At 34.6% G+C, this 72,089-nt stretch overlaps 6 protein-coding genes across 9 annotated transcripts in view; 3 read left to right on the top strand and 3 right to left on the bottom strand.

Moving 5' to 3' along the window:
• LOC125810132 (transmembrane emp24 domain-containing protein p24beta2-like) overlaps nucleotides 1–1,379 on the top strand; it is a 2,834-nt gene extending 1,455 nt beyond the window's left edge. Inside the window, exon 4 of the mRNA XM_049489658.1 lies at nucleotides 914–1,379. Coding sequence (XP_049345615.1) covers nucleotides 914–1,047 — 134 coding nt within the window. The 3' untranslated portion in view covers nucleotides 1,048–1,379. The remainder of the gene's footprint in view (nucleotides 1–913) is intronic.
• Nucleotides 1,380–4,733: 3,354 nt separating this feature from the next.
• LOC125809831 (pentatricopeptide repeat-containing protein At5g55840) lies at nucleotides 4,734–9,225 on the bottom strand. The gene is made up of 3 exons (XM_049489411.1): nucleotides 9,135–9,225; nucleotides 5,431–9,004; nucleotides 4,734–5,345 (listed from the first exon to the last, which is right to left on the bottom strand). Exons 1-2 carry the CDS (start codon nucleotides 9,223–9,225, stop codon nucleotides 5,757–5,759), a joined length of 3,339 nt encoding a protein of 1,112 aa, XP_049345368.1. The 3' UTR covers nucleotides 4,734–5,345; nucleotides 5,431–5,756.
• Nucleotides 9,226–33,517: 24,292 nt separating this feature from the next.
• On the top strand, nucleotides 33,518–42,694 carry LOC125810029 (uncharacterized). Of its 4 annotated transcripts, none has more exons than XR_007441843.1 (17): nucleotides 33,518–33,728; nucleotides 33,876–33,938; nucleotides 34,084–34,238; nucleotides 34,352–34,465; nucleotides 36,769–36,834; nucleotides 37,554–37,637; nucleotides 37,720–37,806; nucleotides 38,282–38,373; nucleotides 38,463–38,523; nucleotides 38,858–38,917; nucleotides 39,541–39,601; nucleotides 40,244–40,351; nucleotides 40,976–41,094; nucleotides 41,173–41,244; nucleotides 41,456–41,534; nucleotides 41,963–42,059; nucleotides 42,539–42,694. XR_007441843.1 is itself a non-coding variant. In XM_049489547.1 (17 exons), the coding sequence occupies exons 1-17, from the start codon at nucleotides 33,530–33,532 to the stop codon at nucleotides 42,668–42,670; spliced, it is 1,656 nt and encodes a 551-aa protein (XP_049345504.1). In that variant the 5' UTR covers nucleotides 33,518–33,529; the 3' UTR covers nucleotides 42,671–42,694. The 4 variants fall into 4 exon arrangements, 2 of the variants coding, with proteins under 2 accessions (XP_049345504.1, XP_049345511.1); XR_007441844.1 differs by having other exon boundaries at nucleotides 41,445–41,534; XM_049489547.1 differs by having other exon boundaries at nucleotides 41,449–41,534.
• A 5,897-nt stretch (nucleotides 42,695–48,591) lies between these two features.
• Nucleotides 48,592–52,825, top strand: LOC125810102 (nudix hydrolase 2-like). The gene is made up of 8 exons (XM_049489628.1): nucleotides 48,592–48,756; nucleotides 48,852–48,917; nucleotides 49,550–49,687; nucleotides 50,266–50,343; nucleotides 51,086–51,136; nucleotides 51,264–51,298; nucleotides 52,173–52,281; nucleotides 52,631–52,825. The coding sequence occupies exons 1-8, from the start codon at nucleotides 48,592–48,594 to the stop codon at nucleotides 52,823–52,825; spliced, it is 837 nt and encodes a 278-aa protein (XP_049345585.1).
• A 7,824-nt stretch (nucleotides 52,826–60,649) lies between these two features.
• LOC125809821 (fasciclin-like arabinogalactan protein 1) lies at nucleotides 60,650–61,453 on the bottom strand. Its single transcript, XM_049489406.1, has one exon. The coding sequence runs from the start codon at nucleotides 61,451–61,453 to the stop codon at nucleotides 60,650–60,652; it is 804 nt and encodes a 267-aa protein (XP_049345363.1).
• A 5,388-nt stretch (nucleotides 61,454–66,841) lies between these two features.
• LOC125810139 (protein TIC 20-v, chloroplastic) lies at nucleotides 66,842–67,611 on the bottom strand. Its single transcript, XM_049489662.1, has one exon. It carries the CDS (start codon nucleotides 67,545–67,547, stop codon nucleotides 66,954–66,956), a length of 594 nt encoding a protein of 197 aa, XP_049345619.1. The 5' UTR covers nucleotides 67,548–67,611; the 3' UTR covers nucleotides 66,842–66,953.
• Between the last annotated feature and the right edge of the window lie 4,478 nt (nucleotides 67,612–72,089).

Here is a 72,089-nt window from a genome sequence, read left to right as displayed (position 1 = left end):
CTCGTGATACAAAATCAAAATTCGTTTCCCTTTAGGTTGCATGTCGTATAGGATAATTTTCCTTTTCTAGTTTCTTCTTTTTGGATGTCTATCTCTTCAGTGTTTAGTAGATCAAATTTAAATGCTTGATGGGAAAATCCATGAGTCATGCCTGTGACCCACTTAAAGTTAATTTGCGGCAAATGTTAATCAGCTGAGCCACACTGTTCACTTCTTCTCATCAACATGGGCATCCACAAACAGTATGAACTTCAAGTTGATGTAAATTGAACCGTGTTGTAAGTTAAGTCTATTGATGCAGTACACTTTTGCAGTTGTTTTCTTGGGATTTACATTATATATCCCGGTTTCAGTTGTTTGAATACTTCCCTTTACAGTGACACGGTAACAATTAGGTTTCCGTTGGGTTGTGTCAATGAGGCACAGCAAGAGAATATCATTCCTTCCCGTGTATAGATTTGCATCGGGTTGACTCAATGAGACACAATAAGAGAAGATGATTTCATAGTGTATATTACTCCCTCTGTTTCAACTTGTTTGTTTGGTTTTGACTTTGCCACGGAGTTTAAGAAAGTAAAGAAGACTTTTTGAATCTTGTTATCTTAAAATTAAAGATATGTAGAATGTTCCAAAATGTCCTTTAATCTTGTAGTCTTAAACATGTCACGTGGGAAGTTTGAATTTAAAAGTTGCCAAAAAGGGAAAGATGTAATCTTTTTGAAACGGACTAGAAAGGAAAGTAAGACAAACAAATTGACGTGGAGGGAGTATGTGGTTTGACACTTTCTGCAACTCAAATTTGAACTTCATTATGTGAAAGTAGTCTCCCTAATTTTTTCTAGAATCATGAAATTGTGCATAATCCAATGCTTATTATATTTTTAATATGCTGATGTAATTCCTACTAATGCAGTGAATGAAGGAATGAGCAAGAGAGCAATGTACAAAGCTCTTTTTGAGTCTTCAGCTCTTATTTGTGTTAGTTTTCTACAAGTATTCCTCCTCAAGCATTTGTTTGAACGAAAGCTGGGGCAGTCCAGAGTTTAGTTTTCGGCACAGGGAGGATAACATTCTTCTGCCCAAACCCTGTAAACTCAGATGTATTCACTTTTTGTGCCTTTTATCTGAAGGCAGAATATTGCTACAGAAACTAGAATGACCGATGTCCTTTTTGGAGATTAAGTTATTTCGATACATTCTTTCAGGAATTAGTGAGATTTTCCTAATCTATGTTTTAAGATTATCTGCTTGGCATGCAAGTTCTTTCAATGTCCGTGGCACAGTCCATTGTTGAATTTTGATACCTCAAGTTGTGTAATCATATTTATTTGATACTGACAATTTCTCATTGTAACCTTCATTTTTGGCTGTTTTTGGTATGTCTTGACTCTTGTTTTTCAGATTGTTTCAAAGTGTCTTGGGGAACTGATTAGCAGTAGTTCTGTTTCTTTTATTATATAGCTGATGCTCGGGACAAGTTTGCACGTACTTCTACTAATTCCACATGATACATGTTACCTCTCCCACTAACACAGGTTCTGATAACTCTATCTACTGGTGCTTAGACGATTTGTCTATTTTTATTTTATTTTTGTAAAATATAAACTTATGACTCTGTTTCAAATTTTTAAAAATTGAAATTGCATACTTGTAAATGATATTCTACCTTTTTGGTGAATTTGGAATTCCAAATTAAACTTTGAAACTGAAGTTGAGAATTTGTTCAAATGTCATAAACAAGCACATACTCAAATTAAAACTTTAAATTTGAAGTCCAAATTACATGGCCAAACGGCCCCTTAGGGTCTGAATATATGTAAATAATTAAGATCTATGATACAATTTATCATTAAGCTGCCTACTCAAATTTTTTTATAAAAATGATAATCCATCAAGACTTCCACTTTCACTTCAACTACCACACAATCGCAATCACCCCAGTAGTAAGTTGTCACCGTCATTAGTCACCGTCATTAGTCACCATTTGCAATCAACACTACCAACCACCGTTACAATCATCAATCACCATCGACAATTACCACCATCAGCCATGACTATACATCACCAATTATCATTATCATTCACCATCACTATCAATTATTACTATCGTTTACCAGCAACTAATACGATCAATAGCCATTTTTAATCAATATTGTCATCTACCATCATCACTAGCAATAAATATGTATTCAGTTAGTAGTTACATCTTTTGTCTGCCATGTGAACACGAAGGAGATCTTCTGCTACAGAAAGAAACGGAGCTAATGAAATGAGCACTGCATATTCCATCTCTCTGCCAGACTCCTCTGGTTGCTTCAAATACTGGCTGCAGGTAGATGACCTACAGCATCATCTGGCTGGCTGCCTTCATTATTAGGTCCACATATGTTAAAGATGTTGTGGTGCAGCGTATATTAGGGAGATGCCTTATTGTGAGTCCGTGGATATGATGAGGTCTCAGAAAACTGTTGGAGAAGTCGTCAATCAGCTCCAGTGGAGTACAAGCTGGAGTTGCTGAACGTAAATGATCACTGTTAGGATCAGCACTTCTAGCATATAATACTCCGAGACTTCGATCAGTCCAAGGTAAAAGCAGAGTGACAACCCTTGAAAACAGTGGAAATTCACATTCTTAAAATGTTGTTTGGATACCAAGAAAAGACCAACTTAAAAGAGGAAATATGTTACAAACTGGTTTCAAAATATCTGAAGAATGCAGTCTTTTAAGGAAATTTGAGTCCATAGATGGTTTCCTGATGAGAAAGAAGTGACAAGAAAAAGCTTGTCACAAGTAGATATATCAGGTCAATAAACTGTCCAATACCTGATCACCGACACCTAGCAGCAAGGCACTTGATTTCTGAAAACTATTTCTGACTTCCGTTTCCAACAAATAACCAAGAAGGGTAAAAGATACAATTGAATAGGACTATGATCAACAATTGAAACAATTCCTTATCTCTTCTTCAGAAAGTTAGGTGGAGGCAGGATTTGTTCGTATTTTGCCAGAGATTAGTAACTGCATAAACCAAATCATAACAAGAATATTAAGCATACTCCTAGACTCAAAGATGGACAACATTTGTAGCTAAGCTATTGCATCTCGCTGTCATATGGATCATGCTAGTTCTGAACACTGCAAAAGGAACTAAGAAGCTAAAGCATCTGGTAGGTTTCTTCTAGTCAGTAATGCTGAAGTGACTAAGAGAGTTCAAGGGGCACACTTTTGCCTATTTTTCACAGTTCGCCTCCTGACAACTTTATTAGCAGGAATAATGCACATATTGCTTAGGGAAATTAAGCTTACATAGTTTGGACCCTTTCTTTCAGAGACATCTTCCAGTAAACAACTAAACATCAATGGGAACAAAATTTGAGTTAACTGAACTATCGAGATGGCTTACTTTATCCTTCCTACTAATGCTTTTCATCCCAAAAATATTCTGCAGAATTTAATAATAAAAACTATCAATCTCCTACATACAAAGACTACGTATATATCTCCAAGGGTGATGTTAAGAGTAAAGGTTCTCAGAGCTTGTTGATAGCAATTCTCTTATTGATCTTCCATTCCTAGATTTACATGGTCCAATGCAGAGAACTCAAGATTGAGATTAAGGTTAGACAGATTCCTTGTATCAACTGCTTGGGAGGAGTTGAACTTAGAAATGATCCAAATTTTCCAGCCACAACTTGCCTCAGATAACCTGCCAAGCGTGAGCATGATCATGCTAGATTGTAGCAGGTGAATAAGAATGCCAACCAATTAAGGTTTTGAAATCATGTGGCTGAGGGTTGGCGGATTTCAGAGAGAAGGTGACATGATGGTGGAAAAGCTAATAAGTGCAGGGCAGACAGTTATTCCAAATGGCAAAAAAGTTGCAGTTTCTGAGGGAACATCAAAAGATGGAGCATGGAAATCTTATGAAGGTCGAGACGAAAAAAGAGGTACTTAATACATGAATTGGAGGAGCCAGAGCTATGTTGCTCAACTGCTTGAGAGGAATTGAGCCTGGAAATGATCCAAATCCTCCAACTCAGACTTGCCTCAGATCACCTGCCAAGCGTGAGCATGATCATGCTGGATTGTAGCAGGTGAAGAAGAATGCCAACCCATTAAAGTTTTGAAAACATGTGGCTGAGGGCCGGCAGATTTCAGAGAGAAGGTGACACGGTGGTGGGGAAGCTACCAAATGCAGGGCAGACAGTTATTCGAAATGGCAAAAAAGTTGAAGTTTTTGAGGGAACATCAAAAGATGGAAGCATGGAAGCCTTATGAAGGTCGAGACAAAAAAGGGGTACTTAATCCATGAATTGAAAGAGCCAGAGCTATGTTGCTCAGATCCTTCAAAATCCTTGTCGATCCGACACAATTTGGGTGTGGATGTGGGATCCGAACCAGATTTGGTCAAACCTAACTTGGGTGCTTTAACTATACCTTTGCCTAAGAAGTATAGGTTGATAATTGATTGAGTATTTAGTTTGATTTTGGGTTTATGTCATATATATATTCACATAAAGCACTAGATTACTTTGCTACTATACGAGAGAAATATTTGAATAAAATATTAAGAGCTTACAAAGAATTTAATTATACTAGCTTTAATTTAATAACTTCATTTAATTGTCAAGCATACACTTATATATGTTAGAATGCACATTTATTAGTTATGGCCCAACGCCCGTACCCATACTCCTATCCATAACACAAGATGTTACGTAGATTACTCATATTAAGTGAATTAAAAACATGGCAAGAAACATCCATAACGTATCCAGGATGGAAGGCAAGATAAAAGGCATATTTGCAAAAATCTATCCACCATGGGGATCAATAAAAAACATAGATCATTAGGATATTGTCTTTTCCATAGTCTCATGTTGAAAAAATGCAGAAATACAAGTATAAAGGTACCCATGCAGGTACTACAACCGCTAGCAGAAGCAATCATATGTAAATCCACTTCACCTGAGAGTTTGTAAGAATGCAAGCTACGGTGGGAAGTTGTTTCTGCCCTAACCACTAACTTTCACTCACTATTAACTCATTCTTAACATTCACTATCCACATAATTCATCCTTGTATGTTGAGGTTAAAGTTTTATCTCACTTGGCCAAGCTAGAGGATTTTTTCAACATACTGCTTCTCTTCATTTTTTTTTATATAAGGTAAATACAAACATCCTGCTCTTAACCATAGCATACTTACTGAAATTGAGGAAAAAAGACATGCAAGGGATATACACACTTACACATTGAAGAAACAAGCTTCAGTGTGATTTGCGACACTTCAATCTAGTGGTCTTGATAGATAACGAAATGCACTTCAATGTAGAGCACATAAGCTGCAGAAGTAAAGAGTCCAAACATAAAGGTCCAGCAATATCAACCAGAAACAAACTAATTGACCAGACTGAAGATGAAGCTTACTAGATAGACCTGGTGCATCAAACAGAATAAACAAACCAAGAAATGTCATATACCTATTCAGACAGATCAGTGTCAGATACACAGTTGACCACTTTGTGAGCTGCAATATCCTCATATCCACCTTGTAGGACAGATATCTTAAAAGGACACCGAACATAGAAATACACTTCAAATGGTAGAAGTGTCCAAAGTTCCAGTTGCAGATGTCTCAGATAGACCTGATCTAAACCATTGAAGCCCAGTTTAAGCCATGAGACCCCTATGAAGAGATCATTTCCAGCAAGCTAGATAAATGTTCCCAGTGTTATCTTTCTATATCAATATACCTATCTTCTTTTCTTTTTCTTCTTTCTTAAAGCATTTAGCTTTTCCTTCACGATTGTCAATCTTTCACATAATGTTTGGTTATTTGAATATTCACCTACCAGTCCTCTCTCTTGCAGATCATTTAAAAGATTTTCACCCTTTGCAAGATCATTCCCAGAACAAAATGCATTGAGAAGAACCGTGAAGGTTGTAATATTGGGACACATACCCCTCTCTTTCAGCTCCTCATAGAGATCATATGCATCATCAATATAACCACCGGCACAAAGGCCTGTTATGAGGACATTGTAAGCAATAACATCTGGCTTTGCACCATGAAGCTCCATTGTAGTTTTCAATTTTAAGGCCTCGCAAAACTTAGAACTTTTGCAAAGTCCATGCATCACAGTTGTAAATGTGGCAACAGTCGGAAGTAGATGCACCCGTAGCATACATTCAAGTACCAGCATTGCTTCCTCCATCTTCCCACGAAGCACAAGCCCTCTTATAATTGCACCCTCAGCTATAGTACGAGAACTAACACCTAATAATTCCATTTCATCTTTTAGTTTGAATGCTCCCTTAACATCTCCAACCTTACACATACTAGTGATTAAATTGCAGTATTGTCTGTCAACTGGAACAAAACCCTCTTCGATCATTTTATGCAAGAGACGATGTGAATTTTGGAAGTCCAATGTTCTTTTCAGTCCCTTAAATATTGAATTGTAAGTGTCTCCATCAGGAGAAACACCTGTGGCAGTCATTAAAGAAAGAAGATCAAGGGCCTTCTTCATCTCACCCCTTTCACAATATTTACTGATGATCATGTTGAATGTGAATTTATCTGCCACTATTCCCCCCAACATCATTTTTATCATAAATTTAACCCCAATATCCAGCAGACTCGACTCACAGAATCCAAGAGTCACATAATGGCATGTTAATTTATCTGGAGTGAAACCTTTTTCTCTAAGAGACTGATATAACTTAGAGCACTCAGATATGTTCTTCTGTCTCGAATAGCCTCGTAATAGAATATTATATGTAGCCAAGGAAGGCATTTCACTTCTCTCTCTCATTGTATAAAAGAAACTACTCACCTTATCAATCTGTCCATGTTTTGAGTAACCATCCATCACCACATTCAGTGCCACGGTATCTGGGGCAAGACCTTTCCATGTCATCTCATCAATGAAGAAACTGGCAACCTTAGGCAAGCCACTCTTGAAAAGCCCATCAATAATACATGTATACATGACCCGGTTTGAAGAGGGGTCTCCTCTACTCAATGCTCTTTCCAACATAAGAATTGCAGGGACCAACTTATCCTTCCGACACAAGCCAGCTAGGAGACTGGTGTAGGTATGACTATCAGGGAGCACATTAATCTGAACCATCTCATTGATAAGGATTAATGCCATGTGGAAGTGGCCTAACTTACAGATCTCAGCCAGCAATGAGTTGTAGACAACAACATCTGTCGCACAGTAAATTCCACGGAGCCTATCAAATAATCCAAGCGCCTCTGTAAGGTTCCCTCCTCTGCATATTCCTTTTAGTAAGCTTGCATAGGTGTAAAAGCTAGGCTGTCTACCCAAGTTAATCATTTCGTCAAACCAGGATAATGCTTTTAACCCTTCACCTACATTCCCATAGCAATCAATAACAGAAGTAAAAGCAGCAGAATTGGGAACAAGACCAATCGTACACATGTGACGCATGAAATCCTCTGCCTCTCTTACTCTTCCACCTGTACAAAGAGAAGATATCAGTGAGTTGCATATGAAAGTGTCAGGAGTATGGCCTGTTTTGTGCATCATTGCATAGATTCTCATTGCTTTTAGGACATCTTGTTGCTTGCAAAAGTTGTAGATCAAAGTAGAGTATACTACATCATTTGGGAAAACTCCAAACTTGTACATCCTACATAATATTTCCATTGCTGTATTTAGCATTCCAGCTTTACAAAATCCATTTAGAAGTACCGAGTATGCAACAACATCAAGACATATACCACTCTCAAACATATCCTCAAGTAACGGTACAACTTCTCCTAGCGACCCCGTTTTGCATATCCCTTCTAATAACATTGTATATGCATGCTGATTGAGAGATAATCCGTTCAGCTTCATCTTCTTGAGGATATCTCTTGCAGAATCCAACATGCCATGCTTGCAAAAACCATTCAAGAGAGCCCCATAACTAACTTCATCGGGCCGTAGACCTCTTGTTTCCATTTCAGTCAGTATTTCTTGAGCCTCTTTAAGATTGCCTGCTCGACATTGCCCATCAATCAAAGCATTGAAAGTGATGCAATTTGGTGAAAGATTGAGCTTCAACATCTCATGAAAAATCTTCATTGCAGCGTCAATCTTCCCCTCTTTCACAAACCCGTTAATAAGAGTATTATAAGTAATATGATTTGGAACAATCAATCTCTTCCTCATCTTCCTCAATACTAAATAGCCCTTAGCACTCCTATTCTTCTTGCATAAGTCATCTATAAACATATTGTAAGTACAAACATCAGCTTCAAGACCCTTGGAATTCATGCAATCAATCAGTTCTAAAGCTGCTTTATACCTTCCCTTCTTGCAATACCAATTAAGCAAAGTATTATAAGTAACCACATCAGGGTTATAACCACTCTCTACCATCTTTGCAAGCAAACAATTTGCTCTCTCAACCTTCCCTTTGGCACAAAGAACTTGTAAAAGTATATTAAACGTACCAACATTGGGACAAATACGTTTAGCAAGCATTTCTTTGAAAAACGACCATACGGACTCAGCACTTTCCTGCTTCCCCATTGCTGCTAGAACCATATTACAAGTGTAAACCGACGGTTTAAATGCTTGAGAACTCATCAAATTAAATACCTGAAGAGCATCTTTAAGTTCACCTTTTCTCACATAAACCCTAATTAAGATATCAAAAACAGAAGGGTTTGAGCTGCAAAGGCGATACGTATCCATTAGAGCACCAAAAACAGAACTTGACCCAACACCCATTTCAGATAAATGCCCCAAAATTGACTTAACGTAGTCATGCATTCTAGCTCTAACGAGTATGTGAGTCGTGATACCATACATATGAATAATATGAGTGAACTCCAAACCAGGTTGCTTAATAAACCAATTCAAGAATTTTAAAGCCATTTTCCCATGAACTGGCCTTAGTGAAGCCATTTTATACCCCATATGATTGAGTGAACCCCAACGGTCCAGGGTAAGAAGAGAGTAAATGCTCTTCTCCACTTCTTCACCTGTTCACATATATTAAAAAAAAAAAAAAAAACCTTCAAAAACACATAGATGAAACTGGATGATTTCTTGTTATTTGCCTAAACCTTGATAAAGGAAAGTAAGAGAGAAAGAGAGAGGGAGGAAGAGTACTTGCTAGGTTGGTGCTCACAGGATAATAATTTCGGGGGCGCTTGGTGAACCCCATTTGAGAGAAAGTTCCGGCTCTGAACTGTGGATGCATAGCAGCGATGGTTAATTCTGTTTTTTTTTTGTGTGTGTGTGTTTGGTTACATTCTGTTTTGTGTCGTGAAGGAATTTTACTGACTTGGTCATTGAAGAAGGGTAGAGAAATGACAGGGATAGAGATTTTTGGGAACTAGGTGTTACGGGTCGGTTTGGATCGATTATTGATCAAAATTAAAATTAATATCAAATCGATTTAATCGATTTTAAAATTATCACAATCAAATCAAACCAAATGTAATATATATTAATCGGTTCGGTTGTTATTGATTTCGATTTGGTTCGATTATTAACCATAGACAAAAATTAAAAAAATGATTCATTCAAAACGTGAAAAAAGTGACAACAATCCATTCTAAACGAAACATAGTAGAATGACTGACATTACATAACTTTCGATCATTGAATTTACTATGAATAAAGGTTGAAAATTCATTATTTTTGTCTAGAATGAAGAGACTAGTGACATTTCCAATCCACAAAGAATTGTCATAGATACTCGTATAAATAAATTTTAATGAAAACATATATAAGATCTTTAAAATTGTTTATAAAAATAGTATATTATGTATGTATAATAATAAAATATATGTATATAATTTGCCAGTTCTCTTTGGTTTTTTTCTAACAAAATCATAACCAACCCAAATACTATCGATTTTTAAAAATCTAAAACCAAACCAAACCAAATACAAATAAAATCAGTTAATTTAATTGATTTGGTTCGATTTTTTTATTTAGATCATTTTTTATTCAAACTGTGAACACCCCGTGTAACACCTCAAATTTGGAAAAGAAGGACAAATGCATTTTTAGACTGGTGTCTGTGTCTACGAGTACCATCTACGGACTGTAGAAGCTTCAACGGGCCGTAGATGGCAACCGCAAGAATTGGGGAAAATAAAATTTTAAATCAAACCCCCAATATCATTTTTACGGTTCACCAGGACGGTCTGTCAACCTATGTATGAGTCGTAGACAGGTCTCGTAGGTGATTCCCAGACTTGGTGAAAATTTTAAGGGTTAAAGTTGGGTTTCTAGGTATGTACGATCTGTAAGAAGACCTACGAGCCGTATATAGGGTTCCGTCAAAAGTGGTCTATATAAAAGGTTTTTGAAACTTTCTACGGTTGACCAGTACAGTCCGTAGGTCGAGTACGACAGTTATTTTAAAAGGGTTTTTGGGTCTTTTCCTAATTATTTTAACTCAATATAATGTCGTTTTACCTTCTAACCTAAGCTGTATATAAAGGTTTTAAACCCCCAAATAGCCCATTCTAAATCATTCTTCAAAATTCTCAAATTCTCTCCAAGTTCTTCCCCCAAATTTCTCTCTCTAAAGCTAAGAAATAAGAATCTAGAGTTTCAAGATCAAGTCTCCAATTCACCATTTTTCTTGGGATTAAAGAAGCAAGGTATGTTAGTGTAACATCCCGAAAATTTCTAAATTAAGGCTCGAGTCATTCTTTACGGTGAATAAGATTAGTACTGAGTGATTTTAAATTTTCTTAGTTGTTAAGGTCGCTAAAATTCTCTAGCATAAAGTTGAGTTGGAAACTTTCGTTCCAATTGAGTTTCTCTATGACGTTATTCTTGGGTCAACTTCAAACGACTATAATTTTTAGCACAGAATGAGTTAGGTGGCCCATGAGGTATCAAATCGAAGGTCTTCGAGTTGTCTTTCCAACGCCACCGAGTTTGCTAAATTCTAAGTTCAGATGAAGGAGTTATGTCCATTTAAGTGCAGCCTCTCTAATTTAGGCAATGTTCATCTGTTTTAAGGAGGGATATTTTGGTCTTTTCCTTACCCCACTATCCTAACACATTCTAACCACCCTAAGGGGTCTAATCAGGCTAAGTAAATTCTAAACATTCCAAAAGAGTTTAAAAGATTAGGGAAAAGTTGAAGAGGAGAAAGAGAAGAAAGTTTCAAGCGTTCATCGAGTTTTGAGGATTTTCACCAAGAACTTAGTTTCATCCGAGGTATGTAAGCTTTCATAGTTTTGGGTTTGTTCGCCCTCACGCCAATCATGTAAACTTTTACCATGGATTCATTCTTGAAGTCGAATTATTGAATTCTTGAGAAGTTCTTGAGGTTTTTGCTTCATTCTTTAACAATGGAATCTTGTTGAGTTCTTGAGGTGAGGGTTTTGTGAATGAGTGTTGTTCTTGATGGATTTTGTGTGGATTTTCATTGGAATGGTATTTGGTTTATGAATCTAGGAGAATTTGGAGGAAATCATTCTATTGTAGAGGAGATAGGGCTGGAAATTGAGATAAAAAGTTCGTCGGGTTTCTAGGCTCGGGCTGGGGCAACGCGCCCATAGCGCTAGAGGGGCTGGGGCAGCGCATCTGCAGTGCGCCACAAAACAGTTTCGGTAATAAGAGGCCTAGCGCCCTGCGCCAGCAATGCGCCAGGGTCGTCAAGCTCATTTCTCCTATGTTCTTCGTCCCGTGTGTGTTCTTTCCAATCATTTCTTTGCTCTCTTCTTGATATTAACTATTTAAGTCTTCATTAATCATCGAGAGATCCTACATATCCGAATCATATCTCTTAAATTACACTTCAAATTAAAGAGAGATTAAGAGGAAAGTTCTAGAGGGTCCTTTGAGTCAAATTGAGGTTTCTTTTGAAATTGATTATAGTTTCGAACCAAAGTCTTAAGAAGAGTTGTATTCATGAGTTCTATATGGTTATTGAGGTCTTCGAGTTGAGTCTCTCATGTCCATAAATCCGCATGAACCCTACGAATTGAGCTATAAGTCTTGAGAGTCTTTGAAAGCCAATCATTGTGTTTCAAACTGAGTTTTGAGAAAAAGTTTAAAGGTTCTATTTCATAAAGACTTAAGAGTTTCTAATGTTATGTTATTCCTATATATATATATGTACGTATGTTGATTATTGGACTTGAAAGATAAGTTCATAAGTGTATGTTTTTGGGAAGTTAAACACGTCTCATGTTTTGAAAAGTATTTCAAGTAAGAAGTCTATCTTTTTTTATAATGGGTGAATTGATCACAAAGTTATATTAATTATTTTGGGAGTAGTATCGAGCACCAAGTTGGGTTAGAGTCTTTTATGATTCGGAAGTCCCACAAAACTACATAGCCAACGTAGGTGTAGCGACCCTAAAAATAGATAGGTGAAACTAGAGCCTAACGTATGAATTTTTAAAGTTTAAGCATAAATTGGAAGTAGTCACTTTTGGAAAAAAGGTTCAAAATCTGGAAATTCGGCCAAGTGTGGAAATCAGTGAGTTTTTGGCCAACTTTGAGCAGTCATAACTCCTAGCTCAGGATGATCCAGGAGTAGTTCCAGTTATGTTTGGAAAGCCCTTGGAACGATCTTTCCAACGCCACCGAGTTTGCTCGATTCCGAGTTCGTATGAGCGAGTTATGCCCTTTGAAAGTTGGGCAGTTGGCAAGGAGTCCGTCCGGAAATTTAAGGGGCATTTTCGTAAATATTAATTTTAGTTAAATTAAAAAGTGGGTATATTTTATATTATTTCTAATTTCTATATATGGTATTAAAACTTTTAAAAAGGTGTTGTTTTAATTCATTCTTCAAAAAAAAAAAGGAAGGGTTCTCTTAAGAACACCATTGAAGGCCAAGGTCAAGTTGGAGCTAGGGTTTCGAATTGAAGGTTTCTTGCATCAAATTTTCGTGGGTTTTCTCAATACTAAGGTATGGTGGCTCTTTATCTAAAGCTAGTTTTCGCTTTAGAACCAATTTCAAAGGGTTTTCAAATTCTCAAAAGTTATGAAAAACTTCTATTTCTTACTCTACTCAAGGGTTCTTGCATTAAATGGTTTTAAATGATGGATTGTAATATTGTTGATATTAAATTGATGTTTTCAAGTGAAAAATCTCATGAACCCTTGATTTCACAAATTTCTATATTTGACTTACGAAATGGGTTTGTTGATAATGATTGGGTATTGATGAATTTATGCTTAGAATAGATTGTATTGTTGATGTTTATGATTTTCTATATCTATTGATTAATGTTGAGGATGGTAAGTTGGCTTAATCTCATATTATTGATATAATTGTTCTTGCTTGGTTTGATCCACTTATGGTGGAGGTGTTTAATTATGGATCGTATTATGAATATGGCCTTGAAGGCATTATCTATTGAATTAAAGTGTTATCAAGTTATGAAGTGTTATAGTACTATGTGAAGGTAAATATGTGAAGGTATTCTTATGGTTATAAGGTGATTTTGTAGAAAGTGTTATTGTATTGTTACATTATTATATATGAATGAGGCTATATGTAAAGTCCTATATGAAGCTATATGTAAAGTTTTATGTGAAGCTTTATGTGTGAAGGTATGATGTGAATGAGTTTATGTGATCTTGTGATGATCCTATGTAAAGTGAATAGCATTGTGATTTAAAGTATGATTTTTCTCATGATGTATATATATGAAATGATGTTGGATTATGAAGTATCCTTGAATGAAAATGTTGTGACTTGGTTGGTAGGCTAAAGTGTCCCTCCTTGTTACTTAAAGTCTTGAATGCATGAATGTGTGAAGTGGGCTAGAACTAAGAAATGGTGCCCTTTTCTATAAATGCTAAAAGAGGAATTCTAGGCCAAGACTTGAATCGGCAAAACTAAGAAATGGTGCCCTTTCATAAGTCTAGCTTTCCTAAGTAAATGTATAACCTTGAAGGATGGGCCTTAGGGCGAAGTTCCCTTCTTGAGTGAGATGATAGACTTAGAGATGGATGGAGCCGGAACGGCATGAAAATCCTTATCTAAGAAAGTCAAATGAGCTATCCTTATGAACCTTGATTGGCCATAACTAAGAAATGGGGCCTTTCTTGGGAAGAGGTACTATGAGTTGGTTGAACTAGAAAAGGAACCCTCTCTAGTACATATGTGAATGAAAATACTCTATGGGAAACAAGGCTAGCACCGAGTGGATGTGGTTAGGATGGTGGCCCTACTTGAGTATGAGACTAGGGCACAATGAACATCCTTGGACATCCCCTAAACCATGTGCCTACATGGGTTGCTTACTAGTTCTACCTTTGGCAAGTAGAACACCTTCCACGGAGTAGGGTAGACTCCGGATTCCATGCCTAGCTAGTATGGTCTATGTCGGTTATGCCTATTCCCATCATGTGGGATGCGCACTCTAGTTATTGGATAGGTTCTACAACGTGTAGGTAGTAGTATGGGATGCTATCTACACATGGCACGAGTAGGCTTTGAAGATACTAAAGTGAGTTCCCTAAGTCTAACGACTATTATGTGAAAGTCCCCTTATGTGCTTGAATGTCTCCAAAAATGGTTTCTTAAAGAATGTTGGTCTATTGATGTTATGTTGTAAAGGAAATGTCCTTATCTAAGGTAATCTTGAGGAACACTTAAGTGTGCTTGAAGAGGTTGTATGGGCGGTCACTTCTTGTCTTACTCAAGTGTGTCTTAAGGTTATATTAGGTAGAGGTCCTATGGTAATGAAATGACATGTGTTCCTTTAAAGTTAAGCATGAGTTGTATATGAATATATGTTGGGTATGTATACGGTTGGCTATGGTTTTATATGTGAACATTGATTTAGTATGTTATATTGTAATGGTACATTCCTTATCTATGGTAACCCTTAGGAACACTTAGGTGTATATAAAGAGATTGTATGGGCGGTCACTTTATGTTTCACATAAGTGTGGCTTTGGGTAACTTGAGATAGAGGTCATGAAATGATGAAAAGGCTTACTTGTCAATTATATTCATGTATTGTACATTGGTACTAGTTGAGTGTGTCTATTATGTGGGTATTGTCTTATATGTGGATGATGATTTGAAATGTGTCTCTTATAATTGTGATATGAAGGTTTTATCAAAAATGGCATGAAAGCACATATTTCAAATAAATGTCCTTTTTAGCATGTTTTTGCATGGTCATCATACTTAGTACTTAATTGTGCTAATTCCATATTTTCTCTATTTTCTACAAGTGTAGGTTCCGGCAAGTGAGCGGGTTTTGTAGTAAACTTGGGATTTGAAGTTCTTCCTAGATTTTGTGGTATGTCCTCATATGTCGAGGGCAAGACTTTTATATTCTAGTTTTATGATAAGATTCTTGTAATAGACTTAATAGACTTCTTTTGATTGTAAAGGGCCGTGTCCCTAGTATGTTTTCACGTTTATGTCTAAGATGGCTAAGAGACTTAGTATTCCGCTTGTGTACTTTTGAATGATGTTTTTAAAAGTGACCTTTGAGTCTTATGGGATTTTATTTAAAGAGTTTTTAATTCCGCACTATTTTTCATATCTAATGTGATGAATGCTAAGGGCTTGTATGAGACCTCCGAGAGGTCGAATACGCATGTTACGACTTGGGGGTGCTCTCGGGTCGTGACAAACTTGGTATCAGAGCATAAGGTTTTGGGAAATGGTTCTTAGGTTCAAAGTCTCAAAAGCCACGTCTAGTAGAGTCTTGTTCATCGGTGTGAGTCGCGACACATCTATGAGCGAGAGGCTACAGGATGGTAGAAGTTTCACTTCTTTCATTATTCTTTTAGTCGTGCCATGGAGTTTCTCTCTATAATGTCTTCCCTTGTTCCGTAGGTGATGGTCATTTGAGTGTAACCTTTGAGGAAGTTTAATGTTGCAAGGATTGAGGGAGAGAGAATGTTGGTTGTGATGCCAACTATGACTTGGTGACTTAGTAGGTGTGAGGTGAAAGATTGTGGTGATGACTTTAGTATGAATGGTATTCCTTTGGTTGTGCGTGTTGTTGGTAGTATCCGGCTTAGTCATGAGGAAGTTTTGTGATGTGTTGAAGGAATTTGTGAAATGTGTGGTGATTTAGAAATGCTAGGTGTAATGAGTATAAAAGCCTAGTGTTGTTTTGATCCGACCTTAGGATGGAGGGAGGTGAATTTGAAGGAACTAGTAAGAGTTTCTCCTAAGTGGGGGATATGTGTGGTTCGATGATAAGGTCTTTAAGTGTGGTTGATGTCTATGAGTTAGGCTTGAAGGATGTTTTCATTACAAGAGGTTTAGTGAATTAAAGAGTTGGGCAAGAATAGTTTTGGTAAGATTGATGGTATTTTCATTGAGATTTTTATGAGATGTTACGGTTGACCTTAGTTGGGTTTACCCTTAAGTGGGGGATGGTATGTTGAGTAGTGAAGTTGTTGGGAAGTGTTGATATCCTTACCTACTTCTTTGTGTGCTTACTCAAGCCTAAAACAAAGAGTTCCTAGAAGCTTGGATTATGTTTTGGTGTCTTATGTGAAAAGAGTTTTCCATGGTTTCCTTATGTCATGCATGTTTTAAATGAATTCTTGTTAAATGAGAAAATGAGTTTTCATAAATTTATGTTCCTCATGTTGATGTGCATCTATAATGATTTGCCTAAATGTCACATGAGTTGACTTGCTTATCATGCCTTATGTGTTATTGAGAAGTTGCATATTGAGCCTTTATGAGAGAGTTGCTTAAATGTGCCTTATGGTAAATGTTGCATAATTGTGCATTGATGAGAAGTTTGCATGGTGTGCTTTAATGAGAAAATTGCATATTGTGTTCTTTGATGTTGATATGAGCATGAGGTGCTATGGAGAGGGAAGTTCCTCCAAATAAATGAGAAATGGAAAATGATTGAGGCATGTTGAGTTGTAGGTGTGATTCCTATTTCCATAAATATGAATGAAGTTGTGTTGTAATGACTTGTTATGTGGAGTTGATGTTTCCTCCTTGATGAGTGTTTTTATATTGATATAGTAAGATTGTTGTGGGCTGCTAGTTTTAAGTCTTTACCCTTAATGTTTTGAAGTGTCATTCGGGGACGAATGTTTCCAAGTGGGGGATAATGTAGCGACCCTAAAAATAGATAGGTGAAACTAGAGCCTAACGTATGAATTTTTAAAGTTTAAGCATAAATTGGAAGTAGTCACTTTTGGAAAAAAGGTTCAAAATCTGGAAATTCGGCCAAGTGTGGAAATCAGTGAGTTTTTGGCCAACTTTGAGCAGTCATAACTCCTAGCTCAGGATGATCCAGGAGTAGTTCCAGTTATGTTTGGAAAGCCCTTGGAACGATCTTTCCAACGCCACCGAGTTTGCTCGATTCCGAGTTCGTATGAGCGAGTTATGCCCTTTGAAAGTTGGGCAGTTGGCAAGGAGTCCGTCCGGAAATTTAAGGGGCATTTTCGTAAATATTAATTTTAGTTAAATTAAAAAGTGGGTATATTTTATATTATTTCTAATTTCTATATATGGTATTAAAACTTTTAAAAAGGTGTTGTTTTAATTCATTCTTCAAAAAAAAAAAAGGAAGGGTTCTCTTAAGAACACCATTGAAGGCCAAGGTCAAGTTGGAGCTAGGGTTTCGAATTGAAGGTTTCTTGCATCAAATTTTCGTGGGTTTTCTCAATACTAAGGTATGGTGGCTCTTTATCTAAAGCTAGTTTTCGCTTTAGAACCAATTTCAAAGGGTTTTCAAATTCTCAAAAGTTATGAAAAACTTCTATTTCTTACTCTACTCAAGGGTTCTTGCATTAAATGGTTTTAAATGATGGATTGTAATATTGTTGATATTAAATTGATGTTTTCAAGTGAAAAATCTCATGAACCCTTGATTTCACAAATTTCTATATTTGACTTACGAAATGGGTTTGTTGATAATGATTGGGTATTGATGAATTTATGCTTAGAATAGATTGTATTGTTGATGTTTATGATTTTCTATATCTATTGATTAATGTTGAGGATGGTAAGTTGGCTTAATCTCATATTATTGATATAATTGTTCTTGCTTGGTTTGATCCACTTATGGTGGAGGTGTTTAATTATGGATCGTATTATGAATATGGCCTTGAAGGCATTATCTATTGAATTAAAGTGTTATCAAGTTATGAAGTGTTATAGTACTATGTGAAGGTAAATATGTGAAGGTATTCTTATGGTTATAAGGTGATTTTGTAGAAAGTGTTATTGTATTGTTACATTATTATATATGAATGAGGCTATATGTAAAGTCCTATATGAAGCTATATGTAAAGTTTTATGTGAAGCTTTATGTGTGAAGGTATGATGTGAATGAGTTTATGTGATCTTGTGATGATCCTATGTAAAGTGAATAGCATTGTGATTTAAAGTATGATTTTTCTCATGATGTATATATATGAAATGATGTTGGATTATGAAGTATCCTTGAATGAAAATGTTGTGACTTGGTTGGTAGGCTAAAGTGTCCCTCCTTGTTACTTAAAGTCTTGAATGCATGAATGTGTGAAGTGGGCTAGAACTAAGAAATGGTGCCCTTTTCTATAAATGCTAAAAGAGGAATTCTAGGCCAAGACTTGAATCGGCAAAACTAAGAAATGGTGCCCTTTCATAAGTCTAGCTTTCCTAAGTAAATGTATAACCTTGAAGGATGGGCCTTAGGGCGAAGTTCCCTTCTTGAGTGAGATGATAGACTTAGAGATGGATGGAGCCGGAACGGCATGAAAATCCTTATCTAAGAAAGTCAAATGAGCTATCCTTATGAACCTTGATTGGCCATAACTAAGAAATGGGGCCTTTCTTGGGAAGAGGTACTATGAGTTGGTTGAACTAGAAAAGGAACCCTCTCTAGTACATATGTGAATGAAAATACTCTATGGGAAACAAGGCTAGCACCGAGTGGATGTGGTTAGGATGGTGGCCCTACTTGAGTATGAGACTAGGGCACAATGAACATCCTTGGACATCCCCTAAACCATGTGCCTACATGGGTTGCTTACTAGTTCTACCTTTGGCAAGTAGAACACCTTCCACGGAGTAGGGTAGACTCCGGATTCCATGCCTAGCTAGTATGGTCTATGTCGGTTATGCCTATTCCCATCATGTGGGATGCGCACTCTAGTTATTGGATAGGTTCTACAACGTGTAGGTAGTAGTATGGGATGCTATCTACACATGGCACGAGTAGGCTTTGAAGATACTAAAGTGAGTTCCCTAAGTCTAACGACTATTATGTGAAAGTCCCCTTATGTGCTTGAATGTCTCCAAAAATGGTTTCTTAAAGAATGTTGGTCTATTGATGTTATGTTGTAAAGGAAATGTCCTTATCTAAGGTAATCTTGAGGAACACTTAAGTGTGCTTGAAGAGGTTGTATGGGCGGTCACTTCTTGTCTTACTCAAGTGTGTCTTAAGGTTATATTAGGTAGAGGTCCTATGGTAATGAAATGACATGTGTTCCTTTAAAGTTAAGCATGAGTTGTATATGAATATATGTTGGGTATGTATACGGTTGGCTATGGTTTTATATGTGAACATTGATTTAGTATGTTATATTGTAATGGTACATTCCTTATCTATGGTAACCCTTAGGAACACTTAGGTGTATATAAAGAGATTGTATGGGCGGTCACTTTATGTTTCACATAAGTGTGGCTTTGGGTAACTTGAGATAGAGGTCATGAAATGATGAAAAGGCTTACTTGTCAATTATATTCATGTATTGTACATTGGTACTAGTTGAGTGTGTCTATTATGTGGGTATTGTCTTATATGTGGATGATGATTTGAAATGTGTCTCTTATAATTGTGATATGAAGGTTTTATCAAAAATGGCATGAAAGCACATATTTCAAATAAATGTCCTTTTTAGCATGTTTTTGCATGGTCATCATACTTAGTACTTAATTGTGCTAATTCCATATTTTCTCTATTTTCTACAAGTGTAGGTTCCGGCAAGTGAGCGGGTTTTGTAGTAAACTTGGGATTTGAAGTTCTTCCTAGATTTTGTGGTATGTCCTCATATGTCGAGGGCAAGACTTTTATATTCTAGTTTTATGATAAGATTCTTGTAATAGACTTAATAGACTTCTTTTGATTGTAAAGGGCCGTGTCCCTAGTATGTTTTCACGTTTATGTCTAAGATGGCTAAGAGACTTAGTATTCCGCTTGTGTACTTTTGAATGATGTTTTTAAAAGTGACCTTTGAGTCTTATGGGATTTTATTTAAAGAGTTTTTAATTCCGCACTATTTTTCATATCTAATGTGATGAATGCTAAGGGCTTGTATGAGACCTCCGAGAGGTCGAATACGCATGTTACGACTTGGGGGTGCTCTCGGGTCGTGACAAACTTGGTATCAGAGCATAAGGTTTTGGGAAATGGTTCTTAGGTTCAAAGTCTCAAAAGCCACGTCTAGTAGAGTCTTGTTCATCGGTGTGAGTCGCGACACATCTATGAGCGAGAGGCTACAGGATGGTAGAAGTTTCACTTCTTTCATTATTCTTTTAGTCGTGCCATGGAGTTTCTCTCTATAATGTCTTCCCTTGTTCCGTAGGTGATGGTCATTTGAGTGTAACCTTTGAGGAAGTTTAATGTTGCAAGGATTGAGGGAGAGAGAATGTTGGTTGTGATGCCAACTATGACTTGGTGACTTAGTAGGTGTGAGGTGAAAGATTGTGGTGATGACTTTAGTATGAATGGTATTCCTTTGGTTGTGCGTGTTGTTGGTAGTATCCGGCTTAGTCATGAGGAAGTTTTGTGATGTGTTGAAGGAATTTGTGAAATGTGTGGTGATTTAGAAATGCTAGGTGTAATGAGTATAAAAGCCTAGTGTTGTTTTGATCCGACCTTAGGATGGAGGGAGGTGAATTTGAAGGAACTAGTAAGAGTTTCTCCTAAGTGGGGGATATGTGTGGTTCGATGATAAGGTCTTTAAGTGTGGTTGATGTCTATGAGTTAGGCTTGAAGGATGTTTTCATTACAAGAGGTTTAGTGAATTAAAGAGTTGGGCAAGAATAGTTTTGGTAAGATTGATGGTATTTTCATTGAGATTTTTATGAGATGTTACGGTTGACCTTAGTTGGGTTTACCCTTAAGTGGGGGATGGTATGTTGAGTAGTGAAGTTGTTGGGAAGTGTTGATATCCTTACCTACTTCTTTGTGTGCTTACTCAAGCCTAAAACAAAGAGTTCCTAGAAGCTTGGATTATGTTTTGGTGTCTTATGTGAAAAGAGTTTTCCATGGTTTCCTTATGTCATGCATGTTTTAAATGAATTCTTGTTAAATGAGAAAATGAGTTTTCATAAATTTATGTTCCTCATGTTGATGTGCATCTATAATGATTTGCCTAAATGTCACATGAGTTGACTTGCTTATCATGCCTTATGTGTTATTGAGAAGTTGCATATTGAGCCTTTATGAGAGAGTTGCTTAAATGTGCCTTATGGTAAATGTTGCATAATTGTGCATTGATGAGAAGTTTGCATGGTGTGCTTTAATGAGAAAATTGCATATTGTGTTCTTTGATGTTGATATGAGCATGAGGTGCTATGGAGAGGGAAGTTCCTCCAAATAAATGAGAAATGGAAAATGATTGAGGCATGTTGAGTTGTAGGTGTGATTCCTATTTCCATAAATATGAATGAAGTTGTGTTGTAATGACTTGTTATGTGGAGTTGATGTTTCCTCCTTGATGAGTGTTTTTATATTGATATAGTAAGATTGTTGTGGGCTGCTAGTTTTAAGTCTTTACCCTTAATGTTTTGAAGTGTCATTCGGGGACGAATGTTTCCAAGTGGGGGATAATGTAGCGACCCTAAAAATAGATAGGTGAAACTAGAGCCTAACGTATGAATTTTTAAAGTTTAAGCATAAATTGGAAGTAGTCACTTTTGGAAAAAAGGTTCAAAATCTGGAAATTCGGCCAAGTGTGGAAATCAGTGAGTTTTTGGCCAACTTTGAGCAGTCATAACTCCTAGCTCAGGATGATCCAGGAGTAGTTCCAGTTATGTTTGGAAAGCCCTTGGAACGATCTTTCCAACGCCACCGAGTTTGCTCGATTCCGAGTTCGTATGAGCGAGTTATGCCCTTTGAAAGTTGGGCAGTTGGCAAGGAGTCCGTCCGGAAATTTAAGGGGCATTTTCGTAAATATTAATTTTAGTTAAATTAAAAAGTGGGTATATTTTATATTATTTCTAATTTCTATATATGGTATTAAAACTTTTAAAAAGGTGTTGTTTTAATTCATTCTTCAAAAAAAAAAAAGGAAGGGTTCTCTTAAGAACACCATTGAAGGCCAAGGTCAAGTTGGAGCTAGGGTTTCGAATTGAAGGTTTCTTGCATCAAATTTTCGTGGGTTTTCTCAATACTAAGGTATGGTGGCTCTTTATCTAAAGCTAGTTTTCGCTTTAGAACCAATTTCAAAGGGTTTTCAAATTCTCAAAAGTTATGAAAAACTTCTATTTCTTACTCTACTCAAGGGTTCTTGCATTAAATGGTTTTAAATGATGGATTGTAATATTGTTGATATTAAATTGATGTTTTCAAGTGAAAAATCTCATGAACCCTTGATTTCACAAATTTCTATATTTGACTTACGAAATGGGTTTGTTGATAATGATTGGGTATTGATGAATTTATGCTTAGAATAGATTGTATTGTTGATGTTTATGATTTTCTATATCTATTGATTAATGTTGAGGATGGTAAGTTGGCTTAATCTCATATTATTGATATAATTGTTCTTGCTTGGTTTGATCCACTTATGGTGGAGGTGTTTAATTATGGATCGTATTATGAATATGGCCTTGAAGGCATTATCTATTGAATTAAAGTGTTATCAAGTTATGAAGTGTTATAGTACTATGTGAAGGTAAATATGTGAAGGTATTCTTATGGTTATAAGGTGATTTTGTAGAAAGTGTTATTGTATTGTTACATTATTATATATGAATGAGGCTATATGTAAAGTCCTATATGAAGCTATATGTAAAGTTTTATGTGAAGCTTTATGTGTGAAGGTATGATGTGAATGAGTTTATGTGATCTTGTGATGATCCTATGTAAAGTGAATAGCATTGTGATTTAAAGTATGATTTTTCTCATGATGTATATATATGAAATGATGTTGGATTATGAAGTATCCTTGAATGAAAATGTTGTGACTTGGTTGGTAGGCTAAAGTGTCCCTCCTTGTTACTTAAAGTCTTGAATGCATGAATGTGTGAAGTGGGCTAGAACTAAGAAATGGTGCCCTTTTCTATAAATGCTAAAAGAGGAATTCTAGGCCAAGACTTGAATCGGCAAAACTAAGAAATGGTGCCCTTTCATAAGTCTAGCTTTCCTAAGTAAATGTATAACCTTGAAGGATGGGCCTTAGGGCGAAGTTCCCTTCTTGAGTGAGATGATAGACTTAGAGATGGATGGAGCCGGAACGGCATGAAAATCCTTATCTAAGAAAGTCAAATGAGCTATCCTTATGAACCTTGATTGGCCATAACTAAGAAATGGGGCCTTTCTTGGGAAGAGGTACTATGAGTTGGTTGAACTAGAAAAGGAACCCTCTCTAGTACATATGTGAATGAAAATACTCTATGGGAAACAAGGCTAGCACCGAGTGGATGTGGTTAGGATGGTGGCCCTACTTGAGTATGAGACTAGGGCACAATGAACATCCTTGGACATCCCCTAAACCATGTGCCTACATGGGTTGCTTACTAGTTCTACCTTTGGCAAGTAGAACACCTTCCACGGAGTAGGGTAGACTCCGGATTCCATGCCTAGCTAGTATGGTCTATGTCGGTTATGCCTATTCCCATCATGTGGGATGCGCACTCTAGTTATTGGATAGGTTCTACAACGTGTAGGTAGTAGTATGGGATGCTATCTACACATGGCACGAGTAGGCTTTGAAGATACTAAAGTGAGTTCCCTAAGTCTAACGACTATTATGTGAAAGTCCCCTTATGTGCTTGAATGTCTCCAAAAATGGTTTCTTAAAGAATGTTGGTCTATTGATGTTATGTTGTAAAGGAAATGTCCTTATCTAAGGTAATCTTGAGGAACACTTAAGTGTGCTTGAAGAGGTTGTATGGGCGGTCACTTCTTGTCTTACTCAAGTGTGTCTTAAGGTTATATTAGGTAGAGGTCCTATGGTAATGAAATGACATGTGTTCCTTTAAAGTTAAGCATGAGTTGTATATGAATATATGTTGGGTATGTATACGGTTGGCTATGGTTTTATATGTGAACATTGATTTAGTATGTTATATTGTAATGGTACATTCCTTATCTATGGTAACCCTTAGGAACACTTAGGTGTATATAAAGAGATTGTATGGGCGGTCACTTTATGTTTCACATAAGTGTGGCTTTGGGTAACTTGAGATAGAGGTCATGAAATGATGAAAAGGCTTACTTGTCAATTATATTCATGTATTGTACATTGGTACTAGTTGAGTGTGTCTATTATGTGGGTATTGTCTTATATGTGGATGATGATTTGAAATGTGTCTCTTATAATGTGATATGAAGGTTTTATCAAAAAATGGCATGAAAGCACATATTTCAAATAAATGTCCTTTTTAGCATGTTTTTGCATGGTCATCATACTTAGTACTTAATTGTGCTAATTCCATATTTTCTCTATTTTCTACAAGTGTAGGTTCCGGCAAGTGAGCGGGTTTTGTAGTAAACTTGGGATTTGAAGTTCTTCCTAGATTTTGTGGTATGTCCTCATATGTCGAGGGCAAGACTTTTATATTCTAGTTTTATGATAAGATTCTTGTAATAGACTTAATAGACTTCTTTTGATTGTAAAGGGCCGTGTCCCTAGTATGTTTTCACGTTTATGTCTAAGATGGCTAAGAGACTTAGTATTCCGCTTGTGTACTTTTGAATGATGTTTTTAAAAGTGACCTTTGAGTCTTATGGGATTTTATTTAAAGAGTTTTTAATTCCGCACTATTTTCATATCTAATGTGATGAATGCTAAGGCTTGTATGAGACCTCCGAGAGGTCGAATACGCATGTTACGACTTGGGGGTGCTCTCGGGTCGTGACAAACTTGGTATCAGAGCATAAGGTTTTGGGAAATGGTTCTTAGGTTCAAAGTCTCAAAAGCCACGTCTAGTAGAGTCTTGTTCATCGGTGTGAGTCGCGACACATCTATGAGCGAGAGGCTACAGGATGGTAGAAGTTTCACTTCTTTCATTATCTTTTAGTCGTGCCATGGAGTTTCTCTCTATAATGTCTTCCCTTGTTCCGTAGGTGATGGTCATTTGAGTGTAACCTTTGAGGAAGTTTAATGTTGCAAGGATTGAGGGAGAGAGAATGTTGGTTGTGATGCCAACTATGACTTGGTGACTTAGTAGGTGTGAGGTGAAAGATTGTGGTGATGACTTTAGTATGAATGGTATTCCTTTGGTTGTGCGTGTTGTTGGTAGTATCCGGCTTAGTCATGAGGAAGTTTTGTGATGTGTTGAAGGAATTTGTGAAATGTGTGGTGATTTAGAAATGCTAGGTGTAATGAGTATAAAAGCCTAGTGTTGTTTTGATCCGACCTTAGGATGGAGGGAGGTGAATTTGAAGGAACTAGTAAGAGTTTCTCCTAAGTGGGGGATATGTGTGGTTCGATGATAAGGTCTTTAAGTGTGGTTGATGTCTATGAGTTAGGCTTGAAGGATGTTTTCATTACAAGAGGTTTAGTGAATTAAAGAGTTGGGCAAGAATAGTTTTGGTAAGATTGATGGTATTTTCATTGAGATTTTTATGAGATGTTACGGTTGACCTTAGTTGGGTTTACCCTTAAGTGGGGGATGGTATGTTGAGTAGTGAAGTTGTTGGGAAGTGTTGATATCCTTACCTACTTCTTTGTGTGCTTACTCAAGCCTAAAACAAAGAGTTCCTAGAAGCTTGGATTATGTTTTGGTGTCTTATGTGAAAAGAGTTTTCCATGGTTTCCTTATGTCATGCATGTTTTAAATGAATTCTTGTTAAATGAGAAAATGAGTTTTCATAAATTTATGTTCCTCATGTTGATGTGCATCTATAATGATTTGCCTAAATGTCACATGAGTTGACTTGCTTATCATGCCTTATGTGTTATTGAGAAGTTGCATATTGAGCCTTTATGAGAGAGTTGCTTAAATGTGCCTTATGGTAAATGTTGCATAATTGTGCATTGATGAGAAGTTTGCATGGTGTGCTTTAATGAGAAAATTGCATATTGTGTTCTTTGATGTTGATATGAGCATGAGGTGCTATGGAGAGGGAAGTTCCTCCAAATAAATGAGAAATGGAAAATGATTGAGGCATGTTGAGTTGTAGGTGTGATTCCTATTTCCATAAATATGAATGAAGTTGTGTTGTAATGACTTGTTATGTGGAGTTGATGTTTCCTCCTTGATGAGTGTTTTTATATTGATATAGTAAGATTGTTGTGGGCTGCTAGTTTTAAGTCTTTACCCTTAATGTTTTGAAGTGTCATTCGGGGACGAATGTTTCCAAGTGGGGGATAATGTAGCGACCCTAAAAAATAGATAGGTGAAACTAGAGCCTAACGTATGAATTTTTAAAGTTTAAGCATAAATTGGAAGTAGTCACTTTTGGGAAAAAAGGTTCAAAATCTGGAAATTCGGCCAAGTGTGGAAATCAGTGAGTTTTTGGCCAACTTTGAGCAGTCATAACTCCTAGCTCAGGATGATCCAGGAGTAGTTCCAGTTATGTTTGGAAAGCCCTTGGAACGATCTTTCCAACGCCACCGAGTTTGCTCGATTCCGAGTTCGTATGAGCGAGTTATGCCCTTTGAAAGTTGGGCAGTTGGCAAGGAGTCCGTCCGGAAATTTAAGGGGCATTTTCGTAAATATTAATTTTAGTTAAATTAAAAAGTGGGTATATTTTATATTATTTCTAATTTCTATATATGGTATTAAAACTTTTAAAAAGGTGTTGTTTTAATTCATTCTTCAAAAAAAAAAAAGGAAGGGTTCTCTTAAGAACACCATTGAAGGCCAAGGTCAAGTTGGAGCTAGGGTTTCGAATTGAAGGTTTCTTGCCATCAAATTTTCGTGGGTTTTTCTCAATACTAAGGTATGGTGGCTCTTTATCTAAAGCTAGTTTTCGCTTTAGAACCAATTTCAAAGGGTTTTCAAATTCTCAAAAGTTATGAAAAACTTCTATTTCTTACTCTACTCAAGGGTTCTTGCATTAAATGGTTTTAAATGATGGATTGTAATATTGTTGATATTAAATTGATGTTTTCAAGTGAAAAATCTCATGAACCCTTGATTTCACAAATTTCTATATTTGACTTACGAAATGGGTTTGTTGATAATGATTGGGTATTGATGAATTTATGCTTAGAATAGATTGTATTGTTGATGTTTATGATTTTCTATATCTATTGATTAATGTTGAGGATGGTAAGTTGGCTTAATCTCATATTATTGATATAATTGTTCTTGCTTGGTTTGATCCACTTATGGTGGAGGTGTTTAATTATGGATCGTATTATGAATATGGCCTTGAAGGCATTATCTATTGAATTAAAGTGTTATCAAGTTATGAAGTGTTATAGTACTATGTGAAGGTAAATATGTGAAGGTATTCTTATGGTTATAAGGTGATTTTGTAGAAAGTGTTATTGTATTGTTACATTATTATATATGAATGAGGCTATATGTAAAGTCCTATATGAAGCTATATGTAAAGTTTTATGTGAAGCTTTATGTGTGAAGGTATGATGTGAATGAGTTTATGTGATCTTGTGATGATCCTATGTAAAGTGAATAGCATTGTGATTTAAAGTATGATTTTTTCTCATGATGTATATATATGAAATGATGTTGGATTATGAAGTATCCTTGAATGAAAATGTTGTGACTTGGTTGGTAGGCTAAAGTGTCCCTCCTTGTTACTTAAAGTCTTGAATGCATGAATGTGTGAAGTGGGCTAGAACTAAGAAATGGTGCCCTTTTCTATAAATGCTAAAAGAGGAATTCTAGGCCAAGACTTGAATCGGCAAAACTAAGAAATGGTGCCCTTTCATAAGTCTAGCTTTCCTAAGTAAATGTATAACCTTGAAGGATGGGCCTTAGGGCGAAGTTCCCTTCTTGAGTGAGATGATAGACTTAGAGATGGATGGAGCCGGAACGGCATGAAAATCCTTATCTAAGAAAGTCAAATGAGTTATCCTTATGAACCTTGATTGGCCATAACTAAGAAATGGGGCCTTTCTTGGGAAGAGGTACTATGAGTTGGTTGAACTAGAAAAGGAACCCTCTCTAGTACATATGTGAATGAAAATACTCTATGGGAAACAAGGCTAGCACCGAGTGGATGTGGTTAGGATGGTGGCCCTACTTGAGTATGAGACTAGGGCACAATGAACATCCTTGGACATCCCCTAAACCATGTGCCTACATGGGTTGCTTACTAGTTCTACCTTTGGCAAGTAGAACACCTTCCACGGAGTAGGGTAGACTCCGGATTCCATGCCTAGCTAGTATGGTCTATGTCGGTTATGCCTATTCCCATCATGTGGGATGCGCACTCTAGTTATTGGATAGGTTCTACAACGTGTAGGTAGTAGTATGGGATGCTATCTACACATGGCACGAGTAGGCTTTGAAGATACTAAAGTGAGTTCCCTAAGTCTAACGACTATTATGTGAAAGTCCCCTTATGTGCTTGAATGTCTCCAAAAATGGTTTCTTAAAGAATGTTGGTCTATTGATGTTATGTTGTAAAGGAAATGTCCTTATCTAAGGTAATCTTGAGGAACACTTAAGTGTGCTTGAAGAGGTTGTATGGGCGGTCACTTCTTGTCTTACTCAAGTGTGTCTTAAGGTTATATTAGGTAGAGGTCCTATGGTAATGAAATGACATGTGTTCCTTTAAAGTTAAGCATGAGTTGTATATGAATATATGTTGGGTATGTATACGGTTGGCTATGGTTTTATATGTGAACATTGATTTAGTATGTTATATTGTAATGGTACATTCCTTATCTATGGTAACCCTTAGGAACACTTAGGTGTATATAAAGAGATTGTATGGGCGGTCACTTTATGTTTCACATAAGTGTGGCTTTGGGTAACTTGAGATAGAGGTCATGAAATGATGAAAAGGCTTACTTGTCAATTATATTCATGTATTGTACATTGGTACTAGTTGAGTGTGTCTATTATGTGGGTATTGTCTTATATGTGGATGATGATTTGAAATGTGTCTCTTATAATTGTGATATGAAGGTTTTATCAAAAATGGCATGAAAGCACATATTTCAAATAAATGTCCTTTTTAGCATGTTTTTGCATGGTCATCATACTTAGTACTTAATTGTGCTAATTCCATATTTTCTCTATTTTCTACAAGTGTAGGTTCCGGCAAGTGAGCGGGTTTTGTAGTAAACTTGGGATTTGAAGTTCTTCCTAGATTTTGTGGTATGTCCTCATATGTCGAGGGCAAGACTTTTATATTCTAGTTTTATGATAAGATTCTTGTAATAGACTTAATAGACTTCTTTTGATTGTAAAGGGCCGTGTCCCTAGTATGTTTTCACGTTTATGTCTAAGATGGCTAAGAGACTTAGTATTCCGCTTGTGTACTTTTGAATGATGTTTTTAAAAGTGACCTTTGAGTCTTATGGGATTTTATTTAAAGAGTTTTTAATTCCGCACTATTTTTCATATCTAATGTGATGAATGCTAAGGGCTTGTATGAGACCTCCGAGAGGTCGAATACGCATGTTACGACTTGGGGGTGCTCTCGGGTCGTGACAGTAGGATATGATAACATTGATTCTTCATCATGCGACTCTTCACTACCTCTGAGAAGGCCAATTAGATGGATCTATAGTCACGATAACATCCTATACCCCGGCAAAGTATAAGATGGATCTGGCAACGTGAGGCGAAACGTTATATCATTGCTAGGCTCATGGTAATGGTTGTCGGTTAGAGAAACTCCCCACAAGTAAAATATATTATTTTCATGTTGCTTTCATTGTATATCTTATTGTAAAGCTTAAATGGTTTTCACTTCATATTCATGTATTGATCCAATTATGTTGTTTTGTATTGAGTTGAGTTAAGATGAGTATTTCTTCCAGCCTTGTCAGTTCAATTAGCTATTGCTTTTAGTTTTCCCCTTACATACTCGTACATTCAATGTACTGATGTCATTCGACCTGCATCGGTTTATGATGTAGATACAGGTGCTCAGGATCATCAACATGTGTTTCGTTGAGATCAATATTCACTCACAGATAGTATTTGGTGAGGCCTCCTTACTTCCGGGAGACTCTATTTTCATCCAACTTAGTAGTATTAGAGGTATTGTGGGTCTTGTCCCGACATCTATCTTACATTGTTAGAGCCTTCATAGACAGACTGAATTAGATGTTTCTATTATTTTCTCAGGATGTTTTATTTAACTCATGATTCATATTAAGTATTTTTACAAGAGTATTTTTAAGACTTTCTTAAATGTCTAAGTGTTCACTTATTTTAAGCTTTCGCGTATTGTTTAGTGTCATGTAGCCAAGCCAAAGGTTCGCTTGGGAATTAGAAATGGTTCATGAGTGCCAGTTACGTCTATGGTGTAGGCCTGAATCGTGACAGATTACCCAATTTTACAAAGCTAGATTACCCAATCAATGTTAGGGTTTTATTCAATGTTTATGGTCTCTATGCAATCTCGATCAGATTGATTGTTTTTTATCCATTTATGCATGTATTGAAGTAATTACATGTTTTGGAGTTAAATTCATATGAACTCATGCATTCCCCACGAATTTTAGACTATGAGCATATGATTAAGTTTACGAACCATGAATTATGAAGTTATGAAGATATACATGTCCTTTCTATGAAATTGATATAAATGATTAAGGTTGCTTTGAGAGTAAAACATCAATGTTGTTATTGTGAAAGGTTATTCTCACATGAAGGATTCATGATAGGGTTGAAAGGTTTTCTCAACTAAGTTTGAATCAAGATTTAGGAGTTATTCTAAATGAACTCTAGCATGGATTGGTTACTTGATTGTGCATTTCCATGGATAATACGATGAATATGATTAATGACTACTCCTTGATATTTATGCTTAACACCGAGTGGACTAGCAGCGATTGCCCATGTCCCATAACTATGTGTCGCCATAGGTTTGTATTAAATAGACATTAGCTAGTGGATCCACTTTAGCTCAAGTTTATGGTTCTTACCTTGGCAAGTAAAGACATCTCTTTTTGGTGTGGGATAGACATCGGATTTCATGTTATAGCTCACATGGTCTATGTCAGATAATGACACATGGTCTATGTCGGTTAATGACAAACTTCCCACAATAATGAACTAAGATTACTTAATAAAAGTATCTCACATGTGTTTTAAAGATGTTTAGTTTGCATTGACCATGATTATGACTTATGTTTCCTAACAAGTTATTTTATGATTTAGCTTGGTTATTGCATGTCATGTAAAGTCCTTTTTAGCATGATTTCATAACTCTTATGCATTGCTATCATACTTGGTATATTCCATGTACTAATGCATACTTGTGCCTACATTGTTTCACTAATGTAGGGTCCGACGCTCCAATTCCGCACACTCGTGGCTAGTTGATCTTCTTGAGCTTTTGGAGATTGGTGAGTCCTCATGTTCCGAGGATCGAGACTCTTTATTGCTTTATGTCATTTTCATTTCATACTTGTATGTGATGTATGGGTTACGTCCCAATCACTTTTTGTATGATGTATTAGATGACTTTGAGACTTATGTTAGACTTTCACATTTTTTGTCAAACTCTTTATGATATAAGACTGTCTTTTCGAATTCTTTAAATTCTATTATCTTGTATGATGTATGCTAAGTGACTTGTGTAGGACCTCTCGGGGTTCTATATGTCATGTTACACCTAGGGTATACTTTGAGTCGTAACACCCCTTGTTGGAACAACTCAAAAAGTCTAATTTTTTTTAATAATTAGGTGCAATTAATTTATATAGCCAAAAATATAAGATGTCTAGTGTTGTTGCAACTTCCTGAATGTGAAGATTTGCATATGTACTTATAATATTGGTATTAACTAACATAATAAGCATCGACCTTTTACACCATTTCTATGTGATAGTCTTATTACTTATTTATCTCATTATAATTCAATTACTACTATCATAACAATACTCAGGAGTGTTTGATTACGAGATAAGTTATCTTAAAATTATAATATAAAAATTAGTTATATATGAATCAGTAATACAAAAGTTATTTTTTGTTGGTTGTTTGATTCATTAAATTAAAATTGAATATGCAAAATATCATATAAAATTTATTTATTAAACTTAAAAGTAATTAGTTTACCATTACGTGCTTGAATTCTCGACCTTTCAGGATTTCTCAGAAAAAAAGATAAACATAATTTTATTCTCTTGCTACTTTATCTATGTACAATTTATATCTAAATAAGTTATTCCATATCGTTAATGGTATAAAATAATACACAATTTAAATTACAATCAAACATTAAATAAAATTTATATCATAATTATTTTACTTATGTATTGTACCAATGACCCTTAGAGCCTGTTTGGCATTGCTGTTGGAAGGCTAAAAACACTTATTTTTTAAATAAAAACACTTTTTTAAAAAAAAATTAAGGGTGTTTGACAAATCAATAAAACTGCTTTTAAATAGAAGTAGAAACAATTTTTCTGATGTTGGAAAGAAGCTAAAAAAATTTGCTTCTTAAAAAGAAGTATAAGCAGAAGCAGAAAATTATTTTTTACAAGACCAAAATATCCCTTTTATATTTACATATTTCCCTATATATCCCTTATTAATTAATAGCATATCTCATAAGTTTGGTAAAAGATTCATTTAAGAATTTTATTTTTTATATAATATTCTTTTTATTATTTTACGTTTATTATCATTACTTTATATTTGATATTTTTAATTATATTTAAATCATCATATCAATATTAATCTTTTTTATTTATTACAAAAAATTTAATCATACATTTATTTTTATTGATTGAAAAATTGAATATGTACATTTAATTCAATAAAAATAAAACTTTGATTAAACTTTTATAATAGATATTTAAAATGATTTCTATATATAAAATAATCTTCATATTAAAAGTACATTGATACTTGTCCTTTTTTGTAATTTGACACTTAAAAACATTTTTAAAAAAAAAATTAGCCAAACACAATTTTTTTTTAATCAAAAACACTTTTCAAATGAGTTAATCAAACACAAATTATTATTATTTTCAAAAATACTTTTCTGAAAAACTATTTTGAAAAAGTATTTCTAAAAATAAGCAGATTTTAGTAGCAATTCCAAACAGACTCTTAATTATAATCCATATATTAATTACTTTTTGCATCCTAATTTACAAAATTTAAGAAAGAAAATAGTACATTTTTTAAATTTATACAGTCATAACATAAATTGGCATAGAGGTTGTTAAGACTTTAAGCTTATCAAGAAGAGATATTGAAAGTTTTACAAATAGTTGAGTGAAGTATTCAGTCAATTTCTGATACAATAATGGAAATATGGAATTTTCCGGCGTGTTCCTTCTTCTCCGACCACCATACACATACAATTATGCCCTCGTTGCTTTCAGGTCGGATACTCCATTTTCCCAAGCTCTCTGCAACTTCTTCTTCTGAATCATATTCCAGTAAACAAGTGAAATTTCCAAAGAAAATCAGCCAAAATTCTGCAACTTCTGTTCGCCCTGCAGGTAAACCATCACTGGCAAAAATGTTTACAGAGACTACCATTTGCCCAATTTACACTTTGACAGGTTATCCAAATTAGGCTTATTGCCTGATTTTACAGTCAGTATTTAATCCTCAAGACTAACTTCATGTTTCTGCTTCATGTCAAGATTCTGGCAGTCCCCTAAGGAAAACCCACAAGTTGAATTTGGAAGTTTCTCCTCATAGAGCTGGTAATCTACTCTAGTTTCAACCTTTTAATGAGCTAATGGAATTGTAAAATTTATTTTGTTTTGCGTGTAAGTGAGGCTTTTTTTTTTATTAGTGAATGGTTCAGTTGTCATCTGTATCAATATGTCTCGTGTTTGTATTTTACAGTGTCTGCGGTTAGATTGATGCGTATAGAGTTTGGTGGTGCATTTGCTGATCTTCTGAACGAGCAAGGGAAGGGTTCAGGGGATAATGAAATGGGATATGTTGAAAGAACTCTTGGGTTTCGTACTCGTGACTTAGACGACAGAGATTTAAGACTGGTTTCTTTCTTTGCCTTCTCTTCACTACCATGTCATTGATTGTCCTTTGAATTCACTTCTGACAATATCAAAGCACTCATCCTTATGGACTTCTCGAAATGTTTGTATTGTAGGTCACGGAGGTTGTTGGAGGCACCATTCGCTGGAGAAGATATCTTGATCACTTGATTCTTTCATTATGCCACGATGAGCGGACATTCAGAAGCATGGAACCTCTTCTAGTACAGGTATATTTGCCACTCTTTTTGGATTCTTTACTTTTAGAGCATCTGGTGGAATATATTTTTTGTTGCCATGGTTTGAGTATTGGAGAACCTCTTAAATTGTATCTATTTGAAGTTGATATTTAAGTCAAAAACAAAGGAGAACTCATGAATTTGATGGTTTTATTGTTAGAGACTCCTTTAAAATAGCATTGATGTGTTATTAAAAGGAAAAAAGAAAAAGAGTAGCATGGCGGAGTTTCTTTGTGAAGCAATATTGCATTGGCAAATATGCCTTCTAAGTAATTTTTGAGTTGTATCAACCATCTAGAACCAAAAAGGTGACAACGGAGAAGAAACTTGCTAGATGGAAGGAGAATACCTATCCCTAGGGGGTAGATTGATCCTCATAAACTCTGTTCTGGACTCTTTACCAACCTATGTGATGTCCTTGTTTCCAATCCTAGCAAAGGTGGTGAAAAAACTAGACAAGCTTAGAAGGAACTTCCTATGGAAAAGCAATAAGGAGGGAAAGGGTTATAACTTAGTCAACTGGAAGAATGTTCTTCTTAGCAAAGAAAGAGGGGGTTTAGGGATCAGATATTTGAGGCTGCAAAATGAAAGCCTTTTGATGAAATGGCTATGGAGATACACTGAGGAAGATGCAGCTCTCTGGAAGGAGGTTATAGTAGCAAAATATGGAGGACTAAATCCCTGGTGTACAAAAATCACCTCTGAACCATATGGGGTGGGGGTATGGAGGACAATCAGGAACCTATGGCCACAAATGGAAGGAAATGTGTATATTAAGGTGGGTAATGGAAACAAAACTAAATTTTGGAAAGATGGTTGGATAGACCAAACCTCTCTTAGAGAACTTTTTCTAGATTTGTTTCTAATCTGTGAGAACCCTGATGCTAGAGTGAGTGATTGTTGGACAGAACAGGGATGGAACATATCTTTAAGAAGACTACTTAATGACTGGGAGGTGGAGAGGGTGGCAGCGGTACTGGAAAAACTAGCTGGAATGATTATAACTACAACAGCAACAGACAAGATCCTGTGGAAACATAGCAAGGATGGAGTCTTCTCAGTCAACAATGCCTACAAAAGAGGACTAATGGGGATGACAGGGCCCCCAAAATATAATTGGAACTACTTTTGGAAGAGTGACATTCCTACAAAAGTAAAGTGTTTCACCTGGTTAGTGATAAAGAGAGCATGTTTAACAGAAGAAGTTCTACAAAGGAAAGGCAGACAACTTGTTCCTAGGTGTTTTTTGTGCAACTTGACAGGGGAAACAAATAACAATCTCTTCCTGCATTGTAAGTTTACTGCTCAAATTTGGAACTTGTTTGTCAACATCACAAGCATGAATTGGACAATGCCAGAACATACATCAGATCTGTTGAGCTGCTGGATTAGGAGGGGAGGCAGTAAGAGTCAAAAGAGATGGTGGAAGCTAATACCATCATGTGTATGGTGGTCAGTCTGGAAAGAAAGAAATGGAAGATGTTTTGGAGATAGATCCAATTCCATCCACAAAGTTAAATGGAATTGTATAGTATCTCTACTTTTTTGGTGTAAACAGCTTTGTATAGATGATATAGACCAGATTATAGATTTGATAGGAAATCTGTAATTATCCCTTTTTGGAGGTAGCCAGCATACCCTTAATGCTGAAGAATTCAACCTTACCAGTTTCAAAAAAAAATCTAGAACCAAAATTAATGTAAATGAGTGATGATGACAGAATGCAACCTTCGATTTACTATATGTCTTCTTAGTATTAACAATGGTTGGTATGCATGTTGGCTGATGAGGTTGTGTCAAGCATAATGTGATTGCGAGAGTTAGAATGTCATTGTGAAAGAATGTTTTGTTTAGTATACATTGGTAGGTCATAGTCATCATGGTTATAACTCCAAATAGAGTATACATTACCAGTGCATTTATTTTCTATTTTGAAATAGACAGGGATAAGTTTTTTTTAAAAAAAAATTATCCGAGGAAAATCCACCATGAGGTATATGCTCAATGCTAAAAAAATCACATCTCAGAGGCTGAAATGCTAATGCTATTTGGCGGTCTATCCTATTAATTGGTGCTGACTTTTCAACGATCTTTGAGTTAAACACTTCATCTCTATGGACCTTGACATGCACTGCAGAGCTTGAAATTGATAGGACCACTTGGGAAATTGGATGTTTCGGACCTGAAAGTTTCCTCTTTTCTTGCCTTCTACGTTCTGTCTTTTTAAGTTTTGAATTTTGCTTGGTCATTTATAATCCCTCTCAACTGATTTTTTGCTTTAAAAATGTTGTTAGATTCTTCGAATTGGTTTCTATGAGATCACCAAGTTAGACATGCCACCTTATGCTGTTGTAGATGAGGTATGTTTATCTTATTACTTTGGTCTATAATGGTTGTTCTCTTTTTACTAAGTTGTTTGATGAAAGCTGATTTGAAGTCTGTCAAGAAAGATGGATGTGATTTTATATTCTGTTGAACCTAGAAATGAAGCTGATGGTATAACAAGGTAATGCCTTTGAGCTTTCAATAGAGCCTTTGCTTGCCATATTTTTGAATGAAGTGAGGGAAAAGGAAAGATAAGATGCTTGATGACAGGTGAGGTTGGTCTAGACTCTAGATGCAAGAGCACTCCACTTTCAATCAGTAGGTTAGAAGTTCGAGTTACAAGAGGAGAAAATTGGAAAAAAACCACTATTGACCCCTGGGCTGGGGGTGGTGGGGGACGGGGGTTCACCATGAAAAAAAAAAGATGCTTGATATTTTGGCAGTCTTTCCTTATCTCTTACGCTAGAGACAAATTACTATACAGCCAGCAGCTTACACCTGCTTTTTTCTATTTAAATTGGATATTTGGTGCTACATTAGGAAATGACTCATGAGTAAAATTTACATTTCAGTAGCATCCATTTGAACATCCTAGAATGAAAAAGGATAAATTCATAACATCATTTATGCACCTCGTATCTCTTTGAAAATAAACATCATCTCTTTTTTGTTTAATTTGATAAATGAGGTGAACATTTCTTTTATGCAAAGTAATGTAAGTGTACCCTTTTTGGATGTTTAAATCTAACTGCAGAGTGTAAGGCTCGCAAAAGTTGCTCTTAGACCAGGTGCCGGTAACTTGGTTAATGGGATTCTCAGGAAACTAGCAGTCCTTAAGGTATGTCTTCTATGTTTCCTTCAGCATATAGGCTCTGACAATAAGGAATCTACTGGTTCCCTGATTCTTTTCATGTCTGCAGGAGAGTGATTCCCTTCCGGCAGTGGAAGTGGATGGTGATGATCGTCAGCAAGCACGTGGTCTTGCCACTCTTTACTCTCATCCAGTTGTACGGTTGAACTGTTTCTTCTTTAAATCTTTTGTCTTAGAGAATCCAGGTCTGATATTATAGCAACATGTCCCGTACACCCATGGTTGTGTCAAATAGATTTTCTAGAGTTATATTTTGGAAATTTTATTTTTTCATTGCTATATATTTCTTTATCCGTACCGTGAGATTCTCTTATGATTTATCACTCTGATTGGAGATAAAATAATGCTTGGGTTAAATCCTGTGGGCTGTGGATATAGCTTAAGTTCTAGCTTTTCGTTGTAAGAACTTGTCAAAATGACCCTCATTTTGTTGCACGCTTTGGGAATTTTCATGATACTTCAATTATATGGTAATCATATCAGGCATCTTTTTCACTTTGCTTTAAAATGTCACAGATTATAGTATGCTAAGCATAAACAAACAGTACTAAAATTCGTATGACTATCTTTTCTAATCTTTCATCTATTTATTGTTTTCCTATGTTTACTAGTGGATGGTAAGAAGATGGACAAAGTATTTTGGACAGGACACAGCTATTAAGCTTATGACATGGAATAACAGCTATCCCAGTTTTAGTCTAAGGTATATGATGTAACTTTTCTTTCCTCTTTTACCCTTTTTCTGGATGATAGTGTGACTGTTCTGTGTTCAAATCATTTTAACAATACTAGGGCAAATACTGGGAAAGGTTTGACAGGGGCTGATCTCGTCTCAAGGCTTAAAATGTTGAAGGTAAGATTTAGATGCCGTTCGTTCCTTACTGATAATAAAATCTTAGGATCACTTCTAGACTCTCTCTCTCTTGTACCTTATTCAAACTCTAAGTTCTGAATGTCTAGTTGACCAAAGAGAGGCAAATTGATATCATCCATCACTAGTCAAGATTTAAGGATTTAAATAGAAGTCCATAATAATGGAGGTCTTCTTCTGCTTTTTGACAAAATAGGATGAGTGTCCTAAACACTAACTGAGACCAACATATTAAATTTTCTGAATTATGCTGCAATATTCTGCATTTGTTTCGTGTATTACTATGATTCATTGTGTTTCCTTTCTTCAACTTCAGGTCCCACATGAGCCTTCTCTATACTTGGATGATTTTGTACGTCTAAAAACTGGAATGCAGGTATGATCAAAAGCTTGATAAGATCTTCAAAGTGTGTTTACTGTATGTAGTTATGTACATATTTATGACATTGATATAGATTTTTCTATGTTGATATGTCACTTCATTAGTGATCGGCATTCAGTTACTTATCAAGAAAGAAACCAGAATGTGTGTCCGTTACTTTTTAGTTCTCAAAATTACCATAGAGACTTGATTTAAAGGTAGTGTCAACTGTTGTCATGTGAGGGATAACCTAGTGCAAAGGACCCTTCACCTCTAAGGCTCTAACAAAGAGGTTGGGGGTTTGATTCACCAAAGGACCAAGTTGGGAAAAGGACCACCATTGACTCTTGAGTGGAGGGGTTTGTCAGGTGGGGTTTACCAGATCAAAGAAATAGAAAAGCTAGTCTCAACTGTTTCTGCTATGGTACTGATTCTTGTTATGGACAAAGTAGCTGGAAAAAATGGAGAGACGAAATCACTTACTTAATGTAGAGTTGTAGATGATATCAAATAATGTTGATTGGAAGTATTCTCATGTATATTTATGTCTTTTAAAAGTTTGACCTGGTTTAAATTTAGCTGCGTATACGCAACTGATGTGTTTTGCAGCTCCGTTGACTTTTTAAAGTTTCTTTCAGAATGTTATACAGGCTGGATTACTAAAAGAAGGCTTCTGTGCAGTCCAGGATGAAAGTGCCGGTAATCACCTTATAGAGCTCAAAATGTGTAGTTAAGTATGTTGCAAGAGATTCCTTGCATTTTCAGTTATCCCTTGACCCTGTCTTTGCATACAACTATTCTTTCGGCGGGCAGGGGGGTGGACGTGGCTGGGTTAATTCCAGTTTAACAAAGCTTTGTAAACACAGTTGTTTTCATATGCTCTCCCAGTCAACATGATCAAGGAAGGAGATTCAGCTATTTGTTTTGGTTACTTGGCACATTCACATGTCTATATTCCAAGGATCATAATCTAGAAATTTGAGCTATTCCTCACAGGGATGTTCAAAGTTCAAACATCAATTAACCGTATTACATATTATCGCGAAGAAAAAGAAAATTCCCTCTTTGCCCTCCATTTGTTAGTAATTTTCTATTATTATTTGCTTAATTTGAGGGTGTCTCCACTTCCTTCTACAAGTTCTATACAGTGGCAACTAGTGTCCAGTTACTGAAAAAATGGATTGGCATTTTGTTGGTCGTTGACTTGTATATCATTTTACAAATGTGATGGCCTCATTGAGATAATGCATTTGTTGATACTTGAGTTTGAAACCTGTAAAAATATCATAGATAGTGAAAAATGATTTGAGTTCATTGTCATAACAACCCTAATTCCTGCAGGATTAGTAGTCTCTATTGTTGATCCACAACCTGGTGAGAACATTATTGATTGTTGTGCTGCTCCAGGAGGGAAAACCTTGTTCATGGCATCCCGTTTGAATGGCCAAGGTAACCTTCATACAAACTTTGCTCATCAGAGCTGACATCTGAAAGCTTTTAGAGCAGAAATTACATGGAAATGTCCTTTAACATATTTTGGGAGCTAATTAAAGGAAAGATCTGTTCTCACAGGAGCATAGCACATGCAGAATTTAAATTTGTGTATTCAATAATGAAATAAAACATAGGTAGAAAAGCCTATCCTGGAAAAGTAGACAATCATGGTGTTTGGTATACAAGCAACATATTCCCTTGTCCATCACTACAACAACAACTAACCTCAGTCCCAAACAAGTCGGTTCCATCAGTAACTGCATTTATATATTGTTGTCTAAAAGTTACTCAATCAAAAGGTAACAGGTCCAATGCCTGGTATATCTATTTTTTTCTTTTGAGAGTTTCAGAATCAAGAGGTGCTGGTCGTATTTTTTGTTTTACAACTGGATAGACTCTGTTTTTACTATTGATAACTGGTCCAATTCGTTGTTAAAGCATGGCATATTGTTAGCATTTTCAGTGATTATTGTCTCATAGTTTTGGCCAGCAATTCTGGTCATTAACCTTTTCTTATGTATTAGAGTTATGTTTGCTGACTCTTTAACACTATACTCTAGTGCTTTACTTGTTTGTCAGGTAAATTATTTGCTGTTGACATAAATGAAGGTCGATTGCGGATACTCAGAGAGACAGCCAAGTTGCACCAAGTTATTGATGTTATCAGTACTATCCATTCTGATCTTCGAACTTTTTCTGTAAGAACTTGTAAGTTCTAAAAAAAACACATGGTATTTTATTGTCCATCTGCTAATCCCTGGTTTAACTTTTAACAGACGGATAAAGTCGTAGAATGGGATAAAGTTTTACTGGATGCACCTTGTTCAGGACTTGGTGTTCTTTCAAAGGTATTTCCATTCAAAGATGTATACAATTTTATAGTTTGATATAAGCTTGCATGGTCTAAAAGTTTTGGTTCTTTATTCCTCTTTCTTCTTTTGTCACATTCACTATTCTTGCTAGTTGCTTCTATGGTTCATCCTTCTTTAAGCCAGAAGTGGTAGTATAGCTGGGACATTTGAAATGTGAATTTCCTCTTTGTTTTGAGAAAGCGAGCAGATTTGCGTTGGAATAGGAGACTGGAAGACATGGAGCAACTTAAACATTTACAGGATGAGCTTCTCGATTCAGCTTCCAGGTAAAACCAATAGTTCTTCTTAATTCATAATTTAAGTGTAACCTTGACCTGAATTATTGTTGCTAGTGAATTTCATCTTTTAGAAATATATTGAGTAGCTTTTTCCTAGTAATGTTGGTGACTGGTGAGGATAATGCAAGTTCTGAAGTGGATAAAAACAAGGCGCATATCTTTATAAAGATTTCTCCTACTGAGGAAAAGAGAGTTGGAAAATGAGATGAATACTCTGGGTTGGTATTAGTTATAACTCAATTTGCCCGTTTTATTAAGTCAAGGCTGGTTAAATTTTTGACTGCAATTACATGTACTTCAGTCTGAAATGCCTCTAGGTTATATGCATTATGTTTGAGCTACTATATTTACACATGAACATATGAGGTTCTGTTCTTTGTTTCCTTTCTCCTTATGTGTTTTTTCTGCATCTGCAGGTTGGTGAAGCCAGGTGGAGTGCTAATATACAGCACATGTTCCATTGACCCTGAAGAGAATGAGGAAAGAATTGAAGCTTTTCTCTTGAGGCATCCAGTAAGAAACTTGATTGAAGCATGCTAATTGCTCCGTCTTTAAGTTTTAAAGTTGCTTCTTTCATAAAAATCAGCTGCAGCATATATATTATGCTAAATAACCATGTCAGGCATTAAGAAGTGAGGACTTGCTTCCTGTTGAGGCTGTGGTGAATGGGACTATATGCTTTATATAAAAAACATGTCTATATTTGTTAAATAACTTTCACCCAATGGAAAACAGACGAAATATTGAGGAAAAAAGTGAAAGTGAAGAAGCTGACGTGTCTGAAATATCTAAGAAACTGCTAGCGTCAACCGTACTCTAGCATTTTGCTTCCATATATATATTTTCTTTCATAATTTAGGCGTCTTATCCTGATATTCTCCTGTCCAGATGAATCGTCCCACGTTTTCTCTCTGGCTTGGAGATAAATTATCTTCTAGTCTAGTTTCTATACCTGCACATTGGTCTGATTATTACCATCATTTTCCTTGCAGGAATTTTACATTGATCCTGTGAACAAATATGTACCTGAGAATTTTGTTACTAACCGAGGTTTCTATATGTCTAATCCTGTGAAGCATGAACTTGATGGAGCCTTTGCAGCTCGCCTGGTTAGGTCTCAATAAATCGAGAATGAGGAGCATGTTCCAGTTTTCACAAATTTCTAGTATGTCGTCAAAAAGCATCTTTAGTACAGGGGGCTCTTTTTGACAGATAACTTGCTTTTATGCCTTTCCTTTCAGCATGAGAGTCCAGACCGTCTCTTGTCACAGGTAGAGTGGGTCATCAGTTTAATATTCATGAACTCCTGATTGACTTACTTCTTCTGTAAAGCATTGTTTGTGTCAAATAAATGCATTGTTGAATTGTATGACCAACTCATAAAACTCAAGGTGTTACTTGTAAGAGAGAAACTTGAACCCAGGACCTCTAAAAGTAGTAATTAAGCTGTTAGAGAAAACACACTTAAATTATGTCTTCAACATGCCTAAGCTATAACTTTTTCCTTCAATAATTTCAGGTCGGTCATTCAAAGCCTTGTATGCAACAATTCAGTCTTCAGGCCATCATTATACGGTACAGCAACCACTGATACAAGTTATAAGCATAGCGCAACAAGATGAAATATCATTTTATATGGCTGCATTGTAGTGCCCAGTTTCTGAAAGATGAGATGCAGAGGCGGCACGCTGTTTGCTCTCGTCCACGAGAATCTGAGGTCTGAAACATCTCAAATGACTCCAAGGTGAGTTCTGAGCCTCCCTTGTCTTTATGGGTGTCTCTTCAATTACAAACAGCGTGCCATCTTTGAGTTCCTATTAGCTCAATTACACTATGGATACTCTTAACAAATGTACTATGGATGGATCGTTATAGGTATTTTAATAATTTAAATTTTTAAGTTTAGGGGTTCATCCTTTTAAAGTAATATAAACTAGTCTCACATCACGTACGTGTACATTAAGTTATGCCATTTTGTAAATAATATATACCATCTTATTAAAATAAGTTTTGAGTAAATAAATATAATGAATGAATAAAGAACAAGTTTCTACAAATAATCAATGTAGATCGTTGCACGAGTGACTTATTTGTCGATGTCAAGATGATTGAATTTCATTTGAATCTATGAAGATAAATAATTGTAGTCTTATAGATACGTATTTTTTTTATACTTCTATTTTTCACTTATGAGGTAAACATTAAATGAAATGTATCGTATATGTGCCTTTCTTCACTAATTATAAGGTGCACACCTCATTTGCACTTTTCTCTATCTAATCTAATATTGTTCACCTTAAACTTATAGTATACATACCAAAATTTAAATATAATATCATGCAATAGATGAAAAAACTGAATAATCTCTATACAATTACCAAAATAACTTTATATTTAAATTTGCATACGTCAGAAATCATTACAGCATAAGCAATCAACACAATTAATCCATTGAAAATCACCATAAATTTATATGAAATTTCATAATTTTTTCTAACGTCAATCAACAGTTGTGCAAAATTTCACAAAATAAGATTAGTCCGAGAACGTATTGAAATTTAATGGCACTGCGTATTAGAAAATCACATACTACTTTATTTGTGTTTTTATTTAACTTTATATAAGTTTGATATTTAAATTATTTAGAAGTGTATGTAAAATTTTCAAAATAGGGGTAAGATTGTGTATAAATCATTTTCTCAGATGTCATTTAAGGAATCGTATTGAGTATGTTATTTGTTGTTATCGTAAGTTTTTAACCTTTTTTCGCTCCTATCAATAACTCGTAAATCACACAGAAGAGGTAACCCACATTAGGCAAGTTCGGTACGACGAACTCGATCCAGAAGGCAAACCACTTGCTTTTGTTGGCAAGGGATTTTGAACTTGAGACCACCAACATAAAAGTCTCCAGCCCAAATTACCACTGGGCCACCCGAAGGGTAAAAAAAGATAAAGTTTTTAACCTTTTATAATAACTATATTATCAAGAAAAGTGCATTCAACTGTTTGCTTATGTTTATTTTTTTCTATCAAAAATCATAATATTGAGGTAATTAAACATGATCATACCTCTTCCAATATGTAGAATATAAAAATATCTCTACTTTGTATTCTATCTATTGATTTCAGATTTTTAAAATATTTCATTTTTGTATCTCTTTTCAGTGACTAATTAATATGAAGGCTCAACTAATTTCAAAATTATATTATTCAAAACGAAAAATCAAAGTAAAAGTACATGCAATAATAATTAAGACATTTTTAAAAGATAGTAATATACTTGGAAATAATTATTGACAAGTAAGAACACATTGTTTGAAAATTATATCTAAAATAATACTATACAACATGAGTAATTGGAAAGGAGAGTGTAACACCATTCCTTGGCAATTCAGTGTTTGGCCACATATGGTGATATTTCATGCATGATCTTGGTTTTGATTTGTATGTATCTGGAATATCAGATATATAGGAGAGTGGTGATCGAGATGGGAGGGAGGCGAGCGAGATTTGTAATTATATATGTATCCCCTCTTGAATGCAATGTATCTAGAACAAATTACTCCTAATTTTGACTTCATATCTCTCAAGATACATGTATCTAGATGCATCAAAATCTGGTAAGATTTTATAATATTACAAACTAGACTATATCTAAATAATTAGCAAACTAGTGAAATATCAGTAAGTTTCTCTTTAATATAATATATTCATACGTTCATCTTTACTTGTCCACTTATACTATTTGGGATGCCCAGACATACTTATCTAGTTTATAAAATCAATGAATAATTTATCATTTTGTGTCTATTTTACTCTTGTTATCAACTACTTGTTGTTCATTTTTCAATATTTGGATGACTTCTAATCAATGGGGTGTTATAGTAAATTATCCCTTTATTTATTATTTCTTAAAGAGTGTGTCAAGATCAAACATTGACAAATAAAGATGGACGAATGGAGTAATATATAAATATATTTATTAAGAATAAAATATCTTTTACTTTCTAGAAATGAGTAATTTTTTTAAGGAGTGTGCACCACTTAGGCCTCATTTATTTTCATTAAGATTAAGACGTCTAAATCTGAATGCATATCTGAATGATTAAGATCTTGTCTGTAGATCCGAACATTCAATGATTAGGACTGTTTGTTTTTATACATCTGAATATATTTATAAAGACATCATCGCCCAATTTTAACAACACATTTATGAAATTGTTTTGTATTTTAATCCAATAAAACTTTTACAATAAATTTGATCAATTCTTGAAAGAAAGAAAAAAGGTAACAAAAACAAAAAATTAAAAATTTAAAGGAAATAATTTGGATAACTAATAAAGTTTGAGAATGAGAGGAGCTTGAATATTTTTTGAAGAAAAAGAATATGGAGCACAATTTATTTTTTCTTTTTCAGAAAGTGTCTTTAAAAAAATTTAAATAAGAATAAGTCTCTCTCACAGATCTGATTCATTGAGACTATTTTAGACTTTTAAAACATACAAATTGATATGATGAATGAGTAAAAGTATATGTATTTACTGTAACAGTGTGAACATAAATCATAATAACACGAATAATATTATATTAAATAATGTTCATGCAATTATATTATTAGTATATTATATTAGATTAGAGACTATTATAGTTTAAACTTAAGAAAAACGTCTTCTCCCACGTAGAGTCAAAGCAAAATTTGGAGTTTAGAGTCAATTTTCTTCTTTTTCTTTGAAAATGTAATTAGTAATTACTTTGACAAATTTTACTAGTTGATATATATATATATATTCTATACTATTGGTCTATGGATCTGTTATTAATTTGGACTTAGTAATCATAATATTTTTCGACCAACGAATAATGACCCTTGACTAGAAAATAGAAATTAAAACCACGCTCAAATATTCAAGTCGTTTAGGGTGTTTAGTATAAGCTGCCAAACACACACAAATCTGCATGTCATATTAATTATTACTAGGAAAAAAGGACAAATATATTCCCAAACTATCGTAAATAGTATACAGATACCCTCCGTCACTTTTTTGGGACATTGGTGCCTCTGCCATCCAAAAACTAGAGCATATATGCCCTTCACTCTAACGGAAGACTAAACAGGGACACGTGGCGCAATCTTATCCGTTGATCCAATATTTAATAAATGTCGGGTCGATGGATAAGATTATGACACATGTATGTCCGTTAGTATAAAGGGTATATATGCTCTAGTTTTTGGACAGCAGGGGCACAATGTCCCAAAAGTATGACGGAGGTATCTGCATACCATTTACGATAGTTCGGGGTATATTTGTCCTTTTTCCCTTATTACGAGTATTATTTTTGGCTGGAAATGAGTTTTAAATTTTAAACAAATGAAAATGGGGTCTAATTTAAATTTTCTTGGGTTTCAAGAAAAATGGAAAGTTTAATTTAAACGACTTTAAAAGTCGACATATTTTTTAGAGTTTGATTTGGGTTTTAATTTGAAAAAGTAACAATATATGGTTTGGTTCGTATTTAGGCAAGGTTGAAAACATACATATCGATGTAAGGTAGTTTTTAAAAAAAAAAAACTTATTGTTCATCCATAATAAATTTATGAAAATAATTTAAGATTAATTATGTGAGTTAAATTGATCTTGCAATGTAATGATATTGAATTAAATAAATCACATAAAAGGAAAGATAAATGAATATTAAAACAATAAAGTGAGTAATTGAATTGTGCATTGAAAATTGAGTGTTGATGGCCTAAGAATCAATTATTCGATCGATACCAAAAACCTAGTCCTTCCGAACATGCATGCTATGGTTAGATCTTTAAAATCTATGCATATTCTAAATTTGTTAAGCTTTTTTGGCACATTCTAAATTTGTTAATATTTATTCACCTATTTAGATAATGTGATTTCCCATTGGATAAGGATGCATTGGTAATTAATTAGTAGGTTCGTAATACCATATAGTTGTACAAAAAAATTGTAGGCCAATCAGGGGCGAACCTAGAGGTAGTCGAGGGGGTTCACCCAGAGGCGGACCCACCCTATAGGGCGGGGGTTCATGTGCACCCATTAACTTTGAAAAAAATCATGTGTATAGGTGTATATCTATCTTGAGAAACTGACATAAATTAGAATATAATTAACCGTGCACCCATGAGAAGTATACATTTGTCATTGTCTTTGTTGGTACAAACTAGAAGAACCACGCATGAGACATAGGTTTGAATCTAGCTACAATGCTATTTTATTATTTTTATTTTTTAAGTTTATCTTAGAGCTAAAATAATATTGGTGCACCCGAAGTCTTCAAATCATAAGTCTGCCTCTGGGTTCACCCGAACCTATTCGGCAAAAAATCACATTGTATATAAGGTATTTTAAAGAATTTTTATGTCTATATATTAATTTTAAACCCCCTGAATGTAAAATTAGAGGTTGACTTAGTGGTTGAGGTATTCATGCACTCACCTCAAGCAGTGGCGTAGCTACATGGTTGTCAACGTGTCCAATTGGACACCCTTCGTAGGAAAAAAAATATCATATATACAAGTAAAATAATACACAAAATAATTAAATAACATATTTTGGACACCCTTAACACAACAAAGTGTTGTAGCCCAGTGGTTTCATGTAAGGTGGCCCCCATCATCACGTATAACCTAGAAGAAGAAATCAACAAAGTTAAGTTATGGTCAAAATGGACCCTATTACACGCTACCACACCAATTATACGTACTACTTTCTCCAAGGACCCTGTTTAAAACTACTTGCCCCCATGCATCACTTTATTATATATAAATACCTCCCTTCTTTCATTTATCACACATTCTTTTAATTCATAGCTTAATTACCTTCTTTCATTTCTCACATTCTACTAATTCATTCATTAACCTAATTGATCATATAATTATTCAATAAATACCTACCTTCTTTCATTTATCACACATTCTTTTAATTCATAGCTTAATTACCTTCTTTCATTTCTCACATTCTACTAATTCATTTCATTAACCTAATTTATCATATAATTGATATCCATCTTTATGGAGAAAATGTTGGTCCAAATCAATGGTGTTAATAAGATTCATGAGCTTCTTCCGGCGATTAACGATGAACATGGAGGTGTAATTGTGCAAGTTGAGAGTCCTATGGAACCTAATGTCTTTCATGACATGCTTAAACATTCGATAACAAAGTGGAAGATGCAGGTATTAGTTATGTAGAAATTATTTGTTGATTAATTTGTCTTAGTTAGTTATTAGTAGTAATACTTAATAATTACTATATTTATTTTATTTTGCAGGGAAAGAAGGGTGTATGGATTAAAATCCCTATTGAACTTGCAAATTTGGTTGAGATTGCAGTTAAGGTAATTAATTAATTTCTTCAGTATATGTACTTATTTTATCATGGTGTTTGTTTAACGGGCCGGGTTAATGGATCCTCCAAAATAATCACAACAAAAAAATTTACACGTTGCGGCAATTGAGTTGATGTCATTGCATTTAGAGTCGCTAAAGTTTTTAGCTGCATTTATATAGAGTGATGGTTATTATAAATGCTCATATTTATTATTGCTGCTAAATACAATTATATTATTGTTGTTGAATAACTGCGGCTAAATCCATTATTTATTATATGGATGCGTTTTTATTGGTGATCAGTGGCGTAACTACATGGTGGTAAGGTGTCCAATTGGACAGTCTTATTCGGAAAAAAATATCGTATATACAAGTAAAATGATACATGAAATGATTAAATCACATAATTTGAACACTCTTAACACAACAAGCTGTTGTAGCCCAATGGTTTCTGATGCTTGGAATGAGGTAGTGCTCGTGTGTTTGAATCTCACTAATTCTACTTTTTGAAAAGAGTTTTTATTGTATATTTCTGGACATCCTTTATGAAATTCTTGATTTCGCCTCTGTTGGTGATTCGACACGGGTGCAACAATACATTTTTGAACAAAAATTAAAATTAATTGTGAAATGTGAACAGGAAGGGTTTCGGTACCATCATGCAGAACCTGATTACTTGATGCTTGTGCATTGGATTGCTGATAGTGAGAGTACTATACCTGCAAATGCCTCACACAAAGTCAGCATTGGTGCTATTGTCCTCAATCACAAAAGAGAGGTTCGTGCTAATTTATGTGTCATACTTTTTTTTAATTAAATTATTTTAAAAATATATACTTGTCATAATATCTTATTTTACTTTTAATGAGACAATTTCTAATCATCATAAATGTCTCTAATTTGTTATAAACCATAATTTTTTAAAAAAATCTTTTTGAATTTCATGTCCAATCAAACTTTTTAAAGACATTGTTACAGTAATTTCGGTAATAGGTCTGACATATATCTAGACTTTGATCAAAATTGTTGTAACAATCCCAAATTTTGGGCATGACCTATTACCCCCTACACTATTTATAATATTAATTCAATATTTATGATGTCCGCGTGGACTCTTATATATCTTTAAAATACACTATCAAATAGTGCATAGGGTAATAGGTCTTGTCCAAAGTTTGAAATTATTACAACAATTTCTGTCAAAGTTCAAATATATTTCGAACCCTTTTCATAAAATATTATAATTTAAAAAAATCATATAAAATAAAACACAGAAATACATGGCAATTACTTTCTATTTGCATGCATAATTTGACGACTATTTACATGAGAAAAGTATATAATTGTTGTTTTCAGTTGCTTGTTGTGCAAGAGAATATTGGCAGATTAAAAGGAAGTGGTATATGGAAGATCCCTACCGGTACTCTTGAGGAGGTATATTCGTTTTTTAATTGAATCTATTAGATAATTTTCACTCTTATCCGCTTCAATCTGTTTGATCTATTTTAACTTGATATGGTGTTTAAAAAAATAAAAAAGATTTTTTCAAATCTTGTAATTTTAAATTAAAGGTATATCAAATGTTTCAGAATGTCATTTAATTTGGTGATATTAAACATGTCACGTAGAAAGTTAAAATAAAAAAGTTTCTAAAAAAGGAGTCATTTTAAAAAAAAAACTAAGAAGAAAAGTATTTCAAATAAATTGAAACGAAGAATAATATATAAGGAGTGGGATTGTCTCATAACGAAAGGTGAAATGAATTTGAAGGCCTAATATATTAATTAAAAGTCTTAGTATTTTCAGATTTTATTTAAAACTTCGAACTTAAATAAACATGTTTGTTCATGAATTAAAATGATTATATATTAATTAAAAATAGCGATATCACTTCCTAACTCTATAAATTAGGCCTTCCTTCGTAAAATAGCTAAGGAAAAATTGCATGTATCAAAGTGGCTTTCTTGTATTCTAAAGACAATTATCTTTTATTTAATTAATTTTCCTAAATAATATATGGCAGTATCTCTATAAGATGACTTCGAGGTGTAAAAAACTAACTTTCTTCTTTGATTACATTTTTCTTTTTATCTAACATAAGCTATTTTTCGATTACATTTTTCTATTTGTCACGTATTGTATGTTGAGACGCTTTTCGATCTTGATACATTTTCAGGGTGAGAGTATATTTGAAGGTGCAATAAGGGAGCTAAAAGAAGAAACTGGAGTAAGTATAAACACATTTATATAATTAATGAATTTTAATTATGTAAATCTATACACTAAAAATATTCCATTATATTTTTTATGTTACTTATTTGTGATTATTTTTTTTCTCTTATATTAAATTCCAGATTGACACGGAATTTATGGAAGTGCTTGCATTCAGGTAGGAAACTTTTGCCACAAGACTATTTTGAAAATTAAGGAGAAATAATATTTGTCATGGCTAAGACTAAAAAGATTTAACTTTTCATATTTTAAGAAAAAGTCAAAAAGAATATTATTGAGTCATGATCAAATATTGAAATTTAATTACTAACAAGTCAAAAAAATAAGATTCAATGAGTCAGGTCGACCTTTCAATTTTCATTGTGTACACAAAAAGATTTTACTCCCCTCCGGCCATTTTACTTGTCGGCCATACTAAAAATAGATGATTCAAAATAATTGTCATTTTTAAAAAAAAATTAAGATATTCAATATTCTTTATATTTTGTCCGTAGTAATAAATATTCTTGAAATTTAATAAACATTTGACTAATTATCCTAATTTAAGTGAAAAACACATACATATACTCCAATATTGAGGTTGTTTAAATTAACTCTTTTTTTATTTATTAAAGAGGTCAGATTAAATTTATTAAATAGAGATTAATATTTTAAATTATTAAAAATAATAAATAAAAATATAATAATCAAACATATATATATATATATATATATATATATATATATATATGTGTGTGTGTGTGTGAACCAAAAATATAACAAGTAAAATTGTCCGAAGGAAATACTAACTTTTAAATACATCTAACATTTGGGAAACTTTGTGCTGGCTAAATAGGAGACATTGACAATGACCCAAAAAAGACAATGAGTTGGAAGAAATCAAAATTAGAACAATTATAATTGGCATTTGAATATTGTGATACAGGGAATTCTTGACATTAATTTATACTATAGAATCATGTGGTCAATATATGAATTTTTTGAGTCATGTTAATTAATTATTTTTTCATGGAAATTTCATTTTTATGCAGGCAAATACCCAAGTCATTTTTTAACAAGTCAGACTTATTCTTCCTTTGCATGATGCGTCCATTATCATTTCACATCCAAAAGCAAGACTTAGAAATTGAGGCCGCTCAGGTAATCTGCTATTGCATGTTAAAATTTACTTATAGTGACGGATTAAAAATACATTTAAAGAATTTTTATATCTGAACTATCATATGTGAGAGTTTCATATTTTACCATCACCGAATATTTTTTGAGTTTTGAGTTATTCACTTTTTCTACCTGAAATATATATCACTATTGTTCAAGTAGAAAAAGTGAACAACTGATATATAGTTCATGTAGAAAATTCACACACTGATAATTTAGGTATGAAACTCAAAAAATTAGAATACTTAACGTATGTTGTTAACCCATTTTAACTCTTAAAAAAATCTTCCCTACATGTAGTAACATTATTAATTATTATTTTTGTTTGCAGTGGATGGCATTCGAAGAGTATGCTAATCAACCTTTAATTCAAAAAGATGGTCTTTCAAAGTACATTAGAGATTTATGTTTAGCAAAATCAGAAGGAGATTACCAAGGATTTACTCCAATGACAATAACATCATCAGTCATTGATGATCATATTAGCTCCCTCTATTTTCTTAAGGATGCTCTTCACCAAGATTAATTAATTATAGTACTTCTATTTACCTAATTTGTTATAAATACTAATTATTTAATTTTTTATTTCAATGGCCTATATATACTCCAAAATAAAGCTGTATCAAAAAGATTTTATGTATGTATTTTTCGTATACAAAATACAATAAAGAATGTAATTTTTTTTTAATTTTATTTTCAATTTGTTTGTGTCATGTTTTATCTGGCCGCCAACTTTCGTTTAAATATGAGTTTGATTAATTTCTATGTTTCAATTAAAGCGGTTGACATGAATGCTTCATAGTGACTCAATCTTATTGGAAAGTAATAATGCAAATGCTTTTATGAAAAAAGGTGGACGGCATCGTTTGCCTCTTTAAAGAAGGCAAAGATAAAAAGTAAGCTAAGCATGTTGTTTGTTTAGCTTGCTAACAAATTATCTTCAGCTTAATATATATTTACTGTAGGATATTTCAAATGAAAAATTTGGAATGTTAAAAAATTTGGAGGATTGGAAAAAGGAAGAAGTTAAAATGACCAATCTAGAGTGAGATAAAGTCCAGAAGTATTTGAAAAAGTGCAAATTAAAATTGAGTGGGGGACTAGTGTACTTTCATTCCAATACAATCCATTAGCCTTAGTTGATCGTGATCAAGAAATTATTGGTTTCACTTGAGTCATTAACGTAATGAAGAGAGGAGTGTGAGAAAAAATATGAAAGAAAAGAAAAACAAAATTAGGTGTCACGACCCAACCCACTGGGCCGCGCGGACATCCATTCTAACACCTAAGTAGAAGAACCCTCATATCCTAATAGTTAAACATGCGGAAAATTTAAAGAAAACAGGAATAAGTATAGTAGTATGATTTTATAATTAATATCCTTAGAGAACACTTTTCAGTTAAAACTTGTAAAATAATTTTAACAACTCTCATAAATCTGGTCTAAACAGGTACAAGAGCTACTAAGAGTACAACTGGACAAGATAAATAAAAGACACAGCGTCCACCATGCGGAAGAAAAATAGAAGTTGCTGGAGAATTTCTTCGTCTTCACCTAATGAAACGTCACCAATCTTGCATCCAGACTATGTCAAAAGGCATAGCAAGAGTAGTATCAGTACAAACACACGTACTAGTAGGCATCATCGGTCAACCCGACGCCCACCCACATAACATATGAAATCGACTAAAAGAAATATACAATAAACCACTCGCTTCTCCACCATTACCCTCTCTTAAAATACCTCCAATTTACACTAGTATTCTGGCTACTAACCACTTCTCAACCAACTTACCTACCGGTTACTTTAATCATGGCCTAACCTTCTAACACATTAACAAATCCCCAATTAATCACCACGCTCTAACTCAACTAACCGCTCACGTCGCACCCTTACTTCCCGTCACATTACTCAACCATGGTGACATAGTACACTACATCAAACTTCTTTACCACTAAACCCAAATCTCTTTCCCCAAGGTGAAATCCACCTAAGCACAATTCCTCACCTACACTACCTCTACTTCTCGCCATTACGACACACGAACAACACTTGCTATATATTACTCGCCCCTTGAACACTTTACCCTTCCACTATACCCAACAAGTTCGCTTAACACAAAAAACAATCAAATATAAGTCGTCATAACCTATACCCACTAAGTGCAACATACATAAGTCAACAACAATATAATCTCATGCATATATCGAACATATACATATTATCAACATTTACGAACAACGAATATCTTTATAGTTCTCCAGCTACACAATTATGCAAATCATTGGTCCTCTCATGAAATCCAAACCCAAACAGTTAGCATACCGGAACGTGGTATCCGATCCAAGGTTTATGCCGAAATGTGACAATCGATCCCATAATTATGCCGGAACGTGGCAACCGATCCAAGTTAGTTATGCCGAAATGTGGCAACCGATCCATTCATCACACCACAATCACAATCACAAGTATATCCTCAAGATCATACAATTAAGTCATGATTCATGGAATCCCTCATTCATCTACCTCATTACAACAAGTGTGATCAATAATGCAACGTTCATATACATACATGTATCATAATGAAACAAGAACAAACATACATCACACAATCATAGAATCACAACCATCACCTACAATGGATTTACTCATCACGCACATCATGAACCCTAATTCGACCATACTCATCCCTAATTCATCGTCTAAGGCTTCTTTCTAGGGTTTAAATCAATAATCATTCGATGCACGAAGACCTACGCATAAATCTTACCATCAATTCACATATATTACACAGTAAGCACAAATTTAAACTACTCAATTCACAAAATCTATCCTACCTGGGAGCAAAGTAGTTACACGGAGTTTTGGTCTTTGATTCTTGTTTTCGGAACTCGTGACGGTGATCTTGATCGGAAATTCACAATCCATCGACATCTTCACGCTAGAAATCTCTATCTCCCTTCTTCCCAACCTTAGAACAGTTTTTCTGAGGTTTCTAGGGTGTTTTACGACTTATTTAGGTATTTTAGAAAGATGAAGAAAATAGGATTTCTCGTAATTTACGTTCTGCCTCACCTATCCCGCCCTGACGCCAGCTTACCCCGCCCTAGCGCCGCCGCCCTAGCGACATCTGACCCGCTATGGCGGGACAATGTCACGACCCGAGAGCACCTCCAAGTCACGCCACGACGTATTCGACCTCGAAGAGGTCTTATACAAGCCCTTAACATTCATACATCACATAGGCAATAAAGATAGTGCGGAAATAAAACCTTTTTAAAACAAACTCATAAAACTTTAAAGTCAACAACATTTTAAAGAAGTCTTTATGCACAAGCGGAATACTAGTCTCACATGGCCAACTTAGACCCAAAACTCCAAGAAACATACTAGGGGCACGCCCCTTTACATTTGACAGAAACTACAAGTCTATTACAAATGTCTTAATAAAAGAAAGTAAAATATAAAATCCTTGTCCTCGACATATAAAGACATACCAAAGTCTTGAGAGAAACTTTAATCCCAAGCTTCACTATGGAAAGCACCTCACTTGCCAACATAGTAAAACATAGGAAAATGATGGAGTTAGCACAATTAAGTACTAAGTATAATGACTATGCAAAAACATGCAAAAAGGGTCATTTATCTAAGGTATATGCTTTTCATGCTATTTTTTATAAAACTTCATAATACAAGTATAAGAGACATATTACAAGTCACCATCCACATACAAGATAATACTCCCATAATATACATGCTCAACTAATACCAAACTACAAGACATAACCATATTTATCAAGTAAACCATTTCAACATCTAAGACCCTCCATCTAAGGTTATCCTAAGACCCACCTAAGTAAGACATGAAGGGGCCGTCCATACAACCTCTTCACACACACCTAAGTGTTCCTCAAGACTACCAAAGATAAGGACCTATCCCTTTCAACATAAACCAATAAGTCAACATTCGTTATTAGAGACATTTAAGGAGACATTCATGCATATAGGGGACTTCACATAATAGTCATTAAAGACTTAGGGAACTCACTTTAGTACCTTCAAGGCCTACTTGTGCCATGTGTAGATAACATTTCATACTACTACCTACACGTTATAAAACCTATCAAGTAACTAGAGTTCACATCCCACATGATGGGAATGGGCATTAACCGACATAGACCACACTAGCTAGCCATGGAATCTGGTGTCATAAGACCCCACACCGAGGAAGGTGTTCTACTTGCCAAGGGTAGAACTAGTAAACAACCCATGTAGGCACATGGTTTAGGGGATTTCCAAAGACGTTCATTGTACTTTAACCTCACACTCGGAGAGAGCCACCATCTTAACCATATCCACTCGGTGCTTAGCCTTATTTCCAATAGAGTAATTTCATTCACATGTGAGTACTAGAGAGGGCGCCATCATTGGGCCTACCAACCCATAACACTCTACCAAGAAGGGCACCACAAGGATCTACCGATCAAGGTTCATAAAGGGTAGCTCATTGACTTTCTTAGAGAGGGTTTTCTACCGTTCCGGTCCACCAACTCTAAGTCTATCATTTCACACAAAAAGGAGGTCATCACCCTTAGGTTTACCCCTTCAAGGCTTTACATTTAGATAGGGTCCTAGACTCATCATGAAGGGGCACCATGCTTAGGTCTAACCAATTCAAGTCATAGCCTAGAGTACCTCATTAGTCATTTATAGAAGGGCACCAACTTTTAAGTCTACCGATCCTAGACATTCATTCATTCATTTAAAGAGAGGTTACCAATCTAGGTCTACCAATTCAAGAGACAACGCTACCATATAAAGACCTTTCATAGTCCATCATCATCACATACAAACATTAAGAGACAACATACTTTCAATCACAATATATACACATTATATAATATACCATCATGTTATGCTTGAACACCACGTACATAACCCTCATATTGCACACACATGTAGACACACCTTAAGACAATACTTCAATTCACTATATAATGCCTTCAAGGCCATAATCAATACACATTCAATAAGTACACACCTCCACCATAAGTGGATCAATCCAAACAAGAACAATTTCAATATAGCATGAAAGTAGGTCAACTTACCATTCTCCAAAGCCAAAATCACCATTATCCAATTCTCAACAATTCTAACATCACAAGAGAATTTACCCATGACTTGCCTATAAGGCCATAATTCTCAACTCATCCATACACCAACAATCCACCAACAATAGATATAGATAACAATAGGAATCAATAATACAATTCAATCTAAGTAAAATTCCATCAATACCCAAGCATTATCATAAAACCCACTTCATAAGCCAAACTTAGAGATTTAGGGAGATCATGGGTCCATGAGTTTTTCACCTAAAAACATCAATTAAACCATAATATAATCATAATAGATTGTTTGAAACCATTTAATGCAAGAACCCATGAGTTTGAGGAAGAATTGGGGTTTTTCATAACTTTTGAAAACTTTGAAAACCATTTTGAGATTTGGCTCTAGGGCGAAAACTATCCCTAAATAAAGAGCCACCATACCTTAGTTGATGAATTCTCAAAGAAATTTGATGAAGAAAGCTTTGAATCCAAACCCTAGTTCCCACTTCTTTTTCTTCTTCTTCTTCTTCTTCTTCCTTGAGTTGAAAGAGAAATATTGAGAGAGAAGAACTTTAGAGGTTTTTGATTTGGGTATTTTAGAAAAATGAGTTAAAGAAAGGTTTTAAGACTTAAAACTATATATATTAATGATATAAACTATTTAAAATCAACCCCACATGTTAAAAACTTAAAACGAAATTACTTAAAAACCCTTCACTTGGGCAGCCCCGTCAGGGACCACGCCCACTTGGACGGGTCGTGAAGGGCACCACGGCTCGTGGTGGTGCCCATGGTCCCTTGACCAGTGAGCCTCTCCACCAGGTCAATCCCTCAAGGGCCCAAGGCATCTTCACAGAGGCTCCCACGATCCGTGGTGCACCCCACTAGTCGTGGTGGACTCGTGAAGATGAGGCAGCACCTAGTCAAAGTTGCCTTGCCTTCCTTGAGACCAAGTGATCTTCACGCCCAAGTATACGGACTATATAGGGCACCACTGGTCGTGGTGGTGCCCGTGGTCTTTAGGGCAGTGAGCAGCCAACTTGGGACAACCTTGGCTTTTTGGTTAAGGCTTGCCCCTTTTGGCTTGGCTCCTTGTCTAGCACCTTCAACCAACCTAGAGTAGGTCTAATAGCATGGAGTCTAACACGTGCCTTGACATGTTGACTCCTTAAACCCCTTTCAAACAAGGCTAGGGCAACATTACACCACTAAAATACATTAGTTCAAAAGACTAGTTTCCGAACGTCATGGTCGTCCCTTGACGTTCAACCTCAAAACTCATCAAACTAACTTTAAAAGTCATTTCTCATAGTTTTAACAAGTTGCCAACTCCTAAAACACATGTGAAGCTCTAGTTCATCCTATTTCATTTTTAGGGTTTGTTACAGACAAGGGCCCAGATTTTTTCCAGATTTTTCTTCTCTTAAAATAACGACGGTTTAAGGTCGTTACATTCGGTGTTAGAGGCTTAGGCTTCATTTGTTTGCACTTAATGGAGATTTGAATCTTAATCATTTAGATCCAGCTCATTAAGTTCGTTTGATTTTAAGGTCTGAATCTTAATCATTCAGATTCAACTTATTATTTGTTTCTTTTTTAAACAAACCTCTTCATGAATTTGAAAATCTGAACAAATCATATTTGTAAGAGTGTCTTAATACTATTTAGACTTATTTAATTTCATATGCACATTCAGATAATAAAAACAATCAGTCTGAATCATTCAGTGATCAGATCTGGAGACCACATCTTAAATTCTGATATGTATTCATATCTAGATATCTAGATATTAATGCATATCTTAATATTTAGATGTTTATTTAAATTCAGACGTTTTAATCTTAATAGAAACAAGTGAGGCCTTAAAGTCATAGAGTGAGGGAGTAGATGACAATACTATCACATCTTACCAGCTATCATTAAAGTTGTTAATCTGATCGTCTCAAAGTAATTGCTATAAAATTTGGATTCTCGAAAATTAAATTATTTGAATATTGATCAATATTTTTTATCAAATTGTTATGAGAAAATATATAATTTATAAAGCTTTTTAGTATAGTTTTAGAATATTTAAATCTTAATTATAAAATATTGAATTGATTAATTCAATTTAACTAAAAAATATTTTAATTTTGAGTAAAAAAAATTAGAGGGTGGAGAATGTTGAATCTCACTGGCAGATTAACGAATTTGAAGGTACGTTTTTGCAATTTTTGCGAACCAATTTTTATTTCTGATCTTAATTGAGTTTTCGGAAATGGATAGTTGGATGAGTTATTTTAATTTTGAGTAAAATACATTAAAATCAAGTATAAATAATGTCATATGTCGTTCTATTTGGCTCAAGAATATACCCAACTCAAAAAATTGATGACAAAAATATATACATACGTAAAATATAACTAAAGATATATACATACCATTTAATATTATGATAGTCGCTAACCATACCACCTCTATTGTAATCCAATATTAAATGGTTACCTCCCCCACCTGGATCTCTCACGAGGTAATCTTTTTCCTCCTCCCACTCCATTATTTAATGGACTAATAAAAGCATTCCCCAAACACATGATTCAACACTAGCTAAATCTTTAGTTCTATCGATGCGGAGTCAGGATTTTTAATAAGGGGTTCAAAATTTTAAAAAATAGATATATGAAGTAGTTGAAGGGGGTTCGACACATCTACTATATCTACCTAAAATATTATTTTAACCATGTGCAAATAATATAATTTGTCACTAAAGAAAGTTCATAAATATGAACCCCTAGGCTCTAACTATAAGGTGGCTCTGTCACTGTACAGATCTATAACCAACTTGCAAACTTTAATTTATTTATATATAAAAAAAAATATGATTTTGCGTCACAATATAAACTATTTGAACGTAGTAACATTTTGATACGTTCTACCTTTCTACTTTTTGCGAATGAATTTAACTAGTGAAAGAAAATTATAAGATCCGAATAGCATGTAAGAAAATTATAAAAATTTCTGAGGTAAGTTATGATTCACAAGCAAGAAAGTTTCTGTAATATAAAATCAAATCTCACTCTGACGCAGATAATCAAAGAAACAACAAAGCACTCAAAAAAAAAAAACCCTGTAAAAACAATCCTACTACAATTACAGAAGTTACAATTCAGAGCCATTTTATCTTGGCCAAACTTATTTCAGATCTAAAACATAACACCAATTCTAAAAAAACCAAAAAACAAAGTAGAGAAGATAAAATTACAGTAATAAATGGGCCAACCAAATGAAGAAAACAGGAGCTACCATTGCTCCGCCATTGAATCTAAATCCACCGTTCTTATCCGCCGTCGAAGCAGCAACTTTGCCTTTCCGACTACTAACCGGAGAATCCGCCGGAGAAGCCGGCGCCGGTGGTGACTTGTGTTTCTTCCCGGCCGGTTTAGGAGATTCGGCATCAGCCTCAGGTGTCGGTGCTGGTGCTGGTGCCGGAGTTGGAGCTAATTTAAACAATTCCGTAGGCTCTAAAACCTCATCAATCGAGAAAATCGCAACTGGCTCTTTCTCAAATACAGTCCCGGTGATTTTCGCAGTCACTACTTTAGTCTTCAATGTCACATCCTGTCCGTCATTTTGAACAACGAAATCGTAGTTATTAGCTCCATCAGTAGCTAAAGTGTTCATCAAACCATTACTCGTTCTCAAACTCGACATCGATTGATAAACTGGAACTCCATGATATTCGAGAACCGATTGTTTTCCATCAGCTGTTAAATTTTTGAATTTAGGTGCAAACGATTTCATTGCATCGTCGGTTGGGCAAAATATTGTTACACCTCCTTCGACATTGTCCTCGAATGTCTTCTCAGCAGGTGAAGCTGATAACGTATCAGCGAAATTTTTGCATCCATGAGCTGACATTAGAGATATGATACTGATCGCTGCAGCTGGTGCTTCTCCTTTTGCAGACGGCGACGGCTTGGTTTTACTGGTCTGACAGTGACATGGCAGAATGACGGCAAAGAGAATAAGCAGAGTTGCTGCTGCCGCCGATTGGAGCTTCATTTTTCTTCGGCAGAGGAAAATGGAGCTGTGTGCTCAGTGGAGTAATGTTTAGTGAAGTAAGTTTGGCTGTGTGGGTGGTTTTGCCGATGAGATCTGAATGGGAGTTGATATTATATTGACCAGAATGGAAGCTGTAATTACAGATAAAGACACACTGAGGGTGGGGTATAGCTGAGCTGGCAATCAGGCTGATCTGGTTGTTCAGGTGAACGATTATGAATTTTTGGGAAAAATTATTGGAGAGTGATTTTGTTTCCTAATTTAACACACCTTTTAAGCTGAAAGTATTTTCTTCGTTTCACTTTAATAGGCTTTTTTATTAAAAAATAGATATTTTATTTATGTATATATTTTAGCAGTTTTTTTTTTTTAATTTCAATTTATAATTCACTATTCATTATTACTCAGTTTTAAAAAAGTGACATAAATCTATATTTAGTACTCCCTCCCCTCCGTCTCATTTAATGTGACACTTTTTGAATTTCGAAATTCAAATAAGTCTATCTTTGACAGTAAGTTTTTCATAGATCTTCTAAACATTGTGTATTATCAATTATTATGGCTTATAACACTTTTTACGTAGTTTACAAATATATAAATTTCATTTTAAAAAATTGAAGATTTCATGTGCAAATTTTCGATCAAACTTAAGTTGTTTGACTCTCGAAAAATGAAAAATGTCACATAAATTGGGACAGAGGGAGTAAAAATTTTAACTTTAAAATACTTATTTTATCTTTAATGAAATGATTTATAGTCGCACAAACATTTATAACTTATTTTAAATCACAAATTTTAAAAATCTTTCTTTGTTTCTTAAACTATATATTAAATCAAACTAAATTAAAACTAGTAGAGTATACCTTAGTTCAAAATTTTATTATTATTATTATTGCAAACTAGTTCAGTTCACATATAACTTCGGACATATGGAATTGAAGTTGATAGATTGTTTGTGTCTGAAATCATAAATTTTATTTGAAATTAGTAGGTCACGTACATTACTGAACTTCAATTACATACAACTAAAGTTCATAAATGTTTACATGCACTTCAGATACATGACTTAAGTGCCATCGTTTTTGTTTTTTATTTTAGTTACACATGACTAAAATTCAATCAATTTTTGCATGCATTTCAGTCATTAAGGTGCATTATTTTAGTGGATATAATTTACAAGAAAATGGTCAATAATTTTTTGTATGTAAACCACTAAGTAATTGTTCCACAAATCCTCAAATGACTATTCTGGACATTTATTTGTGGAAGAAATTCTGCATCTATATAAAATATGTTTTCTTCCTTGTGTTGGAAAAGAAAAACAGGTAAGAAAATAATTTACAAGTAGTATGTTGTGTTTATATTGAGGTTAGTATAGTGAAAGAGAGAGTTAGGAGAAAGAAAAAACTCTTCCAACTATAATTTTGCTTTAATTTGTGATACATGTTTATATCAACAAGACCTAGCTATAGCATTCTGTATTTTATTCACTCTATTAGAAAGAGTACATAAATGAGACCAAATATACTTTAAAATAAGTTACGTCCACCAGATTAAATTATAAGAAGCTTTTGTCTGAATTGGAAGGTGTACCAATGAGTATTGAACAAGAAAATGTCCAACTAAATTAATATATATATATAATTTATTTAATCTAATTTTTTTTCTTTATTTGTGTCACTTGTTTGGAATGAAATATTTAATATGACTATTATGAAATAGTTACTTTCTCTTCAAGAGTTTGTTTAAACGAATGATAAAAAAGGTATCCAATGAACAAAATAGGAACAATGAACCAACATGTGCTCCTGTGGTAGGACCATCTCACCCTTAATCAAATGTCTCAGATTTGAGCTCTAGATACGGAGAAAATTCTATTTAGGAACCATCACTTCCAAATAGACCCTACAATACGCGATTCGAATTTAGTCCTCACTTCAACGTAAACTCCAAAAGTGGGGGAAAAAATAGGAATAGAATGAGGTGAGCATCTTATATATGCCCAAATAAGAGAAGGAAGAAAATAAAAGTTGTAGCTGGCATGTATGTCCCAAGTAATATAATGCCACGTGATTCCACTGAGGCCTCTACCGACAGGGGAAGCCAAAGCTCTGTGGCTTGTGCTAGGTTTTGCGTGTCATGGTTATCGATTCTTTGCAAAGCTGCACCAAAACTTTGTTATTAATTCTATCGTTGTTTATTATTATTTTCAATAATCTATCCTAATATGTCATTTATCGTAAGGTTGGTTGGAATCTTCCCAGATTTAAGCAATCAATCATCCTGCCATCCCTAGAAACTTCAAGTTTAGCAGATTAGAAAACTTGATTCAAGTTTCCATAGTCAGTCAAACTCGACGACCCGTAGTCACGACAATGGTGAACTGATGAAATATGAGCATACTAGTTGAGCACATACTAACTTTGGGTCCACAACAATCCAATGTATTCACTAGGGAAGTTGATATATCTAATGATGTAAGAAGAAATAGACAAGTCTTTGAATGAAGAAGGCTAACCTACACAGTTCAGGTTCTGTGCCAACATACCTGTTGCAGTTTATATCAGTTGACTGCACCAGACTTAGCAAATGATTAGAAATGTGGATGATTTCATTACTTAAGAAGCTCATGTTTGGAGGAACATAACCGGCAATGTCTGCTACTTGAGAAATACTTCCTTCTTAACGCAGTGATCACATCAAGAATGATGCTCTAATATGAATAAAGACGTACCAAAACCGAGTAAAGAGATTCCACCAAACGGATTACTGTGTCTTCATATCAACAAAAGCTCACAGAAAGAGTTAAAAGTAAAAGGGAAAACAGCATAAACATTCTATTAAAGTTCACAAATAGAATTAACATAAGATTTGTCACTGTAAGATGGAACAAAGGGAGGAAGCTGCAGTAAGCCGAACCGGGACAAAAGATAGTTGGCATAAACATGATATGATATATGATATATGTTCCACCAATTATGATGAGGGAAGCAAAACCTTCCATGTTGAAATGTTGTACATGAGGTAAACATATTCATGAAAACTCCATATGATAGCCTACTTGTGCCAAATAATACCCACATAACTTTGAAAGGATAATAAGTAAGAAATGAGGTTTGAAAGGTATCAGATTACAACCTTAACTGAAATCCATGATTTTCTGATCCCTAATCCACAACATTATGTTTAATATGCATAGCAAGTAATGCTCTATTGGAAGTCTATTTAACCACTAGCCTTTTAGGGTAAATAGTCATACATCTTGATTTCACCAGTTCCATCATAATCTGTATACAAATTCATATTATAAAGTATATTGTCAGGGAAATTTTTATCTTTGGCTTCCAGAGCACAATAACATGTATTTCACCAAAAAGGAAGTTGAAGGTGCAGAACCAAAAGCAACAAAGTGCAAGTCCTATGCATCCTTGCATTAAAGAATGAGATTGCAATGAGCTTTTTGGAAACAAGCTCTCTACCACACACAAGGTAGGGGTAAGGTCTGTGTACACTCTACCCTCCTCAGACCCCAACTTGTGGGATCACACTGGTATGTTGTTGTAGATTGCAATGAGCTTGACATGAAAAAACGGAGGTGTTCCATATGTCCTAGTTACAAGCAAGACTCTGCTTTGTTGCTTGATTCTAAGTTGCTCGGACTCAGGTGCGGGTGTCCGATACAGATGCAGATACGGAGGTCGGATCCTCTATGATCTAAATTTTTAGATCCGGGGATACAAATCCATGTATGGATATGAGTGCGGGGATTCGGCTAAAAATAATTCAAATAACTAAAAATAAAGTTATAAAACCTAAATTATGAGATATTACGTGGAAAACTTGAGGAGAAAATCTTGATCAAGAGGAGAATCCTGGAAGGAGATAAAAGGAAAGGGAGTGACAATAGAAATTTATATATACAAGGTATTCCATTTTCCTCAATTTCACCTTAGTTTTTGTTTCGTGCACAGAAATCATTGACCAGATTGGGTACAAATCCCACACCCACGCCATGTCGACACGGGTACGGTGCCAAAAGTGAAGAGTCCGAGCAACTTAGGCTTGACTTTCTCTTGGACCTCAAAGTCCAAAGGCAACAACCTCATTTTAAATGTCATAAAAACCACATACTTAATGTCAATGTAATACCTAAGAATAGATTTCAGAAAACATAATCGACATTTCTGTCATAATTTCATAATTCATGGTAGTGAAGAATGTCCACTAGCTAACCACTCAACTATTCAATCAGAAGAAACAGTAACAGTGTCATATATGAAATTGAAGATGGTGATATCAAGTCCATTGAAGGGACAAAAGGATATCCTACAAGTTAGGAGCAAATATTTGCCTTTCGGGTTTGAGTATCAACATCTAAAATGTTTTAACATCCCAACATATTTACCATCTAGGCACCAGCCAAAGGTGGATATGATCACCAGGTTTCCTAAATAAGCAAAAGATGCAGATTCATAAAACCTGCAGCTATTAAGAGAACTATTTCTTCCGTCCGAGTTTTAGCTTATTGTTTCTTCTGTTCAAGGGTAAACTTTTAAATTTACTATACAAGAAATGGAAGAGGCACTGGCAGAGACGCATATTAGCATTTTACATAAAGAAGTTGTATACTAGATGCCAATACCTTTACGTAAATCATCTAAGTCTCTGTAATTAGCTCAAGCTCTAGGATGGGGTGGAGGACACTCTCTGAATTGTCTCAAAGAATAACATCAAAACCTGATACCTAAGTTCCGCATATCTCCGCATGCCTGCCCTTTTCAAGATAATACAAAACGAGACCCTTATTTAAAAATCATGATACAACTGGTATCTCTCTAAATGGCTACAAGGGTCATGAATTTCTTCCTTAAACACCAACATACCGATGAAGTAACATGTTACCTCATCCAAAAAACAAAAAAACGAATGATGATGTAACTAACATGTTACCTACAAATAGGGATTGAACTATCTACATATCAAAAAATGATAGTACTTGTTGATAATATCACCACCTCTGTGGCCTCAATGGCAAGGCATCAAAGTCCATGAAGCTGGAACGAAAACCATAGAGGACCAAAGTTCAAATCAGTGCAGAGGCAATAAAATTAGGTATTTCTTCTCTTTGCCTAAGTCATAGTGGACAGACTTACTTGGAACAATTCTAGTTAAGATATTCCATGAAATAGTTGAGGTGTATGCCAGTTAGCCAGGACATTACGGTTATTAAAAAAGAAATACCTCTATCTTGAGTTTGTTATGGCAGATAGATAGAAAAAAAAAAGAAGTTACATTTCTAAAAGAAACCGAAATGTTGCTAATTCCATCACAAGAATTTACATATCCACATTTAGAAACAGCAACATGATATGCATGAACCAGTCTCTGAAGAGCATAAACATTTACTTCGGAACGAAATAGCTATTTATTGTCAGCTAAAGCAAAACTTAATTAAGTGTACAAAGAGGATGAAACCTCAGAAATAAGTAAATTTACGAGTTCATAGCACTTGCCTATCAGCAGCTTCAGCAACAATGGGCAATCTAGGTAGCTGACCCAACAAGCAAGACGAACTACCATAAACCAAAGATACCAAAAGAAACAAAAACACAGTACTATCAAAGCTCATCATCAAATCCAACCCAAACCCATCTGTTGGATTGAAACTCCTCTCCAACAAATCAGGAAAAATGAGAAGCACATCAAGAACAATAGCTTGCATAGTGTTGAACCTGACATATCTACTAAAATTAGGATTTCTAACAACAATAAAGTAGAGTGTAAAGAAAACCAACAACCCATTAAGTGGAAAGCTCTTAAAAACCCTTATAGCAGGTACTAAAGGTTGAATAAGCGTTTGTATTGGAGCAAACTGTGTGATTACATATTTACCGTACTGAACACCATCAAAGAAAGGGTAGAAGTAAGTTATGGCGGAGATTAAACGATCTGGACCATCTACAGAGTCGTCGTTCTTAGATTGAGCTCGAATTGTTGGCCTTTTGGGGTTTCTGAGTTTTGTTGAGGGTTTCAGTAGAAGAAATGGCGAGTGTTTGAGTGTAATGGTGGTGGATAAAAGATTGGTGATGGCCATTGTTGAGGATGGCCAAAGATATTTGTTTTGGGGGAGAAAGAATGAAAAAGGGGAAATTGGATTAGGTCAGTAGTCAATTGAAAATCCTGATTGAATTGCGGGTCGGGCTACATTCATACCCAAAAACCGAACGGATCAATAAATTGAATAAAAAAAATTTTATTGGATTATTGATATTGGACTATTGGGTTAACGGATTTTTAATAATTTGTAAAAAAAAATGTATAAATTATAGGAACCACATATTATAAGTACTAAATAACATCATATCCCTTCTAGTTTTCTATTTACCAAAAATCTCTTAAAAATGATGTTTGCGGGATATATAGAGTTGTGCACGGGATACATTAGGTTTGATACATTCCACATAGCGGGATACATAGCGTTGTGCACGGGATACATGCGGGATACATAGGTAAATAAGGGATTTTTGAAAATTTTGAAATAAGTAGGGATAAATGGATATTAAGGTAAACAAAGGAGTGTAGTTAAGTAATTTGTCCAAAAAAAATTATTGGGTTATCATTTTTTAGTATTGAGTTATTGGGTAAACCGATAACTCATTAAAACGATAGTAATTTACTACTATACCCTTCATAAATATTAACTAATAATAATTTAACATAACTAGACACTATAACAGCACTCTACGCTACGGTTTATATATTTCACACGTCACAATACTTCTACTTCACATTAGAAATTCAATATTATGTTTTGGTTATAACATGTAAGTGTAGCCTTCGTACTACATCTACTTTTATTGATGCAATTTCTCATTTTATTTCTTTTTCGTTATATCAAAGCATTTACAACTGATTTGAGCATAATATATTTAACTCGCATTATTTTTCTCCACTAATTTCAACGGACATGCGTTATACATCACATCAATAAGTGAATAATTGCACTTTTTTTAATTAGCGCACATGATTCATTTGAGGATAAAGAGATATGTATATTTCAACTACATCAAGAAAAAACTATACCTTTTAAAATTGTATCAATCCTACGATATTTTGTATGTTTATTTGAAGGATAAATACAGTAAATTTAATGCAACATAGAAATAAAAATATAACAAATAAAGAAGAAATATGGTATGCATTTTGCAACAAATACTACAAGAATGTGAACTTTTAAAAAAGTAGTACGTATTTGATTTTGAAGAAACAGATTTGTAAAGATTGAAAAAAAAAAATTGCCACTATTCTCCTTTAAACCCCCTTGACATGCAATGTTACGCATGTGCAATTTACATACAAAAAATAAATAGATTTTTAAAAGTTAAACATATAGGAGTTGAAATTGGATATATGAAATTATCTTTCAAAATGAAAATTACAAAGTAAACTATAAAAAAATCAGCTCACTCCGACCTTCATTTTGAAAATTCAAACCCTTAGATAGATCGTGATTTTTAATCTCTTGAGTAAAAAAGTTCATCACGTAAAATATTTGTGTTCTATATATATTATACTTTACATATCAGTATATTCCAAAATACTCAAGTTCACCAGGTTTCAATTAAAAAAAAATTGCCATAAATATTTTTTTCTAATTCCTGTGTATAAAGACACTCTAGAGTAACAATATTATAAATATTGAATTATTATGAAAGTCTTTAATTTCAATCTTGATACCCCTATCGAGACTATTAAATTTCATACTTGTATAAGTTCCTTCAATGATTATACAAAAATTATCAATTATTGCAAGACTAAAGAAGATATATATAAACACTTGATAAAGATTGTAGTTTTCTTTCTATGAAAAAATGCACTTACTTGACACCCGATTCAATATACATGTGTTGGAACGTGATACCTGATCCAATGTATGTGTCGAAACGTGACACCCGATCCAATATATATGTCAGAATGTGACACCCGGTTCAATATATATGTCGGAACGTGACACCCGATCCAGTCAGCACAACCACACCCATAATGAACAGTGCACATAGTCACACAGTCAAGTAACAAATTCATGACATGTAATTGTTCAGTACATAATCATTTCATTTGGTTCAATTCACGTTTCCCTATTCACATACATGTATGCATACAACAAAGCAATTAACAGGCATATAGCACACAACGAGAAGTTGAATCATCACCTACCTCGAAATCAAGCCTGAATACTCCTAAGACACTTGAGTCTTCCCTTTCCGGAGTCTTTCAACTTGTTCTTGATCTAAAACAGTTAATTAACGCAAGGATCAATAAGGCCTAATTTATCCGGATTATAACAAAATATCAACCCAAGGCCAAACTCATGATCCTAATGATCAACTAGGGCTTTTCCCACCATTATCTTCAGGTCAAAACCCTTCCCCAACGGTAATTACCCAAGATTCTAAGTTCTAAGAATCGAAATACGGATTTGGGGAGTAATTATCTTACCTTTAGTGCTAGAATTTGTGGAAATTTGACAAGAAACTACCATGTGTCGTCCCTTAGCTCTCAAGAATGAAGTTTTGCAGAAAATAACGTTTTTGGGATTTTTCCCCGATTTAAGTCGCGACTGTCCCGCCATGGCGGCCCTGCCCTGGCGGAACTAACCTCGCCCCAGAGGCTTGCACGGGAACAGAAACTCGAAATTTGAGTTCCAAGCTCCCATTTCGCAACACACCTTCAAACTTTGACGTTCTAAAACTATTCTTTCACACCAAGATCAGTTTCGGGAATTCTACTCACCTGAATTTGATTCTGTAAAGCTGTACATGCTCCTTAACATCTTGGCTATCCACTCACGTGATCAAACTCATAATTAAACCCCCCATCCATTACCGGATTGCCCTAAACCTCACCTGACTCAGATTTTGTCCAAGTCTGGCCTAGGCTAGAACTTTCCAAGTCACTACTCAGAAGTTTTCTGGCCCAAATTCCTTCCCCATTGGCTTTTCCATAACGACGGGAACAAGTTGTTACAATAGTTTGGAGGACTACTATTCACCTCTCTATAAATAGAGAATAGAAAGTTTTTTAGAGTGTGGTTGGAGACCCAATTCTCTATTTTACTTTCCAAATATAGAGAATGGAGAGTAATATAAAATAGGATCGGAGATGGTTTTAGAGAGAATACATATAAAGTCTTCATTTGATTTTGTTTTAAATAAATTTCAAGCTATTTTTGTCATAAACTTTTAGAGTTAAAAAATGTGTCACGAAAAACTATTTTTCTCCACTAATTTCAACGTGTATATCACATCAATAAGTGAATAATTGCATTTTTTAAATTAGCGTACATGATTCATTTGAGGATAAAGAGATGCATATATTTCAACTACGTCAAGAAAAAATAATACCTTTTAAAATTGTATCAATCCTAACATATTCTTTATGTTTATTTGAAGGACAAATATAGTAAACTTAAGCAACATAGAATTAAATATAACAAATAAAATATGGTGTGCATTTTGCAATAAATACTACAAGAACGTGGACTTCAGAAAAAGTAGTACGCATTTGATTTTGAAAATACACATTTGTAAGGATTTAAAATTTTTATTTGCTACTATGTATTCTCCTTTAAACCTCCTTGACGTGCAGTGTTACCCATGTGCAACTTATATATATATAAAACAAATAGACTTTAAAAATTAAACATATAGAAGTTGAAATTGGATATATGAAATTATTTTTCAAAAATAAAAATTACAAAGTAAAATATATAAAATTCAGCTCACTCCGACCTTCATTTTAAAAATTCAAACTCTTAAATAGATCGTGATTTTTAATCTCTTGAGTAAAGAAGTTTTTCACGTAAAATTATTTGTGTTCTATTATATATATATATATATTAACTTTACATATAAGTATATTTCAAAATACTCAAGTTCAATGACCAGGTAATAATTTAAAAAAATCATCATAAATATTTTTTTTCTAATTCTTGTATATAAAAACACTCTAGAGTAACAATATCATAAATATTGAATTATTATGAGAGCCTTTAATTTCAATCTTGATACTCCTACCGAGATTATTAAATTTCATACTTGCAAAAGCTCCTTCAATGATTATACCAAAGTTATCAATTATTGCAAGACTAGAGAAGACATAAACACTTGATAAAGATTGCAGTTGTTTTCTATGAAGAAAATGCATTAATTACTTGATAATCAACTTTACTTTGCGTTATTTCTCCAAACTAATTTACAAGTGGTTGTTGATTCGACAAACTGTTATTTTTGTGTTGGTAAGCTGCATAGGCGAGTCAGGGAGGAGATGAAAAGGCACTTGAAGCATATTTACTTAAAGGACTATTTGAAATTTCATTATTATGATTTTAAGTTATGTAACTTTGATCTTTGTTGAGAATTTTTTTATTTTTAGTTTAAGCATTTTACTTTGGTCAAATTCGATTCTTTTGTGAAAACTTGGATCAAGCTGGAATTTCTTCAATAAAAAATGAAATATAATTCAAGTACTTAGAATTTATTATAACACGACCACAATTTACAATACTATTATAGGTTTCTCTAGTAAAATATCTAAGATTGTTATATCATTCATGAGCCCACTTTAATTCACAACA

This window comes from Solanum verrucosum, unplaced genomic scaffold, assembly GCF_900185275.1.
Source record: "Solanum verrucosum unplaced genomic scaffold, falcon-dt-bn FXZP01000276.1, whole genome shotgun sequence".
Taxonomy (NCBI): Eukaryota; Viridiplantae; Streptophyta; class Magnoliopsida; order Solanales; family Solanaceae; genus Solanum; species Solanum verrucosum.
The sequence above is the reverse complement of the archived record's forward strand: the minus strand, read 5'-3'. Positions and strand labels throughout refer to the sequence as shown.

What these genes read in the sequence shown, in the direction of transcription:
- LOC125809831 (XM_049489411.1), bottom strand. Translation starts at nt 9,225, where the DNA reads ATGCATCCACAGTTCAGAGCCGGAACTTTCTCTCAAATGGGGTTCACC. An exon ending in TGTGAGCACCAACCTAGCAA is followed by an intron (nt 9,005 to 9,134) that starts GTACTCTTCCTC and finishes ATATGTGAACAG; the next exon opens with GTGAAGAAGTGGAGAAGAGC.
- LOC125810029 (XM_049489547.1), top strand. Translation starts at nt 33,530, where the DNA reads ATGGAAATATGGAATTTTCCGGCGTGTTCCTTCTTCTCCGACCACCAT. An exon ending in CTCTTTACTCTCATCCAGTT is followed by an intron (nt 37,807 to 38,281) that starts GTACGGTTGAAC and finishes TATGTTTACTAG; the next exon opens with TGGATGGTAAGAAGATGGAC. An exon ending in CAAGGCTTAAAATGTTGAAG is followed by an intron (nt 38,524 to 38,857) that starts GTAAGATTTAGA and finishes CTTCAACTTCAG; the next exon opens with GTCCCACATGAGCCTTCTCT.
- LOC125810102 (XM_049489628.1), top strand. Translation starts at nt 48,592, where the DNA reads ATGGAGAAAATGTTGGTCCAAATCAATGGTGTTAATAAGATTCATGAG. An exon ending in TAACAAAGTGGAAGATGCAG is followed by an intron (nt 48,757 to 48,851) that starts GTATTAGTTATG and finishes TTTATTTTGCAG; the next exon opens with GGAAAGAAGGGTGTATGGAT. An exon ending in TAGAAATTGAGGCCGCTCAG is followed by an intron (nt 52,282 to 52,630) that starts GTAATCTGCTAT and finishes TTTTGTTTGCAG; the next exon opens with TGGATGGCATTCGAAGAGTA.
- LOC125809821 (XM_049489406.1), bottom strand. Translation starts at nt 61,453, where the DNA reads ATGAAGCTCCAATCGGCGGCAGCAGCAACTCTGCTTATTCTCTTTGCC.
- LOC125810139 (XM_049489662.1), bottom strand. Translation starts at nt 67,547, where the DNA reads ATGGCCATCACCAATCTTTTATCCACCACCATTACACTCAAACACTCG.